The sequence below is a fragment of the Plecotus auritus genome (genome assembly GCF_963455305.1).
Source record: "Plecotus auritus genome assembly, chromosome: 3".
NCBI classification, from domain to species: domain Eukaryota; kingdom Metazoa; phylum Chordata; class Mammalia; order Chiroptera; family Vespertilionidae; genus Plecotus; species Plecotus auritus.
In genome coordinates, this window is record NC_137772.1 from 203,480,161 (window position 1) to 203,552,249 (window position 72,089).

Below are 72,089 nucleotides of genomic sequence, written 5' to 3' on the forward strand. Positions count from 1 at the left end.
GACAGCCTGGCCTGTGTGGCTCAGTGATTGAGCATCGGCCCAGGAATCAAGAGGTTCCCACTCAGGGTACATGCGGGATTGCAGTCTCCATTCCCAGTAGGTGGTGTGAAGGAGGCAGCCGATCAATGATGTTTCTCTCTCATCAGTGTTTCAAACTCTCTATCCCTCTCCCTTCCTCTCTGTAAAAAATCAATAAAATATATTTTAAAAAATTATCCAAGGTGACAGCCAGTAAGCGATAGAGCCAGAATTCAAAACTTAGGGTCTCTGGTCAAGGTCCAAGGTCATCTCACCACCCTTGCTGAGCTCTGAAGTCTGAAGAAGACCCATTTGATTAATACAAAGTGACCTTCCTTCCTAACCACCCTCCTCATTGATATAGAAATGAGATGTTTGCTCTTTTCTTTTTAACTGAAGAGCTGCTTAAAAGATTGATTCATTTTTAGCATGGGACAATATACATAACTTTCCCAGACACTATTAAAGAGTGGTTAAAGTTTCAATTATAAGGTTTATTTCAGGGTCACTCATTTATTTTTGCTTCCTTCTGTTTTTTGTTGAATTTACTGGGGTGACATTGGTTAATGAAATTGGTAAATACATATAAATATGTATTTATATGTTTCAGATGCACAATTCTACAACACATTATCTGTACACTGTATTATATGTTTAAGACCCCAAGTTCAGCGTCAATGATTTCTTTTCTGCCATTTAAATGAAGCAGGAACATTTCTTCATTGGTTGACATCAAAATCAAATAATAGAATTTCATTTCAAACTTGGTTAAAGGAAAAAAATGATGGTTTCTCAATGAGATGAAGGAGCCAAAGATAAGAAGTTCTTTTAAGTGGTACAGAAAATTAGAATCAAGAGCCAGAAAACTATTAGGAATTATGGCAATTGCTCATACTTATTCTCCCTTTGTCTCCATGTTCTCTGGTCTAGGATTTTTTTGGCCTGTCTAGGTCAGCAAACTCATTAGTCAACAGAGCCAAATATCAACAGTACAACGATTGAAATTTCTCTTCAGAGACTGGTGAAGAAGATCAAGAAGCAGATTCTCAGAGGCTCACCGTCTAGTGATCTTGGGAGATGCTTGGAGAAGCCAGGGAGGGCTTCATAGGGAAAGGCAAGTTTGAACACAGTCTAGAAGGAATCATGAAAACTCTCGAATGTGTAGAAGGAAAAAGGGTATTCCAATCTGTAAAAATGCATGGAGACATGACAACATGTGAATAAAAAGAGAGTTTCTAGAGGAGGCAATACATTTACTGAGAATGTCAAATCTGAGCCAGGAAGGCCCCCACTAATCCCTTATCCAACCATGTTAGTCATCACTAATCCATCAAGGTTCTCCTCCATGCTGAGCTCCGACAAGCTCTTACTCTAGAGTCTTTCTCACCAAGGCAGGCCAGGCAGCCATTACCAACCAACTGAAGTTTGCACAAATAGGAAATCTATTTGGCAAAACTACCCTAACTGAAATGTAGGAATTTCTATTTGGTAGCATTTCAGTCTAGTGGGGCAGATATAATAGGAGGAGCTTTTAGTATAAATAAATTAATTCTGACTGGTGACAGACAGCTTTCTGTCTACATGTCAGATGAAAGTAAAGAGATACTAGTGTTGCTGAAGGTGGACCAGGCGCTGGGAGAGAGGGAAAGTGATTAAAGGAGCAAGGAAAGGACATGCTGAGTCAAACTCTGGGAATTTTAAGCATGTAAATCAACCCTCCTGAGCTATTTGAGTGTCTACCTTTTGGTAGCTGTTTTAAAATTTTGTTTCATTATCCCCTTGATTCTGCTTGGGTACATTGTGCTTTGCTCTGGGAATTATGTCCCCCAAATAATAACAATAACTTACATCTTTACTGTCACAATGTTCACATACAATACTGTATTGTGTAAAGCTCTTTACTGTCTCCTGCAGGCAGCAGGTCTTAACAATTCCCCCTCATTCTACCCTTTACAATCCGAGACTAACGTGCTGTGTGGGGCAGAGAAACTCTGTCATTATTAACTGTTTTATGAGGTACTCCTAAGTCATTGAAGTCTTTTACACTTGTCTTTACAAGCTACTCCTCAGAGCTATATTCAGAAGTTATGGCTCTTTACAGATACTAAGAAGAGGCCTCAACTGAGTTGGTTATTTTCTGAAGAGCTGACAAACAGTAGTGGAGTCTTTCTCCTAACTAGGATCTCTTTGGCCATTTGGTCACAAGTACTGTAACTTCCCAACAGGAATTAGTAAAATATGTTATTTTCTCAGTTATCTTGGAATTTTATTAGATCTCTGATATATATTATATGCTGCACAAATTACAAATCTGACATCTATTAAGATGGATAAGTGACACAATATGTTAAATATATAATGACCCATATTTATTATATATAACTAGAGGCCTGGTGCACGAAATTCATGCACTGGGGGGGGCTGTCCCTCAGCCCAGCCTGGACCCTCTCCAATCTGGGACCCCTTGGGGGGATGTCCAACTGCTGGTTTAGGCCCCATCCCACAAGCCTAAACCGGGACTGCTGGCTCCTAACCACTCGCCTGGCTGGCTGCCTGATTGCCCCTAACCACTCTGCATGCCAGCCTGATAGCCCCCTAACCGCTCCCCTGCCAGCATGATTGACACCTAACTGCTCTTCTGCCAGCCCAATCACCCCCAACTGCCTTCACCTGCAGGCCTGGTTGCCCCCAACTGCCCTTTCTGCAGGCCTGGTCCCCCGCAACTGCCCTCCTCTGCAGGCCTGGTCCCCCCCAACTGCCCTCCCTTGCAGGCCATCTTCTGATAATGTGGGGGTGGCCATCTTGTGATGACATGGGGGCGGCCATCTTGTGGTGGACATCTTGTGACAATGTGGGGGCAGCCATCTTGTGATGCAAGGGCATGAGGGTCAATTTGTATATTACCTCTTTATTATATAGGATTATTATATAGGATGTGTTGAACATTTTAGTTTGGGTGCTTAAATGTAGTAAGATATTTACATTATGCTTTTCACTTCATCACCCTCATTTTGCTCCCATCCCCATCCCCATCCAACCAAGTAACAGTAAAATCATAATTAATTTCAAAGATGCCATACTGTCTGCTTGGAGACCTGTTGCTGTTGGTGCACTAATTCCTCTTCAGGGCCTGCCTCTGTGGTTTTATCATAGCAATGGATAGAATAATACATTGTAAAAGTCAACTTGATTTGTAATGACAAAATATGTATTTGACTATGTAATAAAAAATGTACATAAAAAGCCAGAAAGAACAAAAAGCATTTTAACTTTTTATTAGCAAACTAGAGGCCTGGTGCACGAAATTCGTGCTGGGGGGGTGTGTGTCCCTCAGGCCAACCTGCACCCTCTCCAATCTGGGACCCCTCGAGGGATGTCCGACTGCCTGTCATCCCTCTAAACAGGCAGTCGGACATCCCTCTCACAATCCAGGACTGCTGGCTCCCAACTGCTCTCCTGCCTGCCTTCCTGATTGCCCCTAACCGCTTCTGCCTGCCAGCCTGATCACCCCCTACCACTCCTCTGCCAGCCTGATTGATGCCTAACTGCTCCCCTGCCAGCCTGTTTTCCCCCTAACTGCCTTCCCCTGCAGGCCTGGTCACCCCTAACTGCCCCCTTGCAGGTCTGGTACCCCCCAACTGCTCTCCCCTTCAGGCCTGGGTCCTCCCCAACTGTCCTTCACTGCAGGCCCGGTCACCCCCAGCTTCCCTCCTCTGCCAGCTGGGTCACCCCTAACTGCCCTCCCCAGCAGGCTTGATCATCCCCAACTGCCCTCCCTTGCAGGCCTGGTCCCTCCCAACTGCCCTCCCCTGCCGGCTTGGTCACCCCTAACTGCCCTCCCTTGCAGGCCTGGTCCCTCCCAACTGCCCTCCCCTTCTGGTCATCTTGTGGTGGCCATCTTGTATCCACATGGGGGCAGGATCTTTGACCACATGGGGGCAGCCATCTTGTGTGTTGGAGTGATGGTCAATCTGCATATTACTCTTTTATTAGATAGGATAGAGGTCTGGTGCACAGGTGGGGGCCAGCTGGTTTGTCCTGAAGGGTGTCCCGGATCAAGGTGGGGGTTCCCTTGGGGTGTGGGGGGGCCTGGGTGAGGGGCCTGTGGTGGTTTGCAGGCCAGCCATGCCCACCAGCGACCCAAGCAGAGGACCTGGTATCTGGGATTTATTTATATTCTACAATTGAAACTTTGTAGCCTGGAGTGGAGCCAAGCCTTCTGCTCCCTCCGTGGTGTGGCAGCAGCCATTTCTGTTGGGATTTATGTATCTTCTATAATTGAAACTTTGTAGCCTTAAGCGGAGGCCAAAGCAGTCCAGTGCTGCAGAAGCTTAGCTTCCTCCATCACAGGGGGCAACCCTAGCCTCCTACTCTCTCCAGCTCCTTCGCTGCTGCCATTTCTGTTTGGATTTATTTATCTTCTATAATTGAAACTTTGTAGCCTGGAGTGGAGGCCTGGGCCTGCAAGGGCAGGTGGAAAGCTTGGCTTCCTCCATTGCCGGGGAAACCCAAGCCTCCCTCCTGCTCTCTGTGGCCACAGCCATCTTGGTTGGGTTTATTTGCATATTCGCTCCTGATTGGCTGGTGGGCGTGGCTTGTGGATGTAGTGGAGGCACGGTCAATTTGCATATTACTCTTTTATTAGGTAGCATAACTTCAAACATACAGAAAAGTTGTAACTATAAGAGTAGTAAAAAAATAACCCACATCTCTTTTACCTAGATTCAGTTATTAACATTTTACTCCATTTGCTTTGCTATTCTTTTTGCCTGACCCATTTGAGGGCAAGTTATATAAATCATGGTCTTTTATTCCTAATCTTTTCAGTGTGTATTTCCTAAGGATCATGATTATCTCTTATATGTAACTCCAGTACAGTTATCAACTTCAATGCATTTAACATTGATATCATATTTTTATCTAACTGACTGTCCAAATTTCACATTTGTGAATTAAGGCAAAAAAGGCTTTTATAGCATTTTTCTCCTCAGGCACACGCACCTAACTTAATACTGCATTTAGTTGTCTGGTCTTTTTAGCCTCCTTTAATCTGGAATATTTCCACAGCTTTCTGTTGCCTTTTATAACATTGGCATGTTTAAAAAATAGTCTTCCCTCCTTTTAATACAACATTCCTTATTTGGGGTTAGTCTGATATTGTCTCATTATGAAATTCAGATATGCATTTGCGGCTAGAATACTACCACGGTGATGCTGTGTCCTTCACAGGAAGCACATCTGGACACACAAGCTCTCCATTTGCCTCTCACTGGTGGTATTCATTCGGATCACTTGGTCAAGGAGTTCTTCATTCTCCACTGTATCATCACTACTTTTCCAATAGATCTAAGGTTCCCATGACCCCCTCCTCAGGTTTGACTAATTTGCTACAAGCTACTTAGCTTAAAGAACTTATGAAATCAGTTTTCTTACTAGATTACCAGCTTATTACAAAGGATATTAAGGAATATGACGGAACAGACACAGAGCAAAGTCTGGAAGAGTCCAGAGCACACAAGCATCTGTCCCCTTGAAGTGTGGGGTGTACCACCTTCCCGGCATTTTCGCTCTGCAAACCAGAAACTCTCCAAACCCCATTCTTTCAGGGTCTCATGGAGTTGTCATTACATAGACATGATTGATTACATCTTTGGCCAATTGGTGGTTGAACTCAATTTCCTCTCTCTCCTCCCCAGAGGTTAGGAGTGGGACTGAATGTTTCAACCCTCTAATCACATGGTCGGCTTCGCTGGCAACCAGCCCCCATCCTTCAGTTACCTTGGAGCTTTCCAACAGCCACTTCGTTAACATAAACTCCGATGTGCTTAAAGGGGCTTGTTATGAATAGCAAAAGACAGCTTCATTGCTTTCATCACTTGGGAAGTTGGAAGAGTTTAAGGAGTTCTGTGCCAGGAATGGGAAGGGAAATCAAATATATATTTATGATTATAAATCACAATATCACAGTAATATTTTCCCATGAGCTAGATATGTTAGCTGAGCACAAGGGACATTTCCTGCTTGTCCCTTCCAGGACCTGAGCCCTCTTGGAAAAATGTCTTCCTCTCAGAATAGCCCCAAATCTTCCCATTGTCAGGGCTATTTTAAGCCCAGAGTTTATATTAAGCCCAGATAACTGGAAGTCTTCAGATAATAGAGCAGCTGTGTGGGGTGTTAAAAGACAAACTGAGGCACATTAAAAATGTTTTGGAGTTTATTTGAGCAAAAGTTGATTGGAATCCAGCAGAGCCAAACCAGAAGTGGTTAGGAGACAGGAGCTAAAGGAAGACTTTTATAGGGAAGGCGTGGAAGCAAAGTGAAGAAATTGACCTACTCCCTTGCAGGGTTTGGGCCAATTGACAGAAAAGGACCTATGTTTCCGAACTTGTTGAAGGAAACAGCTGCTTCTTCTTTTCCCCTTTTCACCAGCTCCCCTACTTGGGAGAAGGTTGAAAAGGAATTGAGTCCAGTCAGGTTGAGTTCCTCACAGGGAAAGATGCTTATCCTGACTCCTGCTCACACCTGTGCTAAGTGGGTCAGCGGCACTCTTCTCCGGGATCTGAGGGCAGGTTCTTTGTAACAGAGTCTCTAACTTTACTATGCCTTACACCAGTCCCTCCTTATCTGTGAGGATACGTGCCAAGACCCCCCAGTGAATGCTTTAATTACAGATTGTACCCAACCCTATATATACTATGTTTTTCCTATACACACATACCTATGATAAAGTTTAATTCATTAGTTAGGCACAGTAAGAGATTAACAACAATAACTGATAATACAATAGAACAATTATAACAATATATTGTAATAAAAGTTATGTGAATGTGGTCTCTCTCTCTTTCTCTGATAAACGGGATATGTTGGACAAAGGGATGATTCACAAGCCCGGGCAGGACAGAGCAGGATGGTGCAAAATTTCATCATGCTACTCGGAACATCATGCCATTTAAAACTTATAAACTGTGGCCCTGGCCTGGTAGCTCAGTTGGTTAAGAGCATTGTCCTGATACACCAAGGTTGTGGGTTCGATTCCTGGTCAGGGCACATACAAGAAACAACCAATGAATGCAGAAATAAGTGAAACAACAACAAAATCAATGTTTCTCTCTCTCTCAAGGTGATAAATTTTTAAAAATGTGTGAATTGGTCCCAACTGATTTGGCTCAGTGGATAGAGCGTCGGCCTGCAGACTGAAGGGTCCCAGGTTCGATTCCGGTCAAGGGCATGTACCTTGGTTGCGGGCACATCCCCAGCAGGGGGTGTGCAGAAGGCAGCTGATCAATGTTTCTAACTCTCTATCCCTCTCCCTACCTCTCTGTAAAAAATCAATAATATATATATATATTTTAAAGTATGAATTGTTTGTTTCTAGACTCTTCAATTTAATAATTTCAGACCGCTGTTGACTGCAGGGTAACTGAGTATGGAAAGCAAAACTGCAGATAAAGGAGGACTACTATACAGTCAGCTTTTCCTAACTCTGGCAACACTTAGGAGTTTTACCTACTATAGTCTCTCACCGCAGGCCCTGGAACCAGCACCCAAGAACCTTCCACCACGCCACGGACATGCTTTACGTGGGAGCACTAGTGGCCTCTTCAGGTTGACTTCCTCAGACATTCCATAGATCGTGTTCTTTTTCAGCTCCCTGCCATCTCAAATTAGCCTCATCCAAGATAGAAATGCCTTTCCTCTTGGGATGGAAACTATATCTCCTAAAAACACTCTCAGTTTCTGGTAATCATTTCCATCACAAGCTACTTGACCTTTCCCAGCTCCGTCATCTGTTTCAACATGGTAAACCATGCCTCCAAAGTCAGGTCTAGGTGTGGAGGATCATTTTCACCTTGTACCCAGGATTCTGACAGCACGGCTCCTCCACCTTCAAGAAGTGGTTTAATTTTTAATCATTCTGAAATGAGGGTCTCATATCCATGACCCACTAAAAAGTATTAGGTAAGCATTGGAGGCCCCTGGGATCTCTGCTACACTCTACTTATCATCCAGTCCAGCATTTTTCAGTAAACATGTGATGAAGGTTTTGCTGTGCAATTTATGGTGCAAATAGATGAAACCCTTTCTTTCTAGTGGCCTGAGATTTGTGAAGCTCTTAGAAACCTTCAAAGGGAATATTAACGTGAAATGAAAGAGGCTTTGCTGTAAGTTATTTTCACGACAGGTAAATTCTTTAGTAGTCATCCTTACAAATTTATTAATTTTACAGAATGGGTATAAAGTGTGTTATTTTATAGATATTTTCAATCCTACAAATTATACCTTTACTTTAAAATATATTTACAATATGACAGCATTCTGTGCATGTTAATATTGAGATAATATATTTTATGTAAAATAACAATGTGACAATAGATTTATACACTTTTTTAAAAAGTATTCTGAAACAATTGTTCAGCAGGGTTGCATTTATCCTAATTTATTTCATCTCCTTCTGGACAATCTTATATGTAGAATTGTGCAGTAATTTTCAAACTCTGTCTCATCATACTCCAGTAGACACAAGTCATTAGGACTTCTTTGCATGCACACCCAACTCTACACCAGAACCATAACTAGGTTCATCAACTATTCAATTTGCCTGGGACTGAGACCTTCCCTAGAATGTGGGACTTTCAGTCAAAAGTCTCAAAATGATTAGGTTTCAATGCTAGGAGTTATAATCTACTCAGAGTCCTTAATAGAAACTGCACAAGGATTTCTGGTAATTACAGAAAAAAAGTGGCACATGTAAGGGTTTTGAGTCCACAAACTCAGGTGTGAAAAATATAAATCCATAAATTAATTAGTCAGGCTCCTGCCAGAGAAAAGATGGCACCACAAAAGATAATTAATTGAGGAGGATTTAACAAAGAAGTTACTTACAAGGTGTAGACAGGATTAAAGGAAGTCAAGAAGAAATAGTGCAGCTCGCCTACCCCCACCTCAGGCTAACGACCATGGAAAAGCTTCTAAAGATGTTAGATTTTTGAGGGCAAGGAGAGGGAATGGTTAACAGAACACAACCCCAAGAGAGCAACTGCAAGGTAGGGCCACCAGACAGGATCTGCTGCCTTCAGTAAAAGGACCCAGTCAACCCATAGGGAGGGATCCTTGGAAATAAACATCCCAGTTCATTCTTTTCTCTTCCTCTGATCTCCTGCCAGTGCCTCCCAATGGCTGGACACAACTGGAATCCAGAGGGCAAAGAAGTCTGTAGAAGCCATCCAAAAAGGTTAGCTCCCTGGGCGCAGAGCAGAGAGAAAAACGTGGAGAATGGACCTAAGAGACAAGCAAAAAAAAAAAAAAAAAAAATTGGCCTACATTATTTTCTTAAACTTAATCTTATTTGGAGAACCTATGGCACCAAAATTGTAAGAAATTTAGTCATTAATTGGCTCTGCCTCCCCTCCCCACCCATGTGCATCCCATGTCAGACCCTTATTCCAGAGAGCAATCTTTAGTCTACACTGTACTCACACTTGCTGCTGAGATGGGCATTGTCCAAGCTTGCAAGAACATCCAAGTCTGGTGGTCCTGTGGCTTCGCTCCACAGCATTCATGGGAGACTTTACCAGAGTTAAGAACATTGCGGGCTGTGATGCTACCCAAATATGCCCACCATGCAGACATCCTCCACACCACAAAGACCTTCCAGGAGGCAGGAGAGAGAGAGAGCAGGCCACAGTCCCACTTACCAACAATAAGCTATTGTCCCTTTCCAGGCTTGAGAATCTTCTTGCCTTGGCTTCTGCTTTTGCGTATCTCCTTACAAAGACACTAGCTCTTCTTCCCTTCCACTTGACATGCCCTAGCATATTATCTTTCGTGGGTTTGTTCACAATATAAAGAGAGGTCTTTCCTTGAGTCAGCTTCAGTCTTCAGTCCTATAGTCTACCACCTGCCAAAATCTTGGCTTTCTCTTTGGAATAAGAACAAATGATAATTACAAAAACAAACTCAGAATGCCCTTTTTCTTCTATTGCAATGTAAATAAATGCAACTTAATTTATATATAACAAATTGGAAATGTAAATGGTGCTGGGGTACTATAGCAAAGGGGAAACTGAGATCAATCCTAACATGTAAGAGTAAAAAATCTATAATAATAAAAGGGTAATATGCTAATTAGACCAGATGTCTCCGGATATCCTTCCTGACAAAGCTAGGGCGGCGGGAAACCGGTGCCAGCACCTGGGGGAAGGAAGGCCTACTCTTGCACAAATTTTCGTGCATCGGGCCTCTAGTATGTATATAAAAGAAAATCAGTGTATAAAAAGACAGGAAAACAGGAAAGGACTAATCATGTATTACATTCCACATATTATCCTTTTCCATCCTCACTTTGCTTCCATGTGTATGAGCTTCTGAGTTTGACAGAAATGGAGGGACACAGGAGGAGGAAGTTACAATTTTCAGACAAACTTGCCTCTCTGAATGAATGCTAGATTGCTTTTCAGAGCTGGTATCCTCCTATAATCCATATGGAAAAGAGCCATAGGAAGCATCAGTGTAGAGTTGAATAGATGGTCCTGCTTTGGACCTTGAAAGACCATAATCTGGTTACCTCCCCTGTAAAATTAGGATACCGATCTTGCAGAACTGGCGTGAGGATTAGAAATGATAAATGTGAGGCCCCTGATTAGTACCTAGGCCATGATGGATACCAGATAAATGATGCCTCCTTTTAGTATTCAAGGAATTGTGCCACCATCACTACTACAGAAAATAATACATGAAAGAAAGATCTGAGAATCTGATGAATTAAAAAATGAACTGGACTAGAGTTAAGAACAAGTGAAATAATAAGAATGGCAAATGGAAAGGGTCAACTGAATAGAATAAAAAGTCTCTACCTTGGAGACAATTTTGTCGCTTCCTTCTGGTTCTTGTTTGAGAGGGGATTAGGAAAGATCCTCTGATTACAAAACATACTCTCAATATGAGTTTGGTTCCCATCTGGAGGAAAAGGCATAAGTAACCCCAATCCAGCATTTTCTTGACAGACTTCTATTTCAAACAGCACTGTGGCCTATTTCGGAAGGTATGTGCAGCTTGCTTAAGAGTTTCAGCCATAATGGGAGTCAGGAAAATGCCAACTAATCTTGAGGGACCTGAATATATTGAGATCAGAAACTAGGGCTAAGGTGTGCCCAGTTATACCTGTTGAGTGGCCACAGTGAATCTTAGTTCCTAGGCTGCGAAGAAGAGTCAAGTGACAGTGAGGTGGAGATCACTCTCCAGAGAAGAATCCTGCTCCTGTCAAATCTGGGTAATAAAGTACTAATTAGGCACATCCCTGTGGGCCTTTACAGTAAATCAAGACTACATCCAACCATCATCCTCTTACCCACAAAGATTGTCTTTAGAACTTTCTCAAATAGAGATTCATTGAATTCATATTATCACATGAAATTTCTCACCATCTCACAATTAGAGATCCTTTTTGGTGCAACTTAACTTGTGTTTTTTTGGTTTACTCTTGTTAGAGATAACAAAATAACTGGCTAGGATGATTTTACATCAGTGAAATACAAGTAAAATGGTATTCTATTTTCTTGGACCCCAAAATACCTTTTAGGTCCCTTTAATTTAAAAAAAAATGTTTTTATTTACTTTAGAAAGAGAGAAGGGAGAGGGAGAGAGAGAAACATTGATCTGCTGCCTCCTCCATGCCCCCTGCTGTGGATCAAGCCCACAACTGAGGCCTTGACCAGGAATCGAACTGGTGACTTCCTGGTGCAGGGGATGACAACCAACTGAGCCACTTTTAGGTCCCTTTAAATGTCAGAGTCCATTCTTTAGCTTTAGGACAATATTTCATTTCATTATATTTATATATCATAAACCTTGAATCTGAGTAGAAACTCAGGAAATTAAGATACAGAAGAATAGGAGTGGCCACCACCAAATAGTGAAATATGTCTTTGCTGTAACGTGTGTGTTGTGCTGTTGAGTCGGCTCCAACTCCTGGGAGCCCTGTGAATGCGGGACGTCCACAATGTCCTGTCCTTGACCACCCTGCTCAGCTCCTGAGACTCATGCCCGTGGCTTCTTTTATGGAGTCAATCCATCTCATTTTTGTTCTTCCTATTTTCCTTGACTGTAACATACTTCTTTATATTGCCCATCATTCTGACTATGTGCTTTTAGCCTAGTGGAGTTTAATAATAATCATAACATAATAATAATACATAAAATATACACATACACACAAAAAATCAGCCAACCACCATCAAAACAAAGTACTGTAACTGCCTCAAAAAACAAACTAAACCATTCCACTTGATTCTTGCAATCTTGTTTTTAAAAATTAGCCTACCTGAATTTAAGTTTTTCCTTTAGATATTTCACAAGTCTTAAGTTTTTCATTTTCCATGTAAATGTTTACTGTGGGGATCCCTAGTGTGGTATAGCTTTAAATTAGAAAACTTTTACTTGCTTCTTTAAAAATTCTAAAATTGCTCCATCTTTAACAATGAAACCATTCTTTTATTACTGCTTTTCATCTTCCATGGCATAAAAAGCCAAAGGGAAGGGAGAACTGGCTTGATACAGGGGTCCTCAAACTACGGCCCGCGGGCCACATGCAGCCCGCCGAGGACATTTATCCGGCCCGCCGGGTGCCGCTGCCTGTCCTGCTTAGCAGCCGACTCGTCCTAGGCCCGCAGTGCGCATAGGAATTTGTTCATAGTTTTTTTTTTAAACTATAGTCCGGCCCTCCAACAGTCTCAGGGACAGTGAACTGGCCCCCTGTTTAAAAAGTTTGAGGACCCCTGGAAGTCAAGATGTTGAAAATCACTTTGTTTCCTAAACAGAAATATAAGTAAAGAAAAGAGTATTTTTACTAAATCAACTTTGAAAATATATTTTATGCCTCAAAGCAAGACAGCATTAGGTGGATGTGTTTCTGGAAATTCACAAACTTATCTGCAATTGTAACTTGCAACCTATCACCTTAGTAAGGACACAGGTATCCTATCATAATACTCACTTTTGCTCAAACTCTGCTCCCCAACATCTTATACTTATTAAAAGACCAGCATCAATAATGATAAATGCATGGGATTCAGGTAAAGGCAGAATAAAAGAGGACTAGAAAGAGTTTGCTTGGAGAACAGTAAGATTTCTAGAGATCTAAACACTTGGAAGAGGTAGATATTACTCAATGTTTTTATTTAGTTTAAATCCTATATAATAAAGATGTAATATGCAAATGGTCGTTACACATCTGACCACATAACAACCAGATCACGGATCAGCAGGAGGGGGCAGGGCAGCAAGTTATGGGGGGGCGGGGTGCGGAAGGAGCTACAGGAGGGCGGGAGCAAGCTACTGGCACACGGATTTGTGCGCAGGGCTAGTATTAAAATAAATACACACTCAGATCTACACTAGCAAATATTGCTCCTTGATGGTGCTTTTTCTTTATATACATACATATATTTTTTCAATATTATGACCCTATCATGTGGAAGTCAAAGCTCTGAGGGTACTTGATTAATCTTTCTCTCTTGCAATTTTATTAGGAGCAAGTTCTTCCTTATCCTCCAAAATTTTCTCAATTTCTACTCCGAAGTTCCCATGTTAAAGAGACTATCAAAATCGAATGAAACAGGTATCTCCAAAAAATGAGTACTAAATAGATCACTACAGTGAGCAATTAGGGATTCTAATAGTGATCAAATGGAAGCCTGACTAAGAGGAAGAGCTCCAATTAAAGAGGAGAAAGAATTTTGAAGAGAAAAACTAAAGGGATCTACTGGATCCTTCTTCCTTTTTTCTGTTTGGCTGAAGATCTATTTTTTTCAGAATTGTCGTATCTACCAAAAAACATAAGACATTAAATCTTCTAGACAAGAATTCAGATTATATGTCCCATGAGATTTTTTAAACAATTGAGGACATAAAGGGAAGTAATAAAGAGGATGAAAATTAACAAAAAAGTGAATTAAAACAGGGAGAAAAAGAGAAGTAATCTGTGCCGAAAGACACAGAAGAAAGCTTTTTCAAGGAGAAGAGAGTATATTTTACTGTTTCAGAGAGTGAGTTCCAAAATGCTACAAAATAAAATTTTACACAGCTGTTGGGTTTCCTCTCCAAGGGCCCTAATTGGAAAGATGTGAACATCTTCTCATGGCCAGAGAGTCTTGCTCAGTTGACTCTATTTCTGAGATGAGTTCTGAGTGTTTACAGATTTCCCTGCATGTTTCTTACACTTCACCAAATTCCCATTATACACTTAATGAAAGAAGAGAGTTTAAACACCACCAGATCCAATGCCAGAGCATGGGGATCTTTTCAGACAGAATTGTGTAGTAGAAAGAACACTGGATTGAGTGTCAGGGTTTGGTTCTAGCTTTGCCACTAAATCGATGAATTAATTGGAGAAAGATGTTCACCTTTCCTGATTCTCACTGAGTAAAATGAGAGGGATAGAAATGGATACTTTCTAAGATTTCTTTCTAGTTCTTATTTATCTACTAGACAATCTTTTCAAGTTCTTCAACCAAAAGCGCACCAATTTGCTAGTCTTTAGAGAAACATTAAGAATGTATCTAAACAGTTTAGACAAAAACAATAGAAGCAAAACTAACACAACAAACTCTCTTAGAAGCGTAAACTTTCACATAAAATTAACATATGCTGAAATAATCAGTTTTTTTAAAACCTGCTTTTTATAACTTCTTAGTAATTGCTCTCCCCTCTCAATAATCTCAGATCTAGAGGTGCAACATTTTCCAAATCCTAAATTCAGCTTCCCATAGAAGTCACAGTCAACCCCGCACCCTAATCTTAGTTCTTTTAATGAAAATGAATAAAATATATCTGTACTTTCCTTTGGCAATACTTATTAAAGAAGGAAAGAGTATGTCTGCAAAGACAGTAGTAGTATAGAACAGATACTACTAATTGTAAATTAACTTTATTTTCATACCCTAAAATGTATCAGTGACACATTTCACAGCTATTCAGAATTATGGAATTAGGGTTCATGTAAACCCTTTGCATATTATATATCACTAGAGGCCCCGTGCACAACATTCAGCTGAGGGGGGGGGGGGGAAGGTCCCTCAGCCCGGCCTGTGCCCTCTTGCAGTCCAGGACCCCTCAGGGGATATCTGCCTGCCGGCTTAGGCCCGCTCCCTGTGAGCCAGGCTTCTGGGGGAGTGGCACTCCCCCTGTGGGAGCGCACTGACCACCAGGGGGCAGCTTCTTCCTTGAGCGTCTGCCTCTGGTGGTCAATGCACATCATAGCAACCAGTCGTTCCACCATTTGGTCTATTTGCATATATATAAAACCCTAATATGCAAATAGACCGAACGGTGGAACAACTGAACAACTGGTCGCTATGATGTGTGCTGACCATCAGGGAGAACATGGTGGGTGTCGGCAGCAGGCGGCGGAGTGTGGAACATGGCGGGATCAGCTGCAGTGGGATGGTGGAGCAGGTGACAGGGGTGCCAGACCAAGGTGGGGCACTGGTCGCTGTGTTCGGGGCGAGCCTCTGGAGGTTACTGAAAATTCTTTGCTCCCGCACACAGTGGTCCCACCAGGTGCTCTCACCAGCTGCCGGAGCCGCTGCTTGTACCCACTGCCCGTGGCTGGCGCCAGCCCCAATCACTCCACGCAGTCAGCAGGTGCGAGTGGGACTGGCGCTGTCAGTGCGTTGGAGCGGTGGCGGCAGGAGCAGGGCTGCTGGTAGACAGGGGACTGGGGGCCATGGCGGAAGGGGCTGGGTGGGGGCACGGAGGATGGGCCAAGACCCGTCCCTGTGCCCACCGCAGCCCTGCGGCCCACAGTTCCTTTCAAGGTGCACGAATCCGTGCACTGGGCCCCTAGTGTAGGATAAGGCAGCTCAAGCAAGCCCAACAGGTAGCACTATCTTGAAGGGTTACTACATACAGATGTGTGGTCCAAATTGAAGGGCCAGAACTTTCTCACAATGGGCTTCTGGAGAATTATTCAAGCTAAACTGCTAGTTGCCTAGCAGAACTCAATATTAATTTCCTCTATTTCTTGGCTGCCAGAAATTTAAAAATTAGATCTGTGGGTCACATTTGGAGTTAAAATTATATTTCATTTGCTTATTGTTGATCTAGCCAGGGGTGGGCAAACTTTTTGACTCAAGGGCCACAATGGGTTCTTAAACTGGACCAGAGGGCCGGAACAAAAGCATGGATGAAGTGTTGGTGTGAACTAATATAAATTCAAAGTAAAGGAGCGGAGGGGAGAGCAAGAGAACTGGATAGAACAGCCGGATCTGGCCCACGGGCCGTAGTTTGCCCACGGCTGAATAGCCTCCTTGAATATAGGGTCATTCTGGTCTTGATTTGGATGCTATTAGCACATAATGTGAATGATCAATAAGTGTGTTGAATGCATTATTAGTGAATGTCAAACAGAGCCTTATAATCAGGGTACCTTCTTCCCAAAATATCACCAGAGACCATGAAAAAAAACCTTTGCTTTCTTGTTCATCTACTTTTGTATTCCCAACTGACCAATTTCCTTTCTGTGTTGTTTTAGTATCAGTCAGGTTTAGATTAGTACTTCAGTGTTTTCCAGTTTCAGATCTGCTATTATATCAATGCCTCCATCCTTAAAGCTCTAATTCCTTGATTGGATTAAACTCTCTTCAATCCCCTTGGTCAATTAATTGCATTTTTCACCTTAGGGTGATATGCTGGGTAGTCTTTTGTCAACTCAGCATCATCCTTAGTATCAGCAAAGGCAGGAACTACATTTCCCAGAATCTCTTTCCCAATATGGGAAATGAGGGGCACTTGCTCAAAATTTAGAAGGCTGAACAGGAGGAGACCATTGTTTTCCAGAGTCAATTACAGGAAGATGTGTGGGCAGATAAAGGTCCAAAGCTGCTTCCAGATAAATTGCCTTTATGTTGCTTAGATAGCTGATGAGGGTGGACTCCCAGTGAAGCTAATGAATTTGAACTTCAGGGCTCTTTTCTGGCATGAACCCTTTCTAGGATTCTGGAAGTGGCTTTAGCACGTTTGTATTCATAATTTTACTTACTTTTTTTCAGAAAGAGAGCTCTCTAAATTGCATAGGCTTTAAGGCTCACAAAACTTGGCTCTAGTCCTGAATGGTTCAGAGCCTCCCAGAGAGCTGTGTCTCCAGGGGCTTGAAGAGTGCTCCTGAAAACCAGTGGTTTAGGGTCTTGGGTTAGGAATCTTCAGTGGAGCCTCTGACTTTCTCTTCCCCTGTCTGTCTAACATTTGTAGAAGCTCTAATTCCAAAAGTCACTAGGAACTGAGTGGTTTTTGTTTTCATGACCAAACCAGTCAGTGCTTAAAAATGACTGCTGTCAACAATTAGATTATGATTCTTATTTTGTTTCACTTAATCTCCAATATAATAACATTTCTTTACACTAGAAATAATAGGAAAACAATTCTTTCACATCACTTGGAAAAAGCCTTAGAGCAGTGGTTCTCAACCTTTCTAATGCCGCGACCCTTTAATACAGTTCCTCATGTTGTGGTGACCCCCAACCATAAAATTATTTACGTTGCTACTTCATAACTGTAATTTTGCTACTGTTAATGAATCGTAATGTAAATATCTGTCTTTTTCCATGGTCTTAAGCGACCCTGTCGCAACCCACAGGTTGAGAACCGCTGCTGTGGAGCCTAAGACCATCGGAAAACAGATATTTACATTACAATTCATTAACAGTAGCAAAATTACAGTTATGAAGTAGCAACGGAAATAATTTTATGGTTGGGGGTCACCACAACATGAGGAACTGTATTAAAGGGTCGCGGCATTAGAAAGGTTGAGAACCACTGCCTTAGAGTAAGCTCCACCTTGATCAACACTGGATACTCGATGTAGCGCTTCGTCTAGCACACAGTGTGAGCTTAGTAAATGTGTGTCAATGAGTGTGTGAATGAGTGAGTGAAGGAATGCTTGACTTGATGAGCATTTGTATCCAAGTTGATCTCTTGTTATGATTATTAAAACAATATAGATCATGTTTGTTCTAACTAATTCTCTAGATTCATTTAGCCCAGTATCAAGAACTCCCAGCTGCTAAGCTGCTTTTTTTGGATGAAAATAAGTAGATTCGGGAGCTGGTCCAGCACAAATTCTAGGAAATTCCAGGATGCATCTGTAATTATGTTAGGGTCTTCCAGAGGTTGGAGGCCACACCTGTTAGTTATGAATTATTTTCCAAGGGTGAATACACACACACACACACACACATAGATATATATCTATACATACACACATATATATATACATATATGTACATATATATGTATATCCTGTATAAAAAAACCCCTAATATGCAAATCGACCAAATGGTGGAATGACCGGTCACTATGACACATACTGACCACCGGGGGCAGATGCTCAATGCAGGAGCTGCCCCCTGGTGGTCAGTGTACTCCCACAGGGGAGTGCCGCTCAGCCAGAAGTCGGGCTCACTGCTGGCCAGCACAGCATTGGTGGCGGCGGGAGCCTCTCCCGCCTCCACTGCAGGAGGGTGGTAAGGAACAAGGGGTCCCAGGCTGTGAGAGGGATGTTTGACTGCTGGCTTAGGCCCCATCCACCCGGGTAGGAGGACATCCCCCAAGGGATCCCAGACTGCCAGAGGGCGCAGGCTGGGCCAAGGCCCCTCCCCCACAGTGCACAAATGTTGTGCACTCCTCTCTCTGTTTTTCCTGCAATCCAATTCTGCATAGTAAATAGCGATGATAATTATTTTGTTGGCTAGGAAAGTCAATGGCCAGTCCTCACGAGAATAAATCATGCTTATAATTCAAGTTTATGACTATAATCTTAAAAAATATTAAGAAGTGATTTAATCATGCTTAGAATTAGACCAGAATTTTAAAATTATTTTTAGACTAGCATTTTTTTAAGCGCATATATATATATATATATATATATATATAAAACATTCTGTATGCTCTATATTGAAATCAAACTAAAATAAAACTAAATCAAAATAAAACATGTAGGAGTTTGTAATTTTAAAACTATTGATGAAGTACACGGAAAAGTAAAAAATCCCATGTTTTGCTATTCTTTTCTAAGAATTAATTTAATGAGTATTTTCTATGGCTGGAGTAAGAAAGTAATAAGGATGATTTCATAATTATTGGTAATGAATGTATTGATAAGTTATTAAGTTTGGAACAATTTGGTCTTTATGTTTGTTTTCATTTAGTAAGCATTTACTGTGTTCCAGCTCTATGCTAGGTTCTGTGCTAACCAGTGGAAACATAATGAGTTACACTTGATACCTACCCTCCTGAGGTGGGGTAGACAGCCATAGATAATTCCGAGTGGGGTGGGGGGGAATAGGTAAATGGTTTGGGGAAATAGGGAAGGGGGGAAAAAAAAGGAGCTTTTGTGAGACCAGACACTGGAGTTACCTATGATAATCTTATCTACTTTCCATAGCACCTTTCAGAAACTCTCATGAAGGAGAGTTCACTCGGATAATAAAGAGCAGCACTAGAAATTTATACCTACGTTTGCCCAGGCCCTAGAGCAGAGACCAAATCGTTCTGTATTCCAGACAGTGCTTGGGTACTAGTCATACTCCTTCTGGCATGTACATGGTTTAGCATAACCCAGTCCATTCTCTGAAGGCCATGCTGGCTTTTTCAACTGGGACAACGTTTATTGGGTTATTTTTCTCTGTACCTGTCATCCCTGAGGCTGAGGGCTCAGTTGCTTAAACTTTCACCAGATGGCCCAGGCAATTGGAGCAGAAGGGAGGATGTGGATTTATTCAGGTTTTTAAAAAACTACATTATTTAAAACACATTAACAGCTCATTATTTGTCTGTTAAATGGGTGTAAATTAATTCTCCAAGGGCTGGACTTCAATTTCCTCACCTGTGGGTTATAGGTGAAGTGATCCGTAAGTTATCTTTCAGGAGTAAGTTGTCAGATAGTCTTAAGATTTTATCATTGTCAGTTCTTAATTGCTATATCAAATAGTTTCCGGTGCTTGATAAATGTTGAGTAAAAACAAGTGTTTGGGGGAGACAGGCGCAGCGTAATTTGGATGCCCTGTTTTCCTCTCCTAAAGGTCAGTTTCAGGTGGCCTCGAGGTCCTGGGGAAGAGATCTCTCCGCCCCTCTCCAACAAAGGGACAGCAGGACGCGCTCCTCAGAAAACTCCAGCGTGCCACGCAAACCTCAGACCTATCCTTGCTTTCCTTTCCTCCCCGCCCCGGCCCCTGCGCCCCAGTCCCGAGCGGATGGGTGGGTAGCAAAGGGCACCAGGCGCCTTTAAATGCTAATGAGAGTCGGTGCCCAACTCTGAAGCCAACTCTCCCCACCCTCTTCCCTCGCCCGCCCTTCCCTCCCCGGCCCGTGCGCCGCCTAGAAAAACTTGTGCGGGGCCATTTTTGGGGCAGTAAGATCGAGCGAGGAGCCCAAGAGCGAGCGCGCAGCCCGAGAGCTCGAGCCGCCTCCGCCGCGAGACCCCACCCCGGCCGCCGCCGCCTGCGCCGCGAGATCCGCACCGGCCTCCCCGAGAGCGAGCCCGGCCGCCGCGACCACCAGCCGCGCTAACCGCCGACCAACCGCCACCGAGGTGCCCGAGTAAGAGCCAAGGAGGCGGCATGAGCGAGGCGGGCGAGGCCACCACCACCACCGCCCTCCCGCAGGCTCCGGCGGAGGCGGCCGCCGCGGTCCCCCAAGACCCCGCGCCCAAGAGCCCGGTGGGCGGCGGCGCGCCCCAGGCCGCGGCCACGGCGCCCGCGGTGCTCGTCGCAGGAAACCCGGGTGGGGACGCGACCCCCGCACCCACGGGCCCCGCGGCCCCCGCCTCTTCAGCCCCCACCGGCAACGAAGACGCGGAGAAAAAAGTTCTCGGTGAGTCAGTCCCGGGAGTGTAAGGGCTGCCCTGGGCGGGGCGGGCGGCAGCCAGCCGCCGAGCACGTGTGGGCATCTCCATCTGCATTTCCCCCCGGGGAGGGGACGCCGTACGGGGTTCCCAGAGCGTCGTACGGGGTTCCCGGGACGTCGGGTCCCAGCGCAGGTGGCTGCAGCAGCCCGTCCTGCGGGCGCTCCCAGGTGAGCGCGTGGCGCTCTGCGCTCCTCGCCGGCCGGTGCGCGTCCCTCTGGGTCCTGGGCCAGCAGGTTGCGTCCTAACTTCGGTCACTGTCGCGCATTCCTGAAGTGTGGGGAAGGCTTCGGTCCCAAGAGAAAGGGGGCGGCGGTGTGGGAGAGGACCCAGGGCGGGGGTGGAGGTGGATGGAGGTAGGACCTGACACGTGGGACGATGACTTTGGAGTGGATGCTTAGGATCTGGGTGGGGGAAGGATTTCCTTTAGGGAAGAGTGAGGCGCTGGTAGGAGACGGAAGGGGAAAAGGTGAAAAGGCTTCCTGCTGGGAGGCTCAGGTGTCTGTTCCTGACGCCCTTCCCACTTTGGCTCGGGAAGGGCGCCATGCTTCTGTGGGCCACATGCTGGGGAAGGGGGGTGTCGCAATCCTCTTGGGTCTTGGTTTCGTGTCTTCATCCCTCCCTGTGCCCACCGCTGCAAAAAACCTGTTTACCAATCGCCACCCCGCTTTCTTCTTCCTGGACTGTGGGAACGCGTCTGGTGTAGCAGCTGGAAAAAACTTGGAAGGGTGGGTCTGACGTCTGTTCAGTACATCGTTATCTTGGGACTTGTAACTTAGGAACGGAAGTAGGCAGATAAGGCGTTCAGGTTCAGGGGGGCAGAGCATCAGAGGGGTTCTGTGGTCGTCGTTGGCGTGTGTCACCCACTTCAGCCTCCTCTCAAGTGAGCCCCGTGTGGGGCCTTAAACGGGCTTGCAAAACAGGTGGGTGGGGAAAAGCTTCCCCAAGGGCGTGTGCCTGTATCATTCACTCTCTTCTGCACAGGAAAGTTAAAGAGATGAGGTGGGATCCTTCAGAGACATTTTCAGTATTTTGGGTGCGGTGTGTTGGATCTCTCCTAGCCTTCCCAGTTTTCTAGGAAGAAAAACCAAGGGAACGATGTGAAGAAAGTAATATGATTCCAGGCTCCACTCCCTCAGAGGCCTGTTTTCCCGTTTTATTCCCAGGGCTTTCTCAGTGACTGCCAACAACAAGCTAAATGCAACCTGTGTAGGTTAAGACATAAAATAGCCCTCATTTTGCTGCCGAACTAAAAGTCGTCGAAGCCTCGTCAGTCTTGAATTGTGATATTTCCCACAAGTGTTTCTTGGAACGCTTCATGCCAAATGTCAGAGAGTCAACCTTGGGTTATCCAAAGTGGTGTACAGATAGCTCCTTTTTTTCCTTTCTTTCTTTTTTCCTTTTCTGTTGTACAAAAGGGAATTTTGAGGTTTTTCACTTAATCCATCTACCCTTTTGGATCTGAACTAACCTTTTGGATTGTTAAAGATGAAGGAAACAGATAAAGTTAATTTTGTCAACCACCAATTGCTATTAGCCTCTACCACATCCTGGTGACCAGTCTGGAAGTCTTTCATCTTTCCACTATTACTCCAACTCTCAGAATGACATTTTAACAGTTTGTCTCTGTCCACTGTGTTCTGCCATCCCCTTTCCTTTGCCAAGCAAACACATGGATGCCTAAAATGTGCCAGGCACAGGGCTGACTGAAATGGAATTTGGGTTTTGGAGTCTCCCCTTCTAGTTTTTACAAAGTCTTTAACTTCAGTGGACATACAGCCAGCCATAGGCCAGGAAAAGTAGTTTACCTGAGGGAAACAATACTCCCTTCTGATGAAAAGCCATATGGTCTTCCTCTTCACCCTGTGTATATGTGAGTGAGTTTACGGTTTTAAAGCAAGAAGTGTATATGAATGTGTTTGGCCATATGAAGTTGTTAGAAATATTTGTGGAATTAGGAAACATTTTTAAAACTACATTGGGGAGTAAAATAACCTTCAGCCTTGATTGACGTTAGACTTGAAAATCTTTTTTTTTTTTTTAATCTTTTCCCCTATCATATCAGTGTTGACTTTCTAGTCAAAGTTTTTCCTTTGACAATGGTAGACATTTACTTACATGAAAATGAGTCAGAAACGGTTTTATTTTTTATTTTCTTAGGTCACTAGGGCAAATGAAAGGAGGCACAATGACAAATCATTTGAAATAATGTAATGGCTGAAAAGCATATGGTTTATCAAAAACAGACCATTTCTGTGCACATTTGGATCTAAAACATAATTTTTTTCCTTCTTGGCCCTACTGCTCTAGTTCGAATGGCCTAAAACTGCAGCTTTAATGGTTTAATCTCTTCACTGGGAGATCTTCCTTTCTTGGTGTCAGCCAGAGATTGCTCAGTCAGCAGTGGGCTGAATGACTCTGGAGGCGTAAAGAATATAGTTGTGTTTTTTTTTTTCTTTTTACAAAGAGAGCTAAAGTATTTCCTCAAGCATATCAATCTAGCAACACTCAGAATTAACCCTGCCCACAGCAAAGCAAGTCCCAATTACTGTTTTAGTTTTGAGTTAAAAGAACTGAATCCTTATTGTTTATTCTTGCAAGTTAATCTCAGAGAGAGGTAGCATGAATTAATGTTAATTGTTACTTTCATTCTCTGCTGTTTTTTGTTTTTTTTTTCTTAAGGTACTTGATTGTCCACATTTCCTGTTTCACTGAGTCTTGATAATTGCTTTATATATTTTTCTGAATTTAGGCATAGGCTTTTCTAGAGATGCTGAATTTGGCATTCAGAGTTGATTTAAAGGAGTCATCTCAAATCATACTTGATGGCTGAAATAATTATGAATCTGCAAAGTACAACTTATGTGACCATACTATTGGGTTTTCTCTTAAATTCTGTTGAAATCTGGGGTACAGAAATGATCCTACCCATGATGCAAAGTGAAGCCCATAATCAAGTTTAAGAGGGAATTTTATAGAAAATTCTGGGTTTTGATTCCCACCAACTGCAGAGAGTAGGGTAAACAATGAAACAGAAGCCCAAATTCATCACTGTGGTTTCAAAAGGCCTGTTACATCATGTCTCAGGGTGGTGAGTACAGAACCAGGTTGAGACAGCACCAGTTCTATTATTACTCTTGACTCTGATAGGCCCCAACTGGCAACTAGACAGGCTACTTTATGTTATATCTTTATAGATTAACTAGGAGCTACTATTTCACTTAATACAGTTTGCCAGTACTTCGAAGTGTGAATGCAATGTGTTAAGGTCATTTGTACTCACCTTGTTCATCTACCTGCATTCTCTTTCATTGTGACCCTTGTTTTGCACTAATAACATTTTTCAGTGTTAAAACTCTAAAGGGCTTCCACACCCCCCCCCCTTTTAAACAGTGTTTCTCAATTTTAATTATTGCAGAACTAAATAGACTTATGACCACCCTTATCTTATGACTGTACTGAAAAGTTTAACAGGGAAGATTCTGAAAAGTATTACCCCATAATATCTTCACTTGCTCCATTTTCTTTTTCTATATTTTGGGCTTAAGCTTTTCATGGTTTCCTCAGGTACGTTTAGGCTTTGTATAATGCTATCAAGACCTTAAGTGATATGAGCTTTATCTCGGTAGGTCAGCTACTAATTTATCCGCTTAATCTATTTTAGCCACCAAAGTCCTTGGCACTGTCAAATGGTTCAACGTCAGAAATGGATATGGGTTTATAAATCGGTATGTATGTCTCTACATGTTTTAAATACATACTTATGTTGTGGTACCAATTGTTGTAAATTTTTTACCATACTTGATTAGTAACTTGTATAACTTTTAAGATTTGTAAGCATTATCAGTATTCCCATTTCTAAGCTACTGGTCATTACCAGAACACTGATAAGTAATTTATTTTATAAAATCTAGTCATTAAAAGAAAACAGGGGTGGGGGCGATAAATCGGAAATGGGAAGAGCCGAGGGTAATGGAGTCCATATCCATAATCTCAGAGATGGAGAAACAGAGGCTTAGACTGGTCAGGCAACTTTCCTAAGGTCACACAGCTAGTGTGTAATTGAGGTGGAACTATCACCCAGGTCTAGGCCAAGTGCTGTGTAGAAACTAGTGTTTTCTTTAAGCCATGGTAACTCCTAACCCTATAGGAATGAGAATGTAAGTGCAGGCTGTTGGGGGTATTACATTTGCACATGATACTGTGAAATGATACTGCCATTTGCTTTGCTCCCCCTCCTACCTCGCTCCCCCATTCTGAAACCCTCCCCCCATTTCCGTTTTGGTGAGAGTGGGGGGATGAGTTAGGGTGGGGTGATGTTGGGGGGGTGAGTAACTGTTTTTGGTGTCAGTGTAAGGAGAGCCTAGATCACAGCTGTGACTTGTCCTTTTAACTGTCTTGCTTTGCTTTTGCCGGGAGGGAAATCTGGGGCTCTGGTTACATACCACGTGACTTAGAAAGAGATGAGAGGAAAGGGATAGTTCAGTGTGTGGCATCTGTACACTTGCCTCTAAGCACTGTGGTAATGTGGAGGAGCAAGGTGGGTGCCTTGGGGGTTTAGAAGTTTTCAGTGAGGGTTGAGTCCAGGCATCTGAATTGAGTTTAAAGGATAAACAAAAATTTGTGTTGTGTTTTGAAATCTAAACTCTTAGAACATTTGTTCTTTGTAAGGTTTTCTTCACATACCTAGTACCTTTAAATTGTGTTCTTTTTATCTTCCAACAGAAATGACACCAAAGAAGATGTATTTGTGCATCAGGTAAGAGGGGTAATAAACGTTACATTTTATATGTGAAAAGTGGGGTGTCGATAATGTGCTGTTTCCCATTCCCACATGTAGTCATGCACATCATTAAACTCTTTTTTTTTAAATTTTTTATTTTGAGGTATGTGTGTTAAAACTGGGAGCAGTAAAACAAGGAAGGGCCTAGGATGATGGAGGAAGCCACAGGAGGGCCTGGGCTGGGCTGCTTTGGCTCTGCAGAAACGTCATGGGAAAGACGTGAGCCAGGGCGGGGCCGCTGTCAGCTCACTGGAGAGTCGGAAAAAAGGGTGCCTTGGAGACAGGTTCGGGTTAGCCCAGGACGAGCTGCTGCCGCCCATTGCTCCCCTGGTTGCAAGTGTCCTGGGGTCCCTTAGAGTTTAGGGGATGCATGCCTGTCGGGGAGGGGGAGGGGAAGCATGGGTGTGCTCCTGGGAGGAAAATGCACACTACCCTAAGCTCTTCTGTGATTCTTATTTTGGCAAGAGAGCTCAATTCCACATATTAAGATTGGCAGATAAGCTCTACTGTTCCATCATAGTAACTGTTTTCAAACAGTTTTTATTTTCGAATGGCATGCAGTAATATTTAGTTAGGCCACTTTTTAATTTTGGGGCCCTTTGAGTCCTTAGCAAAAACATTGTTTCTGTGTTGGGTGTTCTACTCTCCTGACTGTGTGGTTCCCCTTAGCGTCTGGCCAGAACCCATTTGGCTTTTGCCTGGGTGGGTGTTGGTTAAGGCTCCTCTATCAGAGCAGCTCTAACTTGAAGTAAACAGCACAGCAAAGCAGATGGTTAGGGTGTGTGTGTGAGACGTGAGGAAACTCCCCATTCCCAGGACTCGTCCTCACCCCTGTTAAAGGTAGGCATGGTTAGCACACAGCCAGGTCAGAAGGCCCACACTGCCTTAGAAGCGAAGCACATGTAGAAAATGGGTAACATATGGGAAACATGGGCGTCTCTGCTGCAGGATCTCAGTCTTCCTTTACATTAGTAGCCTAGGATGTTCTTCATTCTATTACCAGGTATCCTGGACTTACTTTACAGAAGAGGTGAAAAGAAAACATACCTACCCTTACTGTTTTTTTGTATATTCAGTTTTCAATGAATTGTCCCAAATATGTGTGTAGTTCTTAGTGTATAGCAGGGAAGCAGAGAGGCAGGTACTATCACCAGCATATTTACCTATAGGGCTCTGTCAAGCATCTGGTTTTCAGTGTTTTTGTTCCCGTTTAGGGTGTGTGTGTGTGTGTGTGTGTGTGTGTGTGTGTGTGTGTGTGTGTGTGTGTGTGTGTGTGTGTGTGTGTGTGTGTTGGGGTGTGGTGACTGGAGATAGTGATAGCAGAGAGGCAGGTACTATCACCAGCATATTTACCTATAGGGCTCTGTCAAGCATCTGGTTTTCAGTGTTTTTGTTCCCGTTTAGGGTGTGTGTGTGTGTGTGTGTGTGTGTGTGTGTGTGTGTGTGTGTGTGTGTGTGTGTGTGTTGGGGTGTGTGTTGGGGTGTGGTGACTGGAGATAGTGATAGTTAAGAAGAAGCTCTCTGGTTGTGGTTTTTATTGTTTACATGTCCACTTGACTGGATGTATTTCAGTTGTACCTAGATGACTTGGGTAGATTTTTTTTGTTGTTCACATACATTGACTTTTAAAGTCATAGCAGACTGACAGGAAGTGTTGCTTATAATACCAAGAGATTAATAGACCTGTTGGGGAAAGGACTCTGCGTTGGGTGACTGCTGGAGTAAAAGGATCTCACAAGTTTCTGTGCTAGTGGCCAGCTTTGTTGGCCTGTGAGTGAGCGTGTGACCTGATTCCAGCCCCTGTGTGGCTGTGTGGTGAGTCACCTCCCTGTGTTGAGGCCTGCCCAGTCTAACAGGAAAAGGGGAAGGAGCCGGCAGGGAGGGGCTGGCTTTGGAATGGCTGAGTGTTCGGGCGGCAGGCTGCGTGCGCATATATCCTGTCCTGAACTGCCTTTTTCCTCTGAGAGTGAAGTCTCTGCTCCATTGGCTCATTCTTTTATTTTTTTTTCCCCCTCCCTCCTACTCAAGAGTAAGGGAAGGGCTGGATTACACATGCCTAATCGCTTTATAAAATAAGGTTGACCTAGTTCCATAGAAACTCAGAGCCCCTTTAACTATTTAGAGATACCAGCTAAAGAAATGGAAATTCATTGCAGGAGTTATTCCACTTCCCTCTACTGGTTGAAAAAGAAAGGTCTGTTCACGAGCAGATGTTTAGGTGCAGATGTTTAATGTAGGGTAACATCTTTATTAACCTCTTAATGTATTGTCAGGGACACAGCATGGTGTGGTGGGGAAAATATTGAATACATATATAGATGCAGTACAGGTATATGAGTTTCCCCACTTACCCCCATTCACCCTCTCCCTGCTGCATCTTGAATATGACCTTGGATACATCACTTTTAGCCTCATGTTTCCTCATCCATAAAATGGGGGCAGGTTGCCGGAAAGGCCAGATTATCAGCAATGTTCTGATTCCTGAGGTAACTTTGCATATTTTATCAGAAATATTTACACCTTGGCATTTTCTAATTCATATTTCCTGTTCACCATTCATCCTCCCTTTCACACACATTCTTTAATATTTTTAAAAAAATATTTTTATTGACTTCAGAGAGGAAGGGAGAAGGGAGAGAGAGATAGAAACATCAACGATGAGAGAGAATCATTGATTTGCTGCCCCATGCACGCCCCATATACTGGGGATCAAGCCTGCAACCCGGGCATGTGCCCTGACCGGGAATCGAACCGTGACCTCCTGGTTCATAGGTCGATGTTCAACCACTGAACCACACCAGATGGGCTCTTTAATACTTTTTGAGGTTAGCAGCTTCTCTTGTCTATAGTACAGAAACCTTTATACTTAAATGTGTGCTTGTGTGTGTAAGATTTCATAAAGGCATCCCCACTCCCACTCCCACTGACAGAGCTACTGTCTGAATCTTCGATGATTACTAGTTTGAGGGAACTAATATATCCAATATCATGACTAAGTGTTCAGGCTGTAACAGAATACAACTACACTTTTTTTTTTTTATAGTGTTTTTTTGTTGTTTGTTTTATTGTTATTTTAGAGATTCAGGTTAGTAGAAGAATGATAATTTTAAAAAGTAATAATAAGTCACCTGTGTCTTCAATATACACAGTAAACTTGAAAGCAATGAAATGTTACCAGTATTGACATGTACTTTACTTAGAATTTCTCTTCTTATAGACTGCCATCAAGAAGAATAACCCACGAAAATACCTGCGCAGTGTAGGAGATGGAGAAACTGTGGAGTTTGATGTGGTCGAAGGAGAGAAGGTGAGAGGGTTGGGTTGGGTCTCAGAGTGTGCTGGCACTTAAGTTTTCTTGCAGAGTAAATGCTCTCTCAGCCCCTTACGAACTCACATTACTTTGGATGTTTTTGTGTTAATAGGAAGAAGTAAGTGACTTTTAAGTAGAAATATTTTTGATTATTGGATGTTATTATAAGCATTATTTGATATATATTATAAAAGGAGGTTTTAATTTCTCATTGAATAAATGATGAATCCTATTTAATTATGGAAGGAAAAGCGAATTTTACATGTGAAATTTGAGTTATACAAATAATATTTTCAGGCTGTGATTTTTAATAATACAAGTAATACACAGTGAAGAATGTTTTAATCTCAAAGAAGATTTCAATTGAATCTTTGGGTTAGATTTTGGAAAGCTGGAGGCTTTTTGATGGACTGTATAACAACTTTATTCAGATAAAGCTAATTGATCATCTTGAAATGTACCTGGATATTTTTAATGCTGTTATATTATTTAATTCCAATTTAGTAATGTCCTTTCTGTTTTGCTTTTAGACAGCAGTATATTATAGATATCAATAAAACACCATAGCATTAAAAAAACATCTTAAAGCCATATATGTTACAACCACCATGGCATTTAATCGTGGCGGCTGAATTGTAAACTAATAATGGAGTGAATCACTAGTTAACTCCCCGTATGTGCTTTTCCCACACACATACATACATACCATTCCATAGTCTGTATTTTTAGTCGCTCCCAACCTGTTCTGTTCTAAAAGAAAAACACTTTATTTCATTTAATATAGCAATTTAAATGATGTCTTTACTGATTTGATCCCCATGGTATCTTGTAAATCTCTTGGAGTTTTGAATCATCCACCAACAAATGCTGGCCTGTAATGATCTCTAAAATTTTGCTTTGTCAGGTTTATTTTGCCTCTGTATGTTTTGTCAGGTGATTTTACCTCTGTGTTTTCAGAACTTGAGGTTTTACAAATTGATTTAGAGTGTGAAATATACTCTTTTGAGGCTCTAATTTTTTATATGCTTGAAGCATTATTTTATTCATTTTTCTGTAAGAGAATAAGAATGCTAAGTCTGTTCTGAGGAGAATAGGAAGGTCTAAAGAGGGACTACATGTATGGAAACTATTACTAAATCAAGGACCCTTCTTTCCCATTGCTCCCAAGTTTTGCTCTTGTTCATTGCTGGACAGCCACGTGAGCCCATGAATGGGAATTCTCTTGGTACCTCAGGGTAACATAGGTTTTAACATTTTCTAGCAAGATACCATTATCTCAGTTGTTTTCCACTGAGGAATATTCCTTCCTGGTCTAGCATTCTTTCTTTCATAGTTGTGTTACGTTAACCAGTTTGTGTTCGTCAAAGAGGTACACACTGCTCTTGAACCTAGTATGACCAAACATGAAGGCAGAGCATAGGCTGCATGAGCAAACAAGCATTTCAATGCTAAAACCTGGGCATACTTTTTATGTCTAACAACAGGATTTGATAGTACAGTCTGTCAGTCTTTAACATTTTGGTTGTCTAAGGCTGTTTTGGGGGGTTTAGCTTCTTTTAAATTTTTTAAAAATATGTTTTTATTGATTTTTAGAGACAAGAAGGGAGAGATTGAAACATCAATTGGCTGCCTCCTGCACGCCCCCTACTGGGGATTGAGCCATGTGCCCTGACAGGATTTGAACCAGCAAATTGATGCTCAACCATTGAGCCACACTGGCCTAGCTTCTTTTAAATTTTGAGGGTGTCTTTATTCTGTCTCAGGGTGCCGAAGCAGCCAATGTGACTGGCCCAGATGGAGTTCCTGTAGAAGGGAGCCGTTATGCTGCTGATCGGCGCCGTTACAGACGCGGTTACTATGGCAGACGCCGTGGACCTCCCCGTAATGTATGTTGGCCTCTCTTCCTAATTGGTGATTGCAAAGATGTTCACATCTGAAATTGAGTGCACATACTTAGAGCAGATGAATACTGTGTCTTCTCCTGACAACACAACACAAAATGATTGTTGTTTGTTGGTTTTGATGGAAAATTTTCATACCCAGAATTTATGCATAGCCACTGGTCTCATTAAACTTGCCATTGAAAAGTTGTATCAGTTTGTATGTACTTGGCTGCAAATAACAGGCATTTAACCACCTTATAACAAGAAAGCTTAACTAAGGTAGGCTGTGCCAAGGTTGTCAAAAAGGCATTCTCTTCATTGGGCTCTTTCCCGGGACCAGAATCTTGCCTTACGGCATTCCCTGGTGAAGGGGAATGGGATTTCTGGGATTGGCTCAAACCTGTCGTTCATCCCTTGGCACTGGCACTGGCACTGGCACTGGCACTGCTGGTCTCTAAGAAAATCAGCGTTTGGTTGGCAAGGAAGCATAGGGATAGCTTGGGAAGAGGCAATAAACAGTGTTGGCTGCAGAAATATTAAATTTGCCCCAGGTAAGTGGCTATTTTATTTAGCATAGCATTTGCTTTATTTTAAAGTGTGGAAGTAGTAAGTAATTGTCTGGATTTATCGTTCTTCAGATTGGTATCAATCCAGATGAAAGGCTTTACAACCAAGTCTCTGGCTAGAGCTTTCTTAGGAGGCGCAGTATAAATACTTTTAAAGCACCCAAAAAGAATCCCATTTATCTGTGGTCATGAGGATTCTATAAATTTGAGTCACTTTTTGATATTTCTGGAATTAGTACCTGGGACTGGCACCATAGAATAAAACTCCAGATGTTTTGTGGGCACAGGGCTATGGCTATGCCAGTTACCCAAGAAGAACTTGAAAAGTCTCACCAGAATAAAATATATGCAGGTTGAGAATGGTTTATCCCCATGCTTCGATAGACTTACATCTTTCTGCTTAGCAGAATGTTTTCCCTCTTCATTCTGTCATCTTCTCACCCTGCCCAAATTAATTTTTATCAGATTGCTTATGGCATCTTATTTTCCTGTTTCTGTATTTTTCTTACCCACATTTTGCTTATTCTGTTTTTTTCAATAAGCTGTGCAGGGGGTGGAGGTAGGAATGAGCATTTACTATGTCAGGTTAACGCAAGTTCGTCAGATTCACGGAGCTTGTAGTTATTATTTTGACTCCTAGGTTAATTCAGAAGTACAGTGGTAGAACCTTTAGTGAAAATCTTCCCTTTAGAGACTTTTCTCCTCAGCTGGAAATTTGAAGTCATTCATGTAAAAAATATTTAGAAATGTCAAAATTCTGAAAGTGTACATAAATGTTTTTTTTGTTATAATGTTTTTAAGTCCTTAGCGCTCAAGAGCATGTTTGTTAATGGTGATGCCATTATTCTCATTTTGTAAAAATGAGAGATTGTCTGTATACAGCTCAAAAAGATACAAAAAGCCTAAAAGAAAAAAAAAAATGTATGAAGTCTCACACTTAATATTTTGGTGAACGTTTTTTTCTGTTAATACGTCATTATGTAATTGGGGATCACATCTGATTCAGGTAATACGAAGTTTATAATGGCTTGATTTGTCTGAAAAGCTCGTTGAAGCGTTTCCTGTTGGGGAGTTTAGTTGCCCATGTTGGCTTGAACTGGAGAGTTCTAAAACTTAAATATCCTCACCCTCCAGAAGAAATGGGTCATTATGTTAATTTTTAATTTAGCTATTTTTAATAGCTATAGTCACTTCCCATAAGACTACTTTGGCATCTGCATATCCCACTTTAAAGTAAGATTTTAAATAAAAAGTTTTTTGAGGGATGTTTGGCTTTAGCTTTTATTTTTAATTTTTTTTTAATTTTTTTTTAAATATATTTTATTGATTTTTTACAGAGAGGAAGGAAGAGGGATAGAGAGTTAGAAACATCGATGAGAGAGAAACATCGATCAGCTGCCTCCTGCACAACTCCCACTGGAGATGTGCCCGCAACCAAGGTACATGCCCCTGACCGGAATCGAACCCGGGACCCTTCAGTCCGCAGGCCGACGCTCCATCCACTGAGCCAAACCGGTTTCGGCATAGCTTTTATTTTTAAATATAAACTACTAGTATATGATACGGTAGTTGAAATACAGGAAAAGTTACATAATGGGTCAATAATTCCATTTGCTAGTAAGACCTATATTTTTTTTAAAAAATTTGATATATCTTTATTGATTTCAGAGAAGAAGGGAGAGAGAGAAACATTGATCAACTGCTTCCTGCATGCCTCCCCACTGGGGATCGAACCTACAACCCAGGCATGTGCCCTGACCGGTAATTGAACCATGATCTCCTGGTTCTTAGGTTTACGCTTAAACCACTAAGCCATGCTGGCTGGGCATTAAGATCTATATTTAGAAACTATCTGTATCTATTACTTATTACTATCTGTTAATGTACAATTAAAACTTTATTCTTGAACATATAAAGAAAATCTAACTTTTTCCATGAAATTGAGTGAGAAGAGTGGTGTTGCTTGATGTTTTTGCAAATCTCTGATGTTTGATTTAATAGAAGACAGCTGAGTTCTCATATCTCCTGCAGTCAGTCTGCTGAGACCACATGTCAATGTAGCTCTGGGAGACCCCACCATACACTCATGAGATGATGAGATGGGAACAGGCAATTAGCATCCTCATAGCATTATGAGAATAGTTGGACCTTGATAACCCCCCGAAGGGTTATGGAGACCCTGTCCACACTTTGAAAATAGCTGTAGGAAGTATACTATGTGGAACAAACTGTTGATAACACTACAAAATATATTTTTTCTTGACTGCCCTGACTTTGCCCCCGTGGATGGCAAATGTTGGGAGACACACATGTGGCCAAGGTAAATATTATTAACATTGTAGATGCTCTTTGGGTGGTTGGTCAACTGATACTCATCAATCCTAATTAGATGACTTAAAATTATTATAGAGTGATTGCTTTTGCTTTTCTGCTTCTTGGTATTTTATCTGCATAGATCTACTTTAATCTGAATGTAGTTTATCCCAGGTTATCACACAATGATCTGGGTTAAATGCACTTTGTATAAAAAAAAGGATTATTCCTTTGGGGGAGATATTTTTCTTTTGGTGATATTCACCCTAAGTGGTATTCTTTGGTTCTTTCCTTGCTGAAACTTCTTCTGAATCTCTGTTTCTTTGCTTCGCTAGTACGCTGGGGAGGAGGAGGAGGAAGGGAGCGGCAGCAGTGAAGGATTTGACCCCCCTGCCACTGACGGGCAGTTCTCTGGGGCCAGGAGTCAGCTGCGCCGCCCCCAGTATCGCCCTCAGTACCGGCGGCGGTTCCCGCCTTACCACGTGGGACAGACCTTTGACCGTCGCTCACGGGTCTATCCCCATCCCAACAGAATGCAGGTAAAATTGCACCTGGGACTTCTCTTCAGCAATCCTCACCCTTCCGTCCTTCCTCTGCCTCTTCCTCCTCCTCCTCCTCCTCCAACACCAGCCGCTGGAAACAAAACCTTGCTTGTGGCTTCCTGGTGCTGCAAAAGCTGAGGCAAGGCCTTGGGTCTTTCAATCTAGTAACATTTCTACAAGCACAACCACATGAGCCATGCCTACAATTGGGGACACTAGTGGGTAGATTACAGTTTCTAGTTTATGGAAGAATGAAAGTAGAGAGACCAATGATATGCTTAAGAGCTTAAACTCTGAAGTCAGACAGACCTGGATTTAAATCTTGTCTCTGCTGCTTATTATCTGTGAAATTTTGAGAAAGCCAAACTTTAGAAGATTAACTTACTCATACATTAAATGGTAATAATAATGTGCCTCCACCGTGGGGCTCACTATGATTAAATCCAAGGTAAAGACTTCAGTGTGATGCCTCAGGATAGCTAACACCTGTAAAGTCCTTAATTTAGGTGAGATGGTGTTAAGAAATCCTACCAGAGGGTGAAGATGGTTGGTTATTGATTTACTCCTCTTCTTTTAATCACAAAATATTGATACAACTATTGTGAACTTGACCTGTAATTAATGAGCCTTATAGCAACTTCCCAGTCCCTGGAAACTAGGAAAACTTAGGACAGGGCATCCTTTTTGTTATCACTAGCTACAAATACTTCCTCTTAGTGTCCTTGGGTTGTTTTTCCACTAAGTGTTTTGACTGAACACTATGTTCAGTCTGTTCTTTGCTACCCTTCTCATGTCCCATCATGCATGACTGTGTTCTTTCTACATTGCCTCTTGTTTTTTCTCTTCCACTCTTTAACAGCTGTCCCTGACAAACGTGCTAAAAATAACAAGTAGACTTGCGTATATGGAGAGATTGGGTACATGAGGCACAGGCATAGTAGGCTCCTTCAGGGCAGCACTTCGGGCTTCTAGGGGGACAGGAAGAGTCAGTGCGATTGTAATGCACATTTATTTTCAGTGTTGATAGTACCTTCCTGAAGTAACCATTTTAGTGTTTAGCATATACACATGATGATTCTTTTCTGTATTTGAAATAAAGTATATTTCACCTTAGGATTTGAAGGTTGAGAGTAAGGTGACTCTGGAGTGCCATGTAGAACATTATTTGCAGATGCTGGTTGAAAATGTAATTTTTGAAATATATGCTTATTCTGATAACTGCATATAGTTCTTTAAACGTGGCCTGGATTTTTTTACTTTACATTTCATATCTGAAATGAAAACTGTCTTAGACTTTTTTCAACAGTTTTCCTTACACTCTTTCTAATACATACCATGTTTGGATGTTCCCTGAATGAGCTAACCAATCACATCAAGTGAAAATTCCTGAAACTTCCTTCCGTAAAACTAGGCTACTTCAAGGTTGTCAGTGTAATGACTTACAAGTACTGAGAGATCTCTAGATGGTAAAAATTATTGAGGTCATATAGAAAAGTCTTTCTAATATTTTCTACAATATACAAAAACAGTGACATTTATTGGACACACAGGGAAAACTAACAATATTCAGGCCACTAGTGTTTCCCTTATGTACCAAGAACATAATATAGCATGGCAGTGACCAAATGACTTCCGTGTTCTTAAAGATAATCAGTGTGTTTAGAAATTAAGTGGAATTGGTTACTGAACTAATATCAAGTATTGGTTGTCTTTGAGAAAATAAATATATGATAGAGGAAATGGAGTAACATTGTTTGGCATCTGCCAAATGCTTGGCATCTGAAATCAATTCTTACTCAGTTTTCCCTGCAGCTTTAGGTTGGTGATGGGTTCCATACGGTTGTTGTGTTGTGGTTGTTACAAATGAAGGGAATTGAATATTTTAAAAAGTTAGCAAGTTTTGCCTAAGGTTACATGGGCAAGAAGTGGTAGAGCTTCAGTCCATCTATGCATGCTTTTTCCACTTTCTCATTCTAGTCAGCTTTCATCCTCTACTCGTGTTGTTCTTTCTGTCTTTTTAAAAATTATTGTTATTTTCCCTAATCAAAGTTCCTGAGGAAGAACCAGGTTTGTGTGTTCAGAGAATGGAGGGGAGACTCACGTGGTTGGGCTGGGATGAGTAGAGAGAAGAGGGCTAGGAGCTCAGGGCAGACCAAGCATGCCTGATAGACTATGATAGGGACTGCTAACATACTCTAAATGTGATAAAAAGCCAGTAAAGGAATCTAAACAGGGAAGAAACAGATTTAAGTGATCATTGGACTGTTTTTAGAGGCTGGACCACGGAAGGCAACAAGTAGTGAGATCAGCTACTATGGAGAGATGATCATGGCATGATTAGAGTGCTTTCAGTGGAGATGTGATAGGTGGCCAAATTCAGAAAATGTTTTCACTATGAAAGTGACAGCATTTGATGCTGGAGTGCATGTGTGATTTTAGGAGTAGAGGATACCTCTAAGTTTTTTATTTAAACAAATATAGGAAGGCTGAAGAAATTAACATTTGGGAGAGAGATGGGAATCATTTGGAGGTCTTCACATTAAATTTTACCTCCGAGTGGAGATGTCAGGTAGGCAAAAAAATAAAATAAAATAAAACAAAGCAGAGTCAAGAGGTAGAAAGTAGCTTGAGTTAAGAAGGTTTCATTTTAAATAAGTTGGTTGACAAAGTCTTTGGTGCTATATTTGAGAAGAGACCTAAGGGAGCAAGGCAGCGAGTTATTGGGGTACTGGGAATGGCATGCATGGCAAAGGGATTGGCAGGTGCAAAGGCTGAAGGGAACCTGGAAAAGAGAAATGAGACTGTAGGTATAACTTTGGAGTCATAAAAACATACTGAAAGCCATCATATAGGATGAGATTAACTATAAATGAGCATCGGTAGAGAATTGATCCTGGGACCGAGTTCTGAGGCATGCCAATGGAAGATTAGGAAGATGAGGAGCGTAGCAAATGACATGAGAAGGAACAGGTAGGAAAGAAAAGTATTTTAAGAGGAAATGCTGCCCCCCAAAATAGAGGAAGTTAGGTTGAGAATTGATTACTGGGTTTGGTAACTTGGGAGGTTAGTGATATGGTGAGAACAAAAATCTAGTCAGAATGAATTCAAGAGAGAGCCAAGGGGGCAGGGAGAAGAAGAGGTATTTTCTTGCCCTTTGAGGAGGTTTCTGTGGTGGTGATGGGTTTCCTTTAGCACATATTTCTGTAAAGGAGCTCAAAGAAATGGGGCAGTATCTGGAGGAGGATCTGAGGTTAGGGCAAGGTTTGGGGTTGATTTTATTTTTACATTGAGTGAGTTCTGTTCTGGTTTCCCTTAGTCCTTCCCTCACCAACTACTTACTCATGATGCATTAGATGGGCAGATCAAATGCCACACACACACATTCATACATTCATACACTCATTTATATATGTATAGTTTATAGTATGTGTGCATATATGTTTGTATGTGGTGGTCCTTATTTCTGTTCACTGAAATGGCCTGAAATCAGTGACACCTTGATAACATGAGCTTCCTAAACACCATTCTCTAATAAAAGGAAACTCCTTTCGAGAAATGGCTGATTTCAGATCTGAACCAGAGAAAGTACAATATGAACCTGGAACATCTTGTCATGCCAGAAAGCAAGGAAGTACTCAGAGAATGTTGGAGACATGTCAAAAGGACATGAGGCAGCTTGAATGGGTTCCCATTGGCCAGTAATGATAGTAACAGATTATAACCCATTGAATAAAATAGAAAACCATGAGTCTGTATAGATATACATGAATGTATGGAATTTGATGAGGAATGAAATATTTATAGATTTGAAATTACTTCACAAAATCCTTCTTAATTACAAAGGAGAAAAGAGTAAACCTAGCTCTGGCCAGTGTGGCTCAGTTGATTGAGTGTAGTCATGTGCACCAAAAGGTTGCTGGTTCGATTCCAGGTCAGGGCACATACCTAGGTTGAGGGCTCGATCCCTGGTATGGGTGCGTGTGGGAGACAGCCAATCAATGTTTTCCTCTCACATCGGTGTCTCTCCTTTCCCTTCTCTAAAAAACCCCACAAATCTATAAAAACATTTAGAAAAATAAAAAGAGTAAACCTGCAGCAGAGGAGCCTTAGAAGATAGATATCACCTCAACTACTGCTCAACGCCAACACTGTCAGTAGGGAACAAATTGAAGCCAGACTCCACCTGGCAGGAGGCAGTGAGAAGAACGCAGTTTCGCTTTTGTGGCTTCCCTGCCATCCACACAAACTAGAGCATGGGAAACACCCAGCAACCCACACTGAGGTACATTTTACAGACTATCTGGCCTGTAATCTTTTTTTTTAAACAATTTTACTTTATTATTATTATTTTTATATATTTTTGTTGATTTCAGAAAGGAAGGGAGAGAGAGCTAGAAACATCAAGGATGAAAGAGAGAATCATTGACTGGCTGCCTCCTGCATGCTCCCCACTGGGGATCGCACCTGCAACCCGGGCATGCGCCTTGACCGGAATTGAACCCGGGACCCTTCAGTCCATAGGAAATTGAAGAACTGTATCAGAAAGAGAGACAACTAAATTCAAGGCATGGTGCTAAGTGGGTCTTTTTGCTATAAAGGACATTATTGGTGAGACTTGAATGGGTCTGAGGATTAGATTCTACAAGTTTGTGATTATTTCAGAATAAAGTAATTGAAAACGATGGGTGTTATTTCAGCATGTTCATGGGCCTGGGTGGAAATGATGGAGCAGAGAGGGGAGAAAATACACAGTGGAAGGGGATAGAGTAAAACTCCTAGGATAAAGAGAGAGGGGTTGGTCATGGATATGAGCTTGGACCACTTAGCCAGTGTAATGAGAGAGAAGACAATTATAAATACAGGTAGCTTAGTAGATTCTGTAGTGAAACAATGTAGAAAATATTTTCTGATTGCTTCTTAGTGAAATATGGAGAAGGAAGGGATGTTAGTTTTGAGGGGGGGAAAGATGATTGAAATTGTGACTGTACTGTAATGAATTTCAGAGATGGTTGGAATTTCAGAGAGGTTGGTGGTGGTTTTTATTTTATTTTATTTTTTTTAGTTTTTAGTTATTCTTCCTCTAGAAGTTCTACAATAAAGTTATTTTTTCCCCACAGCTTACAATAAATTTATCATCAAGAAAGTGTACTTTATTTTTTAAATGTTATACTTAAATAGTGCAAATAAATACAAGGAAGAAATTGTGAAAAGAAGAAAATAGAGGTGAAAGCATGATTGTAAGGTGTGAGAGAAATTTTGAATGTAGAAACCATTAGTGATATTGAAGGGATACCCAGTTTGTAGAATTAGCGGGTCTGAGTTTGAAAAGATTCTCATTGCTCAGAAGTAGTAGGTTTTCTTTGAAGAGATAAATGGAGCACTTTAAATGTTAAATTAATATTGTGAAATTAAATTAGTTGCTCTGGAATAAGGCAGGATACTGTTCTAGTGGGAGCGAGTTTTTCTTTCTTTTCTATCCTTCATAAAGATCTAGTTAGGGAATAGTTTACTGTTACAGTTGAGAGTTCCCAGCTTTGTAAGGAAGCATTTTTATTTCTTACTTTTCAAAAAAATTCTAAATAAACCGTGTGCTCTGTGTTTCCTGTATCCTGTAGCCTGGCACTCATTTTCAGCCCTATTCCCTTTTAGGCTGGTGAGATTGGAGAGATCAAGGATGGAGTCCCAGAGGGAGCTCAACTTCAGGGACCGGTTCATCGAAATCCAACTTACCGTCCAAGGTACCGTAGGTACGTCACATTTCACTAAGGCGTGATCAGCTCAAGGACTCAGGAGTGACGGTAGAATGTGTGAGGATGTTGTGGGTCTGTTCTGAGGATTTATTATGTGATAGAAGATGTGGCTCCTTTCATTATGTGTCCAAGTTTAGGGGAGACTCTGCAGTATATGTTTCAGATGGTCTGTGACATCCCCCTTACTTAAAAATATAACTTCTAGTTATCTCTGTACCAAAGCATTATTTGTATCTGATAGCATGCTTATTTTTTTTAATTATAAATTAATACTTATTTAAAAATTATATTTAATGAAATAAGCAGAAATTAATTGATGAGTAATTCACTGGTAGTGCTAAAAAATGGGGGAAGATTGAGTGCCAGAGAGTATTTGGGATACTACATATTGTTAACTGAACCAGTCTAGTATAAGGGTTAAATCAGACTATAGATCAAATTGTCTGTTTCAATTCCCACCCTGCAGTTGGTAGCTATAACTCCTTTGACAACTTTGTGAACTAAGCCTTAGTACTAGGCCTATAATATGGACGTTAAGGAGTATTCTACAGTGGTCATTAGGGTTAAATGTATAAAGAAGCATCTAACTAAGATATTTAGTATGTTGCCTGGTATAGTAAGTGCTCAATAAATATTACTACCCATGATGTTAATATTAGTGAAGGAGCGGGTTATTTTATTTGTGCTCTGTCCCTGTAAAGACTGCAAATTGAACTAGAGTCCCTAAGAGCCTTAACAGCTTTTTGTATTATAAGCCTTCCTGTTTGTTTATTTGCCCTGTCCTTGAGGTAAGTGAAGAAGCATCTTCATTCCTGAATCACATGTAGACCACCTTGAGGTTCGGCAATAGGGGTTTATTGAAAGGAGAGTATTAGTAAGTGTAGTATTTGGGGAAAGGATTTGTACCATTCTGCATCCTTTCTTCTCACAATTCATTCTAGTTTTAGGCATAATCACTCTATAAAGATTGATTACTAAGGACTTTCAAATAAGAGAGACTTCATAGAAATGTCTTCATGAAAACTGAGGAGACAGGACAGTATTTGAGTCCAGCTCTGTCGATTCCCAGCTGTGTGATCCTGGCAGAGTTACAGTTGACCTTTTTGACCTTTAAAAGCAGCCATCCCATGTGATTCAAACAAGTACTTACTCTCTCTAAACCTGTTGGCTTTCTCACTGCGAATCTAACTCACAGCATTGGTGTTGAAATTAAATCACGTAACGTGTAAACATTCCAGTACAGGCTCTGGCACGTGGTGGGTGTTTTCTTCCCATGTTTAATGCCCATAGTCTCCACGAAGCTCTGTTCCCGGAGGGCAGACACCAGACCACTTGTCTTGTTTGATTTTCCTCTCCTTAGTGCCTGTCAGAGTGCCTGGTGGGAATATAGTATGTGTTCAGGATATGTTTATTCACTACAAATAGGTATTCAGATGAAAGGGGAAAATGGTGTGTGTGTTTTTTTCGCCAAAACTTTGTTCCATTTGCTGCATTAGCTTGTGCATAATTCTAGTAATAAGTACCTGGATACTTTGACTTTTTAATTTCTAAAAATGAATGAAACCTATGTTCTTGAGAGTCCCTGTCTCGTTGCACTTTTTCTTTCTTTGTTTTGTGATCTCTGTTCTAGGGGGCCTCCTCGCCCACGACCTGCCCCAGCTGTGGGAGAAGCTGAAGATAAAGAGAATCAACAAGCGGCCAATGGTCCAAACCAGCCATCTGTTCGCCGCGGATACCGGCGCCCGTACAACTATCGGCGCCGTCCCCGTCCTCCTAATGCTCCTTCACAAGATGGCAAAGAGGTAAATCCAGCCAGCCAGAGGGGTGGTGTCAGATTATTCTTAATCATGTCAAACTTCAGTATCTATTCTAAGAGTGGTTTTATAGTCTCATAGCCTATACTTAAATAAATGTATATATAAAAATATCTTTACATATAATAGTTTATGTAAAATGTTATTTATAAAATATTTACACATAAAATTTTATATATAAGTAGTATCTATTCACATATATTTTCTATATATCTATATGTATATTAACATTTTGCTTAAGGTCCATACATATATAGAGAGTATACTCTGCACATAATACAAACCAAATATTTGAGTTTAACTAAATTGACATTCTTTGAATGAATTACCCATCCTGGTGGGGATTCAGAGCCAAAATGTTTAGGGCTGTCCAAGTAAAGGACAGCATTTACAGAGCGGAACCCGCCTCTAGGTGTGTGGAAAGTAGTTGCATGTCATAGACTTTTTGTTACGGAGAATGACTGTGTTTAATTTGCTATTTGGAAGTCATTCTTTGTGATACTGATTTTTGACTCATACTTGAGAGTAGATAAGATTTTGTACGGCGATTTGCCTCCATAGGCAAAAGGACTCCAACTTTTGAGACTTTTTAGTCTTGAACTTTCCACTGTCACCTGAATTGCTTCATTTCTGGTTTGTGAATTTGTTCTGTGTTTTAGACCAAGGCAGGTGACGTGCCATCTGAGAACCCTGCTCCGGCCACCGAGCAGAGCAGTGCTGAGTAACACCAGGCTCCTCAGGCACCTTCACCATCACTAGGTAAGAGCTTGGGCAGCCCAGGCTTATGTTGGTATTTTTTTTTTTTTTTTTAATGTCATTGATTTCTCAACTAGAGCACAAATCAGTCTAAACTAGTTTGTGATTTACCTGGACCATCCCCTCAACTCCACTGGGATTTTGAAGAAAGAGTGGTTAAATATCTCTGAGATTTACTTTTTTTTTTTTTTTTTTTTTGCTAAGCTTTGGGGGACATAAGCATTCAGACAGGTAATGAGAGCCAAATTCTTTTTTTCTAGACAGTCATTTTTTTTTAGACAGGCAGTTTTTAACTATTACAGTATTAATATGGTATACCAATAAGAAAGTTTTTGAAAGTTTTACTTTTATGACACCTAGTGGCCAATTTGATCAGTTTCAAGTGCCTGACCAGGTCTGATTTTAATATCTGGAGACTGATTTGTAGAATAAATTAGAGGGTTTTTTTCCCCTTTGACAAGCAACATTATTCATTGGGAGGCAGTGGGGACACTGTGTGGGCGCCAAAAGGCCTGCACATCCAGAGCAGGATCTGCTGCTCATGTGCTGGGTGATCTTGAGCAGTTCGTTTACCCTCTGCCTCAGCAACGTCTGCTGCCGAGAAAGCGGGAACACCAGCAGACTTTACCCACCAAGGTCCTTGCAAAGGTTTAATGAGATAACACCTGTGAAGTGGTTAAACAGAGCAGTAAAGAATTACCTCTTTGTAAAGGGTAGCTTGTTAAGCTTCATTGTGGTTTCATTATTATGTACTGACTGTTCTCGTTTATAAAAATATTTTATGGAAAAGAGTTTCCATTAAATCAATGTACAGTTTACAAATCTAGAGAAGGTAAACATGTACATTTTGCTTAGAGCTTTTGAAGTACTTTTTTTTTTTGATTTTCAAGAAAACAGGCTATTTTAGTCTTTTTATTCTTTAACTCTTGGTCATTTTGTCACTTTTTATAAGTTTGATTTTAATTTTTTCCAGGTGACCTAAAGAATTAATGACCATTCAAAAAACGAAACAAAAAGCAGACACGACCTTACCAACACCAAAGAAACAGCCAAGCAATAAAGTGCAAGACTAATAACCAAGATGTGGACATTGGAATGTTTACGATTATTCTTTACGAAACAAGTACAAAACGAGAATGTCAGCCAATGTTTCCAGCAATTTTTCTGGAATGCCTGCACAGAAGACAAGAGAGCAGCCTCCCCAGTTTCGGCAACCACTAGGTTTATATTTTTTTCCTGGTTTTTACTGTTTTGGTAATATGAATTGAAAGAAGAAATATTAATACCACATGGGGAGAACCCCAGCCAAAGAAATCTGAAATATATAGTAAATGCTTTTTTGTTCCCTTTTCTAGTTCATTTTGGATGCTGGTGCTAAACTTCCAAGTGTCGTGATTTAAAAAGAAATTTTATGCTCTTCTTATTTATTTCTAGATGAGGGGAGGATAACATTTTTGCTTTCTTATGCGACTCTCTGAAAATGTGCAGCATGAAGTTCCTCAAAAATAAAATTTTTACCCTTGAAAGGAGAAGGTGTATAACTGGAGTATGTTTTCCTGTCTCAGCGTATGTTTTGTCTTTTTCCCCCCACTTAATTCACTTGATTTAATAGTAAGTTCAAAACCAAACGTAAAGGTGCACTCGTGCTACCTAATAAATGTAGGCATATGCGTTTGAGATGGTGGTAGATGCGTTTGGAATGTGCGTCTGGGAATGAACAAGTTGGTGTCTGAGTTTAGCAGTTAGGCATCTTTTTGTTTCTCTGGTCCTCTGTATCTTTTGAGTAACCTTCACTGAGGTGAGTGGATGGCATGCAGGTTAAACTGCTTCCTTTAGATTGATGGAAGACATCCTTCAGCTTCTAACCTGAGGTTGTATTGTATGTTTATATGTGTACTAGAGACCTAGTGCATGAAAATTCATGCACTGGAGTGGGGGGTTTCTCAGCCTGGCCTGCCCCCTCTCACAGTCTGGGAGCCCTCAGGGGCGGGAGGTGACCTGGTGATCAGGAGAAGGCAATGCCCCCATCACACCTGCTACTGCTGGCAGCGCAAGCCTCGGCTGGCCCTGGTTACCTGCATCTTGGGCAGCCGCCATCCAAGGCTCACCTGTGCCTTGGGCTGGCCCAGAGTGGCTGGGGGGCTGAGGGGACTGGGGGACTCTGGAGGCAGCGCGAGGAGCAGCTGGACCCACCCAGGGGCGGGCCCAGCTGTGCCGCACGCCTGCTGCCCCAGCAGGGCTGAGGGGACTGGGCGCTGCCATCTTGTGGCTGTGGGCACTGCCATTTTTGAGGGAGTGGCAATCAATTAGCATATCCCCTCATTGGCTGTGGGTGCTGCCATCTTTGAAGGTGAGGCAGTCAATTAGCATATTTCCTCCTTATTGGCTGTGGGTGCCGCCATCTTTGTGTTGGCATGAGGGTCAATTAGCATATTCCCTCTTTATTAGATAGCATCTTTCAGAAAGAGGAATGGAGGCTATTTGCAACCACATTACAAATTTCTTCCCCCAGAGAGTAGATGAGAAACCAGGCATACAACAATGCTGTGTAGATAACTTCTCAAACTCACTGCACCTTCAAATTACTGATACTTGACTCAGTACATACTGAGCCTAGGGTTGTGCCAGGCACCATTTAGTGGCTAGGAGGGGAAAAGTGAACAAAACATTCTAGTTGCAATGAACTTACTATATTTTAGTGAGTGAATATAGAGAAAAAAGCAAATATGTAAACAAATGTGTAATTTAATGCCAAATGACAAATGTTATAAGGGAAAAATCAAATATAAAGGGATAGAAATTGGCATAAGTTAGGGAGATATATTTAACTAGAGAGAGGGGGGTCTTTTCCAAATGATAATAGAATATATACACGGAAGACCAATAATCACTTGAATATCTTGAGAGAAGAGCATTCCTGGCTGGGGGGTGGGGGATAACTCTGAGGGACCATAGGGGCCTGTTGAAAACAGCCAGCAGGAGAAAGTGGATTGCTCGAGTACTGCCTTACAAGTTCAAAAAGAAATCAAAATTGGTAATACGTACAAGGCAAAGATATTCAAAGGTATAAAACAGCACTTCATAGAAAAGTCTTCAATTTCAGTCCTGATTCCCTCAAGGCAACCGTGTGTGTGTGTGTGTGTGTGTGTGTGTGTGTGTGTGTGTGTGTGTTTAAATACATCTATTTCAGATACTATGTGAGTGTGTCAAAGAGATTGGTAAATATCCAAACACCCAAATTTAGGGAGAGGGAAGAGGTTTTAATTGAGGTTACCCTAACCATTTAATAATCATTAGAAATAACTTTAAAATTCTGTGTGTCACTGCACTCCAACTGGTCCTTGCTTAAATGTCTTAAAAATGTGTCATATACTGTACTTTTGGCCCTGAGTGTTTTGTTTTTTTCCACCCAATATTTTTACTGCTTTTCTATTAGTGTGTGTAGCATACGCTCATCATTGTACTGGCTGTATAACATTTAATTACAGCTTTCTATAATTTTGTTGTCTTATTATTGGATATTGAGGGCTTTTTAATTTGCAGTTATAAACGCTTTAGCTCATGTAATTCCAAGACCTTTGCTTCTAAATACCATCTGTTTCAGGGTTACAGCTATTGCTACAGAAAAAAAAAAATCAATGCACAGTTGGGAATAACAGTCTTGGCTTAGGCCACTGACATGAGTACAAACTGAAACACATGTTAAAAATACACAAGAAATCACATAATCTCACTTACTTATGGAATCTAATGAACAAAATTAATTGCCCAACAAAATAAGACCCAAAGCAGGGAGGCATGGAACAGACTGTCATACCTCAATGTGGGGTTGGGGTGGGTGGACGCGAAGAGATAAACCAAAGAACTTATATCCTTATATGCATAGCCCATGGACCTGGGTAATTGGGTAGTGAAGTCCTGGAGGGATGGGTAGGGGCTGGGAGCAGGGTGGGTAAAGGGGGAAAATTGGAGATAGCTGTAATACTATCAACAAAAAATACACAAGAAAAGACAAATTGGATATGATTTGAGGATGTGTCTGAAATAAGTTCTTTCACAGCAGGGGATCAGGGACTTGAACTGTTTACCAAGAGAGACAGGCTACCTGGGTGATAGCATAGCCAGAGATGAACTAGAAGGCTGGCATACCATGGTCATATATTAGCTGTGTTTGGTATTTGAAGCTCATGAGTTTTGCATATTTGATGGAACAGCGCCCATTCAGAAAGTAGCCATATATCATTAAAATATTTGAGTGCCTACTATTTTCCATGAGTGATCCGGGAGCTTTCAAATCACAAATACCTCAGCCAGATCAGTATCATAGGGGCTCCTGTGTTTAATGCAAAGAGTCAATTTTTGAAAGTATTGTTGCTCCTTGTGGAGTGTGAAAATGTACTTATAAAGGCTAATACTTTGAGATTTGAAATATTGAAATTCTTTAAGGCTTTGAGTTGACACAGATGAAAGCTTCTGAGAGCTAATAGTACTTGGTTTCAGTTGAAAAGAGGAAAAATCTAGACTCTAGAGGAGTGATTTTTGCATATCTATATATATAAAACCCTAATATGCAAATAGACCAAACTGTGGAACAACCGGTCGCTATGACGTGCGCTGACCACTAGGGGGCGCACGTGGAACATGGCAGGCATTGGCAGCAGGCGGCAGAGTGTGGAACGTGGCGGGCATTGGCTGCAGTGGGATGGTGGAGCAGGTGAGCGGGGGTGCCAGACCAAGATGGGGCGCCGGTCACTATCATTGGGGTGAGCCTCTGGTGGTTACTGAAAATTCTTTGCTCCTGTGTGCCGTGGTCCTGCTGGGCGCTTGCACCTGCTGCCTGCACCAGCCCCACTCACAGCTAGTGCCGGAGCCACTAATTGCACCCACTGCCTGCACCAGGTGCTGGTCCCGATTGCTTGGCGCCGTCAGTGGGTGCAAAGTGGTGGCTGCCCTGATAGCCCCTGAAGGCTTCTCCACCTCCTCCTGCTCCTGAGGAGTGATTGGGGCAGCAGCTGCTGCTTGCACCTGCTGAAGGCACAGACCCCGTCCCCCACCCCATACTCACTGCTGGGGCCAGCCCCAATTGCTCCGCGCTGTCAGCACATGGGATCAGGGCTGCCAACAGATGGGGGACCAGGGGCTGCAGCGGGAGGGACTGGGTGGGGGCGCAGAGGATGGACTGAGACCTGTCCCTGTGCCCACTGCAGCCTCGTGGCCCACAGTTCCTTTCAAGGTGTACGAATTTGTGCACTGGGCCCTAGTTATGGTATAAGTGTCTTGTTTAATAGGAAAAATCAGGAAAGGAAATAGGTGCTGATATAAATCTCTGAAATAAGTTGATCTTGTCAGTGTCAAGGGTAAGACTTCATCAACTTTGTCTTTTCCTGGGGTTTTATCTGGTAAACTGGCTCGATTTCATTCTGCAATAATTTCAAGATTTTAAAAGTCTTTACATGGTAAGATTGACTGATTGGAGAGATCACTGTGGCAGCAATATGAAAGCTATGACAGGAATGGAAGCCAGTTAGAAGCCTATTCTCCAAAGAGGACATACAGATGGCCAATAGACATGTGAAAGGATGCTCACCGTTATAATCATCAGAGAAATGCACATTAAAGCCACAATGAGTTCACCTCACACCTGTCAGGATGGCTGCCACCAACAAATCAACAAGTGTTGTAAAGATGTGGAGAAAAGGGAAGGAACCCTTATGTACTGTTGGTAGGGATGCAGATTCTTGCAGCCACTGTAGAAAGTAGCATGGAGTTATCTCAAAAAATTAAAAATGGAACTGCCTTATGACCCAATAATTCCACTTCTGGGAATATATCCTAAGAAACCCAAAACACTATTTTGAAAGAATACATGCACCCCTACGTTCATTGCGGTGTTATTTATAACAGCCAAGATTTGGAAGCAACCCAAGTGCCCCTCAGTAGGTGAGTGGATAAAAACCCTGTGGTACATTTACACAATGGAATACTACTTGGCTGTAAAAAAGAAGGAAATCTTACCTATTGCAACAGCATGGGTGGCCTGAAGAGAATTATGCTAAGTGAAATAAGCCAGTCAGAGAGAGGCAGAGACCATATGATTTCAATTATATGTGGAATCTAATGAACAAAATTAACAAAATAGAAACAGACAGATACAGAGAACAGACTGACAGCTATCAGAAGGGAGAGGGGAGAAGCACAGGGTGAAAAAGGTGAAGGGATTAATAATGATAATAGTAATAATTATAATTATAATAAACCCATTGGTGATTACCAGAGGGAAAGGGGAATAGGGGAAGATAGAGTACAGGGGGCAGGGATAAATGGTGATAGAAGAAAACTTGACTTCAGGTGGTGAACATACACTGAGTGGCCAGATGATTATCTCTGAACACATAATAATCTGGCCATTCAGTGTATATCCTATATAATAAAAGGCTAATATGCAAATTGTCAACCAGGAGTTCGACCAGCAGGCAGACTGACCAACCGCCCATGTCTCCTCCCCCTGGCCAGGCTGGCTGGACCCCACCCATGCATGAGTTCATGCACCAGGCCTCTAATATATATAAAAGCCTAAGTGACCATTATGACTGGTCGACCAAATGACCGGTTGTACCAGTTGCTATGACGCATACTGACCACCAGGGGGCAGATGTTCAATGCAGGAGCTGCCCCCTGGTGGTTAGTACGCTCCCACAGCCAACCTCCCGTGGTCCCTGCCCCCAGCCGGCCAGCCCCAGTTGGCCCTGATCAAGACTGGGCGAAATGGCCCAATGGCAGGCCAGGCTAAGGGACCCCACCTGTGCATGAATTTGTGCACTGGGCCTCTAGTGTACACACACACACACACACACACACACACACACACACACACTGAGTGCCAGATTATTATGATCTCTGAATCATAATAATCTGGCCACTCAGTGTATAATACAATATACAGATGATGTATTATAGAATGTATCCCTGAAAATTAAATAATTTTATTAACAAGTGTCATCCTAATAAATTCAATAAAATAAATAAAATAATAACTACACACACACAAAAAGCCCATTACCATAATTCATCCAAGAAAAGAGGGAGTGAACTCAAGACAATAGGAAAATAGAAAAGAGGGATGATAGAGATTTAAAAGGTAGAAGGACTGCCCTAGCCAGTTTGGCTTATTGGATAGGGCATCAGCCTGAGGACTGAAGGGTCCCAGGTTCGATTCCAGTCAAGGGCACGTGCCTCGGTTGCAGGCTTGATACCCTGCCCTGATCTGGACTCATGCTGGAGGCAACTAGTCAATCTGTCTCTCTCACATCGATGTGTCTCTCTCTGTGTCTCTCCCCTTCCATTCCATTCTCTCTAAAAATCAATGGAAAAATATCCTTGGGTGAAGATTAACAAAAAAAAATTAAAAATAAAAGGTAGAAGGACTGTACTTAATGCCATTTGATGAGATGGAATGGGCTGAAAAAAGTAGTAAGTATTGATGCAACATTTCGGAGCTTTCTAATTTGCAGTTAAGAGGATGTGGTACTCAGCTTGAAGCTTATAGTCCCTTAGGGAAATAAGTAACTTTTCTGAAAATCATACTCAGAGAGTATTTATTAATTAATTAGTATCAATCTTTAGAGAATTATTTAATGGCATAGATTAAAACCCTCTTTTCTTTTTTTTTACCATTATCAACGAAGTAGGTAGACTTTTAAAAAATTAACTTGTAATTGACCATACCTCAATAATTTAGCCAGAAAGGTCAGAGATTTGATTCAGGATTATTATGGCTTATTTATAATTTTTTTAAATCCTCACCTGAGGATATTTTTTCCATTGATTTTCAGAGAGAGTGGAAAGGAGGGGGCCAGTGAGAGAGAGAGAGAAAGAGAGAGAGAGAGAGAGAGAGAGAGAGAGAGAGACATCAAAGTGAGAGAGAAACATCGATCGGTTGCTCTCCTTATGCACTCAGCCAATGATTGAACCTGAAACTGGGTATGTGCTCTGACTGGGAATAGAATTCGGGACCAATTGGTGCATGGAATGATGCTCAACCAAATGAGCCACAACAGCCAGGGCTCATCTGCATTTTATGAATAAATAAACTGGGGCTAGAGATTTTAAGTCACATTTTTTACTTAGTATGAGGAAAAACTTTTGACAATGCAGTGAGCTGTCTGGTAGCAGGTCCTCAGCACTGATAAAGTTGAAACAGAGCTGGACTACCTGCCAGAGATGTTCTGCTGTGGAAATGTTTTGTGTGTGTTCAAGGATTAGAGAATCCTGGGATGTGAAACTTGACAAGGATTTGGGGCTAATTTACTCCAACCTCTTCATTTTACAAGTGAGAAAACTTGAGGCCCAGAAAGGTCAACCCATCCATGTTGATGTAAGCTATGGAAACTAGCTGTAGGCCAATAATCTCCAAATTACACTGAATGAGTCTGAGAATCTTGGAGAAGGGGGGAGGAAAGGGAAGAAGAAATGAGTGGAGCATATGGTTGGCATAATGTCCCAAAAACGTGACATTTTTTATAATAATTTTGTATTGTTTAGGTCACCAAATTTGTAGTAACTTGTTTCATCAGCAACAGAAAAACAATGCACCATGTAAAAAAGGGACGAGTATACACGGAAAGTTGTGTACCCATAATCAACAATCCCTAGGACACACCAAGCTGGGGTAAACATGAGGGCGTACGGAGAGTGATAGTCCATGTTCTCTTGTCTCTGCCTTTAGTTAGTTGCAGAACTTCTGGTTTATCTTAGAAACCCTTTCCTCAACTGTCCCTGGGGGTCAAGGTCATGGAATACCTCATACATTTTCACCCACTCAAATCCCACCTACATAGAGTCCACCATTTTCCTGCTCTGACTTAGATCCCCTCTGTTGCTGTCTACTGTTATCTCCGTGTCTTAGAAGTCCCATGTTGGTGCCGGGCATTGCTGCTGACTCTCCTTACAGCTTCCATCATGTCGCTCTGTTTCCCTGTGCAAGAAGCCTTGCAGGTAGGCCCCAGCATCTTGTGGAGGCCCTACTGCCCACCTATGGTGAAGCTGAGCCGTGTTTTCAGGTAAAGGTGGAAGAATCTGTGTGCCTCCCTTGTGTGTCAAATGCCTTTGGAATAGTTCCAAAGCAATGCTACCCAAGGTCTAATGTAATTTGTTTCGTTGGTTCAGTGTGTGTGTGTGTGTGTGTGTGTGTGTGTGTGTGTGTGTGTGTGTGTGTGTGTGAAATAACTCTACCAGTTATACTTACAGTTTCATTTCCCTAGAACTCAATTATAAATCATGAGGTCTTGGCCAAAGGAATTTAAGAGACAGACATAATGCTGAACACCAAGCTATTCTTGTTATTATCAAAGCCTTCATGCTCTATTTTTCTTTATAATGAACGATTTCCCCATATAAATAGGTTTTGGGACTATCCACCTCACCAGACTTCAAGCTGGGATCCCTCACAATTGCAGAATTGTCCAAGAGAGAAGGCACTAAATAACACGTGACTAGATGGCTGTTCGGAGAGTAGAGGAAAACAGGATCTAGTTTCCTCCTGTGGAGGAAACTGTAGAATGAAGAGGTTCCCCAGTGTAAATCTCAGTGTGACTTCCGACTGTTCAGTACTTAACATGAGCAGAGCAGAGAACAAGCACTCTTAATGCTTATTGAATTAGTACCGAGGCAGAAATAACATCTGACAGGGATGGTGGAACTGAAACATTGCTGAAAATGAGTCAGGGGGCCTGAAATTTGAGACAGAGGTAAAATTGAAATTATAAGGGAATGAACACTTGGAGAGAAAAGAGAAACCACAGATTTCTAACCACCTTATTCGTCAGTATAATGTGTGGGACCTCCTGTTCATATCTTCTGTTTAACTAGCTCTGCATTGAGTACGTACTTAGTTGTTTCTGTGTCTTGCTATTTCCAGGGTTTCCTCTATCTCAGAAATGTAAAACTTCATCATTTGTTTCAAGTGCTCAATAAAATTTAGGGAGTAAAATTTTGCCTTTCCCTCTTTGTTAAATATGCATATTTTTAAAAGTTCTTATGTCCTAGAGGTTATAACGTCTATCATTATGATGGCTCCTTGACAATATCAAGATTTTTGAATATTTTGTGTGTCAGAATGGCTATCTAGCAATATGCTAGGGCACTGTGGGAATTACAAAAATGAGTAAGCCACCATCTCTGCCCTCACGATTAGGGTGCTTGGGGAAGTAGAGTGGGAGATCACATAATTTAGAGCTTCTACCAGTTCATCTGGCTTTTATTAATCAGTTATGACATAAACGATGGGAAGAACAATTGACTGATGAGACCTCATCATTCTAAAAAATGGAGGCAAAATTTATATAACAGAAAATGAACCAATAACCATTTTAAATGTACAATGCAATGACATTTAGAACAGGTCATCCCGTCTTAAAATAGCTCTAAAGGGAATAAATATTTTGATAGAGAAGACTAGAGACCTGAAGTACCTGAGTCTCTACATACTCCCCATTACGGTGTACCCTAACTCCTTCTCTTCTAGTGGATGCCCCTTTCTGCTTGGTTTGCTATCAGTGCTGAATCAAGTTACCAATGACCTGTATGTCTTAAATTGAACTTGTTTTAGGGGTTAATATCTAACTCGGAATTCCTTCTTTTCTTTTCTTTTTTTTTTTTTTTTTTTTAGTGTTTCCTGTGATTGTAAATTCTGTGTGGGCAGGTAACCTAACTACCTTGCTCACCGCTGCATCCCTGGTACAGAGAGTATTTCAAAAGCACGTGTTAACGGTTAGTTACCTAATTCTGGGATTTTTTATTTCCACTTATCCCTCATCGGTTCCCTCATGCCATAGCAGTGGTCAAACTATTTGGTACACCCAGCAAAAACTCGGTTGCGATTGTCCCTGGATGGGACTAATCAAGCTCAATGACAAATCCTGACCCTTTTCAGCACCAACGAAGGCAGCTGCGTTGGGGTCGGACCTGAGGTGGCACTGTTGCGCTTTATCAGGGTTTAGCAGTTTCACGTGGACTGACGTTTGCTTTATACCCTGACCACCTACCTATCAATCACCCGGGAAGGAAATGAGTATGGAGGTCAGCAACAAGGCCAGCTTTCACAGTTTCAGCAGAGGTTTCCCGCAGGGTGGTGTGTGGTGAGCCCCAGAAACCTCAGTGCCCACAGACTTCCCTTGTGGGGAAGCCCGCCCCAACTCCATCCTTCGCTGGCAGCCACGCCCCTCAGGGAAGGAGGGACTGAAAAGCATTTCCTTGAGGCTGGCACACCTTGCCCTACCCAAACCGATCTTTTTTTTTTTTTTTTTTTTTTTTTTTTCTTCTCTTTCTTTCTTTCTGGATGGGCCAGTTCATCTGAAACCAGAGTGACCGGAGGAGGAGGGACACGGTAGAGAATAGGGGTTTGAGGGGTACCAGGGTGGGGGGTGGGGGAAACAGTGATGCAGGTAGGGGTGGACTTTGGCATCAGGAAAGAAAAAGAGGGAGGAGGCCAGACTGGGATGGTTGTGAGCGGCTGCACGGCATGTGAACAAACAATAATCACCAGGTGGATGAATCTGTATTTCTTTGGAACAAGCATCTTGTGTGTTTTGCTTTTAATGCTTTTATGACAAGAGACTAAACTTGCCCTAGCAATTTTGGCAAAGCCGGAAAGCCCAGTGATGAGGGGCCTCGGTGTATTCCTGGGGAGGGGCAGGCGGAGAGGGAAGGCAGAAAGAAGCAGGGCACAGGAATTACTTGTCACAGGACTGTTTAGCCACTCTCAGCTTCAGCTTTCTCATCTGTAAAGCAGGGTCATTGTGATGATTACCGTAAGTGAGATAATACCTGTACAGTGTGATAGGCTGTTCCCTGTGGACTGAATGTCTGTTTTCTCTTCATCTGTCTTCTCTTCCTTTCTCTTTCCTTTTTCATTATCAGTCCTTCAACCTCAGCCCCATTTTGTCTCCTTTATTCCCCTTTAATTTCTGTTTGTGGCCTCTTTTTGCTGCAAATCCTTTCCCCATCAGTTTCTCCTATATTTCAGCTCAAGCTTCCTTCCCACTACTCAGTGAGAGCCATCAGTGGTTGTGGAAGTAAAGGCTACTGTAACCTGTAGCACACTGACCCTGAACTGCCACTGGAAACTGGGCTTGTGCTGTCCCCCTCATCCACCCTCCTCAGTACACCAGACTCTCCGCTCACTGCCAGTGAGGGGCCATCCAGGTCTTTCAAAGAGACCTGACAAAGTATTCGCGTCAGTGAGAATCATATACTCTGTTGAACGGCTTAAACAATGGAAATTTATCTCACAGTCCTGGAGGCTAGGAGTCCTTGATCAAGGTTTCGGCAGGGTTGTGAGGGAAGGATCTGCCTCAGGCCTCTTTCTTTAGTTTGTTGATGACTATTTTTATGTTCATCTGGTATGTGTCTATCTTCACATTTCCCCCCTTTTCAAGGACACCAGTCATATTAGATTAAGGCCCACCCTGATGAACTAGTTATGATGACCTCCATTACCTCCCAATTAACAATAAGGTCACATTCGGAGGTACTGGAAGTTAGGACTTCCAACATATGAATTTTGGGTCAGCACATTTCAACCCATAACAGTGCCTGGTTCTCTAATTATGCACATGCTGAAAGTTAGTTGAGCATCACAGCTATTTCAGTTTTCTTCTGCAGAAACTTGGTTTTCCCACTCTTCCCAACCAGCTCCTGCAAGCATGTGCTCCAGACTACTACAGGGAGTTACATGATTCTGCAGCTCTGTTTTGCTCTAACCCGAGCGAGCTATTTTCCTGTTCTTGCATTAACAAATCACCACAAACTTAATGGCTTCCAACAACACAGATTTTGTCTTACGGTTCTGGAGGTCAGAAGTCTGATTGGGGTAGGCAGGTCTGTGTTCCTTCCAGAGGCTCGAGGGGAGAATCTGTTTGCTCACCTTTTCCAGCTTCTAGAAGCTGCCTGCATTCCTTGGTTCATGACTCCCTTCCTCCATCTTCAAGCCACATCAAGTCTTTCTCACATCCCTATGCTGACACCAACACTTCTGCCTTCTTCCACATTTCAGGATCCTTGTGGTGACATTGGAGTCAATGGATAATCCAGGATAACCTTCCTATTTTAAGGTCAGTTCTTTAATCCATCTGCAATCTTAATTTCCCGGTGCTAGTTTAACACTATTGAAAACTAATGGATTCACAGTTCTGAAGGTTTGGACATAGACATCTTTGGGGGCCATTATCTGCCTGCCACACTGAGATGTCAATGACTAGGTTTTCTTTGTTGGGTTTATTGTTCTGTTTTCACTCTGAGGAGTCAATATTTTTCTTGCTAGGTGTAGTAAAAATCTTTATATTCCTTTTATAGAGAAAAATAGCATCCTGCCTAATGATAGAACTAAAAATGTTTCCCCATTGAGCAGAAAACTGGGCACCATGATCTTCCCATGTAACACTTCAAAATTACTCCCAAACCCCACTTGTACTTTTAGCAATACCTAATGAATTTATATACATTATTTTCTGATAAAATTTATTTTAGATCCAATGATATTTTTATAGATGAATTTAGTGATTTATTTATTGAACAGCATATGAATACTTTTTTAAATATATTTTATTGATTTTTTACAGAGAGGAAGGGAGAGGGATAGAGAGTTAGAAACATCGATGAGAGAGAAACATCGATCAGCTGCCTCCTGCACATCCCCCCTGGGGATATGCCCGCAACCAAGGTACATGCCCTTGACCGGAATTGAACCTGGGACCCTTTAGTCTACAGGCCAATGCTCTATCCACTGAGCCAAACCGGTTAGGGCATGAATACTTTTTAAAACTATGTTTTTATTGATTTCAGAGAAGCAGGGAGAGGAAGAGAAAGATAGAAACATCAATGATAAAAGAATCATTGATTGGCTGTCTCCTGCACGCCCCCTACTGGGGATCGAGCCCTGACCAGGAATCCAACTATGACCTCCTGCTTCATAGTTCGATGCTCAACCACTGAGGCACACAGGCCAGGCAAGCATATGAATCTTGATATGTGCCAGACACTAGTCACCCTAGGTGCTAGGGGATACAGCAATGAAGAAAGAATACAGTGATAAAGAAAATAGCCTAAGTCCCTAAATTCTTTTTTTTTTTTAAAGTCCCTAAATTCTTATTGTCATGAAAGTTTCATGCTTTTTCTTCTAATTCTGTCACTTCATTTTGTTTTCCCTACCAACCTAGGTTGAGTGGTCTTAATTTCCCAAAATGCCATGACTTTAGTTGTGGCTACTGCTCTGTGCCTAATTCTTGGCTCTGCTCATAAAGGACCTAAAGAAGCTGACTGGGCCCTTAAGGAAATTACTGTCTAGTTGGGAAGAAACAGATAATAATAGGCAAACTAATTAAGTGCAGATTAAATAGGTTGGGTATTCAATGATTATACTAGCATATCATTTCTTGGACAAAGTTTCTAACTGGGGAAAATGAAAGTTGAAGGGACTGAATGTACACAAAGAAAAAGCAGCTAATTACATAGACATCAGTGTAGAGTGGAAAGAGTCCTGTCTCGAGTCCAGGGGCCTGCAGTCTGTTTTAAGCTCTGACACTCTTTGTGAGCAAAGAACAAGGCACTTACCTCAGTGTTCTGAGTTGTGTTTTTTTAAATGTGTTTTTATTGATTTTAGAAAGAGAGGAAAGGAGAGAGAGAGAGAGAGAGAGAGAGAGAGAGAGAGAGAGAGAGAGAGAGAGAGAGAAGTACTCTTACCCTCTTAGTTCACTATCCTTCTCCACTACTTTCTCCTTCCTACAACTCCAGCTGAATTGGGCAGTGCAGATTCCAGCTTTATTATACTGTGAAAAGCACTCCCTAAGGGTTAGTCTTCAGGCAACAGAATGATTTCCTGATGTTTCCACTTTCTGTAGCCCTCAGCTGCATCCCAGCTTCTAAGCATTGTTTGCCTTTCAACTCAACCTGTTTTCTCATGTATAATAATAAGCCTTCTAGCCACTGCAGTAGCAAGGTATATGGACAGCCAATTCCTAACAATGCCATGGTCAAAGCAACGTGAAGATAATGATTGCATTTTTTTAAATCCTCACCCAAGGATACTTTTCCATTGATTTTTAGAATCAATTGGTTGCCTCCTGCAGGAGCCTTGACAAGAACCTGGGCCAGAGAGGAGCCTCCAACCAAGGTACGTGCCCTTGACTGGAACTGAACCCGGGACCCTTCGGGTCAGCAGGCTGACGCTCTCACCACTGAGCCAAACCAGCTTGGGTTTGATTGCATTTTTCAGTCCTACATTTTCATACTTTTGTGGACTAAATTACTGGCAAGAATTATAAATGAAAAGGAAACCCATTGTAATGTTTCATTCTACAGCAGTTAACATCTTATAGCCTCAGCCACAGTAAACAGGCCCATCTTTATATATTTAACAGTGGCTCTTAAAGTTGTCTGGTAACAAAATACATAGAACTATGGTGCTATTTCTAGAACATAGATCTAAATGAAAATTATCGTATGTATGTAACTTTAGTCTGTGTGAGAATTCTACTAAGAACAAATTGTAGCAGATGCTAAAGGTTAAGGGGGGAAAATGTGTTTCAAAAGGTACATTGTGGCCACAGGAAAATCTCAATAATACACATATAATACTCAGAATTTAAGGCAGGTAGCTTTCTGAAGAAAGCTTCAAAATTATCAGTTTTTGTCTTATAATCAGTTGTTGAATGATTTAACCAGATATACTATATTATTAGGTAAATGCAGGATATTATGTTGAGCGACTCCAGAAGATATATGTTACATTGATATGCTAGCAACTGAATGATGAAAAATATTTACCCAAGATGATAATTTGGAGTTCAGAGAAGATGATCCTACGCACCTTTTTTCTGATAATAATCAGCTATGAGAACCAAATGTATGTTGAAACCATGCCTACTAGTGTGTGTCATGAGAATCAACTTTTTCAAAGTCCCTTTTAAGGCAGATGGGACTGCCGGGGCCCAGACAGGAAAGCGCCTGCTGATTCTTGTCTCGGTGCTCACTGATGCCCCTTCCACCAGCCTCCAAATTAGTGCTGCCTCTGGCCAGTTAGAGGGAAGGACTTGCTTATCTGAATAGTAGAAGTCACAGGCTTGGCTTGTTTCAAGGAAGGAGGAGGGGGATGAAGGGAATGCTGACAATCTATCTTGACTGTCTGGTTTTCCCTCAGATTTATAAGCAGATGCAGCAAATCTAGTCAGTCTGACCTGAACCTGCCCTGCCTCCTACGTCTGTGATCTTTCCGTCAGTCTCACTGACTGACCCCTTTAGCGTTCTTTGGGGATGATATCTGACTATGAGTCAAAATGAGTTCTGATGGAGGGAGAAGGATGAAGCAGAGTAGTCACTAGAATATTCTTAAAGCCCTGCAATGCCAGCAATGAAAATACAACTGGAATGTATAGTCTCTGGTCTTCAACCTAGGACGTATGTGGGGAAGATTTCCAGAGGCTAGTCCAGACGCATCTACAGCCCAAAGGCCTGGCAGGCAGAAGGAACTATGAAAGTATATGCACATGAGAAATTTCAAGAGCTAGCGTCTTCCTCCTTATCCTCACCCCCACAAAACTTAACTGAATGAAAAGAAATCAAATATCCAGTCAAATATCCTGAGTGACGGAAAGTGGTAGTGAAAGAGCTTAAGGTGGCCCTACCTGGTTTGGCTCAGTGGATAGAGAGTCAGCCTGCAGACAGAAAGGTCACGGGTTCAATTCCGGTCAAGGGCATGTACCTTGGTTGTGGGCACATCCCCAGTAGGAGGTGTGCAGGAGGCAGCTGATCAATGTTTCTCTCTCATTGATGTTTCTAACTCTCTACCCCTCTCTCTTCCTCTCTGTAAAAAATCAATACATTATATTTTAAAAAAAGAAAGAGCTTAAGATGGACATTCAAGACACACGATACTAGTCTCAGCTTAGGTGCTAATTAGCTGTTGGAAGACACCTAAATTCGGTGGCTCGATTTCCTCCTCAGTAAGTTATAGAGGTTAGGTATTCTGGTTGCTTTCAAAGGGCTCTCTGGTTGTGCACATTCAGAACTCTATAGCATCTGTGGAACATGCATTGCATTCCATAGTGTGCCTGCCAGGCAGAATAAGAAATGGAGCCAGGGTTGCTGTTTTTATTGTTTCTTTAGCAGGGAGAAATGACTATAGTGGCACAGAAGATATAGCTACTTCATTTAGAGTGTGGGAAAAGAATGGATTTATTTTTTTGGGGGGGGGAGGAGGCCACTGACTTCATTGATTTAAAAAACTTTATATGGACAGTGACTGTTTTGCCAAAAGAGAAGCCAAATGTCATTAAACAGACCATATGTGAGAGTGGGGGTGAGGGAAGGGGCCAGAAATCCACCCAGAAAAGCTGATTATTGGCCTGAAACTGGCAGGGGAAAGAGAAGGGAGATGCATGCAAGAAAGAGAACTCCAAAAAACTTGAAATGGTGAGGGGAGAGAACGACCCCAAAGACTCGGAGGACATTGGTGGTGAGCAGACAGCAATCATTTCCTTTGTAAAGGACAAGGGAGCAGCCCCCACTCAGCTGCAAACTCTGAAGACTCAAGGCTGGTGTTAGGGATTGGGGGCTCCCCAGAGAGCACCATAAGAAGGCGTCACACCACTCTCGAAGGCAGCCAAAGCAGTCCCCGGACTGCTTGGCATTGGCGCCACGTGCGTCCTTTAGCCATTCCCGGAAGAGGTCTTCATCTTTCTTTAGCACCAGAGCCTGGCCAAGGACCACATAAGCCTTGTCAAAGCCCCTTTCCTCCAGCTTCTTGCCCAGGATTTCACCGATCCTGGCCAGGCTCCCCACTGGCCTTTCCCCCCATGGGCTCTGCCACGAAGTCTCCATGCTTTTGGGAGGTTGTCATTTTGATCAGGGTTAATCGGCAGTTCCAGCTCCCTTAATGGCTCTTCCAAAGAATGGCTTTTTGACACTAAGTTGAACTTGCTGTCTTTGCATGCCTTCTTGGAGCCCAAGCAGTTTCCATAATGCCAAGTGTCCTCAATTTCACTCCCTGTCTTCCATGTCCTCACCCATTTTCTATTCTTAAGATGAATGGATTCATAATCAGGAGGTCCCACATCTGATTAGATCTCTGATTTATTTTCCTGACCCAGGGCCAGTCACCTTTTCACTTCGATCTTAGTTTCACATGCAAGATGAGGTTGTTAAAGCAGCCATCAATTATTCTGAAGTGGCTTTCTATTATAAATTTGAAGATAGCTTTGAAGGCTAGTTCAATTTTGCGGGATTATGAAAAAAAATAAATATAGATAAACCAAATGTGATTTTATAATGATGTATAAATCATCTCCTCTTCACCATCACCACTTTTATCTTTCTAAGTCTACTCTTCTTGGGCTGATATTAAAATTGATTATTTTTAATTCACTGAGTTAACATTGATTGAGAAACAGAGACAGACACACTGACTTAAAAATGAAAGTATGAGCTTAGGTTATCTACAAACTGATTAGCAATAAAGATTTGATAATATCAGCAAGGCCACAGGTTGTGAGTTCATAGATATTCAGATCATGTGTGAGATAAATCACTCACAAAAAGAAGTTCAATGAACCCTGGATAGATCTCTCTGTGCTAGCTAGAAATCCCCATATCTTCATACCTGAGTTACGGGGTTCAGAAATGATAGGGGCTGCACCTTTATGGCTTTTATTTAAACCTCAATCAAATGTATTATGAGTACCCATGGAGCAGTGATCTCTGTAGGTTAGATATGTAGAAGCATTTAAGTTGATAGGGACTTAGAGATGTGATACTTTGGATATTCTCTCTAGTTCCACCATTTCATGGCAACCTGAGAAATTTAGACCAACTCAAGGCTATCAAAGAAAATAAACTAGGTCTGACGGCCAGTGCTACAAAATGTAGGGCTCTGTGTACTTAATCAGATATGAGAGGATCAGTGGTGGCCTTATATTATGCCCTGGTGCTAGATAAAGATGGCATGTCTGGCCAGTCTTTAGGAGGCATGTCCTTTAGCCATTCCCGGAAGAGTCCAACCTGATCTAGAACTGATTTTCTTAGAGACAGGATAGTCTGTGGTATCACCAAAATGCACACAAATTATTGTTTAATCTTTAGAGGTCCTGGAACTGTAAATGTTATCATCAACAACAAATGAGACTTGTACACTTGAAACTGCAAACTATCATGGAAAGAAATTAAAGAAAATCTAAATAACTGGAAAGACAACCTGTGTTCTTATGTAGGAAGACAATATTGGTAAGATGGTAGTACTCCCAGAAAAAAAAAAAAATATATATATATATATATATATATATATATATATAGATAACTGCCAAAATTCCAGATTGATTTTTCTCTGGAAAAAGGTCAAGCTGATTATAACATTCACATAAGGAACAGAAGGGACTTAGAATATCCAAAACAGTCTTCAAAAAGAGAACAAAGTTGGAAAACTCATACTGAATGATTTTAAAACTTACTACAAAGCTCAGTAATTAAGGCTGTGCTATTGGCATAAGGATACACATATGGACCAACAGAATAGAATTGAGAGTCCTGAAATAAACCCATATGCCTATGGCTGTTTGATTTTTGACGGGGTGCCAACATAATTCATTAGGGGAAGAAGTGTCTTAACAAACTGTGCTAAAACAACTGGATATCCACATGTAAAAGGATGATGGTAAATCCCTGCCTCACACCATATGCAGAAATTAACTCAAAATTGATCAAAGACCTACATCTATAAATTTCTTAAAAAAACATAGGTATAGATCTTTATGATTTAAGTTAAGCAAGTTTCTTAGCTATGACACCATAAGCACAAGCAACCCCCCAAAAATAGATAAATTGGACTTTATCAAAATTAGAAATTATTATGCTTCAAAGAACACTATCAAAAGTAAAAAAAAAAACCACCCATAGAAAACCCCCACAAACAGACAAAATGGGAGAAAATATTGCAAATCATATATCACATAATGGTTTAGTATTCAGAATATATAAAGAACACTTACAGCTCAACAATAATAGACAAATAGCCCAATTTAAAAATGGGTAAAGGATTTGAATAGACATTTCTCCAAAGTATATATATAAATGGCCAATGAGTACATGAAAGGATGCTCAGTATTGTTAATCATCAGGGAAATGCAAATCAAAACCACAGTGAGATACCCATTTCACATCAGTTAGGGAAGCTATTATAAAAAAGACTTGAATAGGACAAAAAGGCAACCTGTGATGTCCATCATATATATATATATATATATATATATATATATATATATATATATATATATATATATGGAGAGAGAAAGAGAGAGACTTCAGAGAGGAAGGGAGAGGGGGAAAGAGAGATAGAAACATCAATGATGAGAAAGACTTGTTGATGGGTTGCCTCCTGCACTCCCCACACTGGGGATCAAGCCTGCAACCTGGGTATATGCCCTGACGGGGAATTGAACTGTGACCTCCTGGTTCATAGGTTGACACTCAACCACTGAGCCACAGCTGTCAGACATGATGTCCATCTTTATTGCCCTCTAACATTGGAGCCCCTGTTTCTCTGACCTTCTGACTTTAGGATTTAAATATGACCCCTGGTTCTCAGACCTTCAACCTAGGACTGAATTATGCCACCTGTTTTCTTGGTTTGGCTGATAGTGGGACGGCTTGGCCTCCAGAACCTCATGAGCCAATCCCTATAATAAATCTCCTCATGACACATATCCTATTCGTTGGGTTTCTCTAGAGAACCCTTACTAACACAATAGACAAATCTTGAAACCAGGTGAATGTGAAAGAAGCTAGATAAAAAAGGCCACAAATTGTGTGATTCAATTTATAGGAAATGTTCAAAATAGGCAAATCCATAAGGACAGAAAATAAATTAGTGATTGCCAGGGGTTGGACATTGGGGAGTGATTGCTATTGGTAATAGTCCCTTTTTTGGGGCTATTGGTAATAGTTCCTTTTTGGGGGCTGATGAAAATATTCTAAAATTAGATAGGAGTGATGGTTACAAAACTTTGTGAATATGCTATAAATCACCAAATTGTACATTTTAAAAGGGTGAATTTTATGGTATGTGAATTATATCTCAATAAATAAAACCTAAAGCAATGTTAAAGATAATTCTAATTTGAAAAAAAAAAAGTTTATGAGAATCTACCTGGGAAGCAGATTCTAAAGCCACAGGACCTGGTTGAAGATCCAAATCCCTGCTTACCAGCTCTGGGATCTGGAGCAAGTTACTTCTCTGTGACCCAGTTTCTTTATATGTAAAGTGCTTAGAACAGTGCCTAACACATGGCAAGTGTTATATAAATGTTTGTCACTTTAACTATATGCCATAAAATGTACTAAGCCATAGTGGAAAGCAAAATCCAGTATCAAGGAAGCAGGGCTGGGCATAAATATCAGTTAAGGAGGAGCAGAGCAAGGGTGGAGCTTAACACTCCATTTGATTTATTGTCTGAACTCTGCCCCATCTGACTCATGGAAAGAGACTGGGTTAGTGGAAAAGAAGAGAGAAATAATGCGGATTGAGGATACAATACCTTCTTACCAGGGCACTGGAAAAAAAGGTCCAAGAATATGTTAGGGGAGGAAACCAGAGCAAGGGGTGGTGAACAGCATTTAATATATTTTTGTTGTTCGGTTTAAATAAATATTAGGCAACGACTTTTGAGGGTTTTCTTCTGGAATTTAGACACTAAACTCATTATCTTTGTTCTGTCCTGTCTTTATTGGGATCTTTATTGCTTCTTCATTTCAAAAAGTAAGATCACACAAACCTTTAAAGTTCATGTTACTGTCACAGTTTTGTTCCCCAGGACAAATCAAGGACCCAGAAGAACCCAGGAAGGTGGCAGGTTTTTTGTTGTTTTGCGATACTCATACCCCTTTGCTTTAAGCTGCTTTCTGTGTCTTTGTAGGGGTACATCTACAATTCGTGTAGTTCTTGCTCTTCCTGTTGATAGCAAATAGAGATTCTATTAGAAGGACTGGATTACATACCCACTTTGAGGAATGGATATAAGGTATTAAATTCCTTACTTAAAAATAGGGAAAAGCTGTTGTCCACCTTCCTCTTGTTTTACACTTCTGCACACTCTTGTATGTAAATATGTTTTTTATGTTTTTGGTTTCATCATAGTTGTGCTTTCTCAGATATTCTGCCCTGGATATCGATAAATGCCTTGTATTTTTACTCTCTCTATGTTTCATAATCCTTTACGTACAATCCTCTGTCAGAGATGTTAATGAGCTAATGGTCACATACAGGAAGTCCGAGGGCCATAACAGATTTCATGATTCCTTTGCATGTATTAGGACAGAATTATTCCCTTTCACTGTACATTTCTTCTAGAACCTTCTTTTTTCTTTAAATTTTATAGGAGTTTATTTGAACCAAACTGATGACATATGCCAGGAAGCAAGATCTCAAATGCCCCTGAGAATAACAGTTGCAGTTTCTTTTATGTACCAGGTATACCGGTTAATAATGCGGATTTTGTAATCAAAGAAAACACGATAATTTCAAGAGAAACATCAAAAGTGCTTTATTCAAAGTAATCTCCATTGCTAGCTACACATTTCCCCCAACTTTCAGGTAATTTGTGGATACTGTCCCAATAGAACTTTTCTTGTTTTGAGGCAAACCATTCAGAGACCCAATTTTCCACTTCTTCGTACGTTTTGAAGTGCTACTCAGAAAGTGCGTGTGCCATCAATCAGAACAAATGGTAATCTGAAGGAGCAAGGTCTGGTGAATATGGCGGTGGGTTAATACTTCCCAGGCAAGATCTTTTAATGTGTCTTTAACTGGTTTTGAAGTGTGTGATGGTGCGTCCTCATGAAGCAAAATTACTTTGCCGTGTCTTCTGGCCCATTCTGGTCATTTTACAATCAAAGTGTGGTTCAAATTGATTATTTGTTGTTGGTAGCAATCAGTATTAACGGTTTCACCTGGTTTTAGAAGCTCATAATACACCACACCTTCCTGATCCCACCAAACACAGAGCATTGTCTTCTTTCCGAAGCGATTTGGCCTTGCAGTTGATGTTGATGGTTGACCTGGATCAACCCATGATTTTGTGCATTTGGGATTCTCAAAATAAATCCACTTTTCATCGCCAGTCACAATTTGATGCAAAAAGACTTTGTTTCGTGCCTTTGAAGCAACATTTTACTGATGACTTTTCGGTTTTCCATTTGTCTTTTGTTCAGTTGATGTGGCACCCATTTTCCTTCCTTTAAAATCTTTCCCATTGCTTGTAAATGATTGGAAATTGTTTGCTGAACAACGTTTAATCTTTCTGCAAGTTGTTTTTGAGTTTGACATGCATTTTCATCCAATAATGCTTGTAATTGTTGGTCTTCAAACTTTTTTGGTTGACCTGGATGTTTTTTGTCTTTCACATCGAAATCATCACTTTTAAAGCATTTAAACCAGCGTTCAGAAGTATCTTGAGATGGAGCATGTTCACCATAAGCTTCCTGAAGTATAGGATAACTTTCAGCAGCACTTTCCTTCAAAATAAAGTAATGAATTAAAACTTGCCGCAAATGCTCTTTTTTTTTTGCATGAAATTGGACATTTTTAAGCATAAAAATATCTATGATGTTAACACCTTCAGAAAATTTGACATATGAAGTTTTGAAGCTTGCTGTCAATACAACAAAATAGCATACATATCAAATTGCATATATATCAACATATGTGTAACTCCACCTATTGAAAAAAATCCACATTATTAACTGGTACACCTGGTATTTGAAATTACATGGAGGTGGAGGAAAACAAATTGGGGATTAGTTTATAGGATAGTTAACAAGACTATGTTCTTTCTTGAGTGTGGTTATTTCAATAGTGTATTAACTCATATGCATAGAAACAATGGACAAGGCTTGCTTAAGGCAAAGATTAACTTTTTTACTAAAGAAGTTATGTGCGTGGGACGTGCATGACTACCCACCATTACCTGCCTAGTTAGGGATTTATGATCAGATCACCCTGTGAAGTTACTTTCCATAGAACTCCCCCACCCCCAACCACCACTTTTTTTTTTTCATTCAGTTCCAGTTTTTGGTCATAAATCAATCTAAAGGATGCATTTAAATTCAAAAAACTCTGAAGTAATTTATAAAAAAAGAACAGGATAGTTGAAAATTTAAGATTTGAAAGAAGCAGATACTTTACAGAGGAATATGAGAAAATTATAGTAGAAGCCCAGGTAAGATTTACTATAAGGATGCATTAACCTCAGATCTCAGGAAATAATTATCTTATTCCTGTGTGATATGTAGAAATATGAGTATCCTAATTATGGTATTATGTCATGACATTTATGCTGCATAGGATGAAGTTCTTATCCCAAAAAAGAGAGGTCATTTGAAGATGTCATAATTAGAAGAGGGATAATAATTATTATCACAGGAATATTTTTATTCCTAAACTTATAGAAATAATTACTATGCACTAGCTATTATTCTAAGTATCATTTACTTTTTACACGGACTCTGCATGAGATAATATAGTAAACCCACTTTAACAGATGAGAAAACTGAGGTTTAGGAGAGCTTAATTTGCTTAAGAGTACACAGCTGATTAGTAGTAGAGATGGATATACTGGATTTCAGAAATGGACTGGGCTATGCTTCTGAAACTTGTAATAAAAATGAAAGTGAACTGGATCCTAGAAATATGCCCTTTTGGCCTTTATTGTGGAAGATGTAAAAAGACCTTAAGGAAAGAAGTGTCTGAAAACAGCATCTTATGCATATAAATTCAGAGCAGAGAAGTAAGGGACTAAGGCAGATGGCTGAGGTTGGCAGCTGTTGGGCTACAGTGTGGTTATATGAAGATAAGAAGCCAGCTATAGTAGAATTGCAATTTTCTGCTTAAGAAAATACACACTCACACACCCACATCCACATCCATGCACATCCACACTGGTTCTGCACTTTTAGTTCATTGAATTTGTTTTCCAACTATTCTCTCAATATTTAGCTAGTCCGTTGGCAGTTTCATTGCATTACACATTTATGCCAATGCTTTGCAGGAAGGCCACATTCCCTGGAGACCATTGTGGCGGGGCAGTCATCGGTAAAGTTAGAGAACCTCCAGTACAATGTAATATTCAGAAACACTAAGTTGGAGCCCTTGGTCTGAAAAGTAATTATGGTACACAAATGAATTCTTGCTAGAACAGGAACATGTAACTGTTACCATTGAAGAACACGTTTACTTTCTCATTAGTTCTCAATAGATTCCTTTCAGGTAAGTGAGCATGATTGTCTTAGTTGTAAAAATTAGGAAACTAAGGTTTTACAAGGTTAAGATACATCCATCCTGCATCTCTGACACCAGTCCCTGTGTTTTCTCTACCACAGTTTCCTGGAAATGATACATTAACTTTGTTCCTTGAAGTTCCAGCTGGCTCTCTCCCAGGTAGGAAGGATAATGCCTTTATCAAGCAACAGGAAGAACTTAACTCCAGGGTTTCACCTTGACTTTAGGACTACAGAGCCTTCTGAGAGGCCATAAATCTTGATTTAGTGCTTCTCCCTCATCTTTAATTCTGATCACTAGGTCTTTGGGAAGATTTCCTCCCCTGCCTTCTGTGTTTTCTCTCACCCTCAGCCAGTTTTCTTCTTTGATGTCCCTGCTTTCAAACACTAAGTTGGAGCCCTTGGTCTGAAAAGTGATTATGGTACACAAATGAATTCTTGTTAGAACAGGAACATGTTCCTGTTTTACCTTCCAGCCTTTCTCTCTGCCCATTTCCTTATTGTGAAATAATTAAGACTTAATTCAACCATTCCTGACTGGTACGGCTATGACTACCTCTCAGTATGGTATACAGGTGAAGAAGGGAGGGAGGATGGGAGAGACGGGTACATATTGATTGTAATGGGCCTGGCACTGTGTTAGGTACTTTACATGAATTATCCTATATAATTTTTGTAGATTAAATAAAGGGGGGGAGGGCTTTCTATGGAAAGTAACCTCACAGGGTGATTTGATCATAAATTCCTAACTGGGCAGGTCATGATGAGTAGTTATGCCCCAGGTAAAACTTTTTAGTACAAGGTTTATCTTTGCCTCAATCAAGCCCTGTCCATTGTTTTAGTGCATCTAGGTTAACACACTTTTGAAATAATCACCCTCAGGAGAGCACATAATCTTAACTATCTTGTAATCCAACCCCTGCTTTGCTTTCTCCCTCTTCCTTAATTTCAAATGCATAAAAGAAACAGCAAAACTGTTCTTTCCTGGAGCATTTTAGATCTTGCTTCCTGGCATGTGTCAGTTTGACCCATATAAACTCATAACAATTCTCTATAGGTTTGGACTTTTAAAAAATATATATATTTTATTGATTTTTTACAGAGAGGAAGGGAGAGGGGTAAAGAGTTAGAAACATCGATGAGAGAGAAACATTGATCAGCTGCCTCCTGCACACTCCCTACTGGGTATGTACCAGCAATCAAGGTACATGCCCTTGACCGGAATCGAACCCGGGACCCTTGAGTCCACAAGCCGACGCTCTATCCACTGAGCCAAACTGGTTAGGGCTTTTTTATGTCAACTTTTAATAGTCTTGGATGGTAGATTTTTTGTTGTTGTTAATCCTCACATGAGGATCTTGTTATTGCTTTTCAGAGAGAGAGGAAAGGAGAGAGGGGGAGAGAAACAGAAATGTCAGAGACACATTGACTGGTTGCCTCTCACAGGTGCCCCAACCAAGGGCAGGGAGCAAACCCAATACAAAGGTGTGTGCCCTTAACCAGAAGTCAAACCTGCGACCCTTTGGGCAACACTCTAACCACTAAGCTACACTTTCCAGAGCTTGGATGGTAGATATTCTTGTCTCCACGTTGCAGGGGCTCAGACAGTTAGAATACCTCATACACAGTCATGATGGCTGGCAGCACTCAGCTTTCAAATAGAAACCCAACTCCAAAGCTCCTTCTCTTACCACTACCCCTTAGGAAATTACAGGCAGAGTAGGAATAGGAACAAAAACTGTGAGATTCTGGGGCTGCCATGACATGGATAGGAAGATGAAGAATTTGAGAGAGGCAAGGTGGAATAACTGGTTGAGGGGCCTGGTTGGTTGGCCTGCCCTTTTCCGGTGTGATTCACTTCCTGCTGCTCTCCCTGCTTCTTCACTGCCCTCAGAAGTGCCCTGGTCCTTAAACTAGGAAGGGAAGGAATGGCAAGGTCAGGTGATATGCCTCCAGACATTCAATGAAATACTTACCAAACCAGAACTAGAACTCTGAACCTCCGACTCGGTTATCGGTTATCGAAGCACCAGGTCAGCGCCCAGAGGCACCCAGCTCTGAAGCAAGCACACCCACTCCTGAGAGGGCATCTGCTGTTCGCTCTTGGCTGTGCAGAATGAGCTGGTTAAGTGTTCCTAGAAGGGTCTTTTTTTTATCTTGCCAAGTATTTGTTTTTGTTTACCTGGGATTACATTTCACGTTTGGAATCTTTACAGGAACACACCCTGTTTGACACTGGACCGAGTTAAACAGCAGCTGAGTGGATTTCCTGATTGTGAAATCCCCTGGCCATTTGTGCCTCTGCTTGCCTGGGTCTGGGATGCATTTATCAGAGCACGAGAAACGGTGTGCGTGCACTGTGGGACCCGTGCCTGTGAGTGAGTGTGTGAGTGTGTGTGTGTGTGTGTGTTCCTGAAATCATTTGCAGGCTGTCTTCCGTCCTCCTCAGCTGGGGCCTCCTCTCTACCAGAGGGCACTGTGCTAGAACAGGCTGGAGTAGAGGCCAGAAAACAAAATTGGTCTCTTTACTTAAGAGGGGAAACACCAAAAGCGTTTTAATGTACCAGAAATCCTCCTTTTAGAAGGAAGAGCCGAGCAGGATGCGTTGCGAAGAGGGAGGCTGATCCCTGAAAATACAATGTGACTGACAACAGTAGGAACCAGGTGTCTGAGAGAAGCCAGGAGAGCAGCACACGCAGGTGTCCTCTGGAGAGTCACTCAGGTAGGAGAAAGGAGACACAGATGGGTCAGAGGCAAATGTGCTTAGAGCGGGGCTGGGGGGGGGGGTGCTCTTTGTGTGTTCTTGACTTTTCCCTCTTCTTTTTTTAAAAAAATATTTTTATTGATTTCAGAGAGGAAGGGAGAGGGAGAGAGAGAGAGAAACATCAATGATGAGAGGGAATCATTGATCAGCTGCCTCCTGCACTCCCCACACTTGAGGATCGAGCCCGCCACCTGGGCCTGTGTCCTGACTGGGAATCAAACCATGACCTCCTGGCTCATAGGTTGACACTCAACCATTGAGCCACACCAGCCGGGCTTCCCCCTTCTTTTTAAAAATTTATTTTTATTGTTGAGAGTATTACAGATGTCCCCCATTTCCTCCCCTTTGCTCCCCTCTACCTGGCTCCCACCTCACCCCAGGCCTTCACCTCACTATTGTACGTGCCCGTGGGCTATGCATACATGTATATAAGTTCTTTGGTTAATCTCCTCCCGCCACCTCTCCCACCTTCCCTCTGAGATCTGTCAGTTCCATGCTTCTATGCCTCTGGTTCTATTTTGTTCGTCAGTTTATTTTGTTCTTTAGATTCCACATATAAGTGAGATCATGTGCTAGTTGCCTTTCTCTGACTGGCTTATTTCTCTTAGCATAATACTCTCCAGGTCCCTCCATGAGGTCTCAAAGAGATCCTTCATTTTTGCATCTGCATAGTATTCCACAGCATAAATGTACCACAGCTTTTTTTATCCACTCATCTACTGAAGAGTGCTTGGGCTGTTTCCAGATCTTAGATATTGTAAATAATGCTGCTATGAATATATGGGTGCATATATTCTTTCTCATTGGTATTTGGGATTCTTAGGATATATTCACAGAAGTGGAATCACTGGCTCAAAAGGCAGATCCATTTTTCATTTTTGAGGAAACTCTATACTGTTTTTTCCCCCTACGGTGGTCAGTCTGCATTCCCAACAGCAGTGCATTAGGGTTTCCTTTTCTTCATATCCTCGCAAGCCCTCGTTATTTGTTGATTTATTAGTCACTCTGGCAGGTGTTGAGCATTTTTTTCATATGTCTATTGTCTATCTATATGTCCTCTTTGGAGAAGTGTCCATTTTTTAATTGGATCATTTGTCTTCTTCTTGTTGAGTTTTATGAGTTCTTTATATGTTTTTGAAATTAACCCCTTATCAGGCGTATCATTGACAAATATGTTTTCCCACACCTGGGTTCCCTTTGAATTTTAAGGATGGTTTCTTTTGCTGTGGAGAAGCTTTTGACTTCTTCTTCTTGGCATCCCTTATTCTGGGCTGGAAAAATTGCTATCGATTAGTAATACTAGGAGTAGAAAATAATCAGAGGGAGAATGTCTAATTTAAGATATATTATTTCTGAGTCAGAGAAAGACAAATCGCATCTGATTTC

At 41.5% G+C, this 72,089-nt stretch overlaps 1 protein-coding gene and 1 pseudogene across 4 annotated transcripts; one reads left to right on the forward strand and one right to left on the reverse strand.

The window, feature by feature from the left end:
* The first annotated feature begins 20,425 nt into the window (after positions 1-20,425).
* Positions 20,426-46,129, forward strand: YBX3 (Y-box binding protein 3). 3 transcript variants are annotated; one of them, XM_080659060.1, is made up of 10 exons: positions 20,426-20,880; positions 24,576-24,639; positions 25,637-25,670; positions 28,912-29,001; positions 30,768-30,890; positions 34,102-34,305; positions 39,958-40,055; positions 41,689-41,860; positions 42,532-42,631; positions 43,602-46,129. In XM_080659060.1, the coding sequence occupies exons 1-9, from the start codon at positions 20,628-20,630 to the stop codon at positions 42,595-42,597; spliced, it is 1,104 nt and encodes a 367-aa protein (XP_080515186.1). In that variant the 5' UTR covers positions 20,426-20,627; the 3' UTR covers positions 42,598-42,631; positions 43,602-46,129. The 3 variants fall into 3 exon arrangements, with proteins under 3 accessions (XP_080515186.1, XP_080515184.1, XP_080515185.1); XM_080659059.1 differs by lacking the exon at positions 20,426-20,880 and adding an exon at positions 21,892-22,784; XM_080659058.1 differs by lacking the exon at positions 34,102-34,305 and having other exon boundaries at positions 20,496-20,880.
* Positions 46,130-60,016: 13,887 nt separating this feature from the next.
* Positions 60,017-60,521, reverse strand: LOC308244304 (barrier-to-autointegration factor-like; annotated as a pseudogene). The gene has a single exon. The product of its transcript is annotated as a barrier-to-autointegration factor-like (transcript).
* Between the last annotated feature and the right edge of the window lie 11,568 nt (positions 60,522-72,089).

Bases quoted from the DNA above. Each gene is read 5' to 3' on its own strand.
- YBX3 (XM_080659060.1), top strand. From the start codon at position 20,628: ATGAGCGAGGCGGGCGAGGCCACCACCACCACCGCCCTCCCGCAGGCT. The intron at 25,671-28,911 runs GTAAGAGGGGTA...CTCTTCTTATAG, and splicing joins AAGATGTATTTGTGCATCAG to ACTGCCATCAAGAAGAATAA. The intron at 40,056-41,688 runs GTACGTCACATT...TCTCTGTTCTAG, and splicing joins TACCGTCCAAGGTACCGTAG to GGGGCCTCCTCGCCCACGAC.